Source organism: Oncorhynchus masou, chromosome 17 (genome assembly GCF_036934945.1).
Source record: "Oncorhynchus masou masou isolate Uvic2021 chromosome 17, UVic_Omas_1.1, whole genome shotgun sequence".
Lineage (NCBI taxonomy): Eukaryota > Metazoa > Chordata > Actinopteri > Salmoniformes > Salmonidae > Oncorhynchus > Oncorhynchus masou.
In genome coordinates this window covers 24,202,486-24,273,150 of record NC_088228.1, presented here as the reverse complement: position 1 = coordinate 24,273,150, position 70,665 = coordinate 24,202,486, and the positions used below count along the sequence as shown (strand labels likewise).

Below are 70,665 nucleotides of genomic sequence, written 5' to 3'. Positions count from 1 at the left end.
TGACGGAATGATGAACAGAGCAAAGTTCAGAGAGATCCTTGATGAAAACCTGCTCCAGAGTGCACAGGAACTCAAACTGGGGCGAAGATTCACCTTCCAGCAGGACAACGACCCTAAGCACACAGCCAAGACAATGCAGGAGTGGCTTCGGGACAATTCTCTGAATGTCCTTGAGTGGCACAGCCAGAGCCCGGACTTGAAACCGATCAAACACCTCTGGAGAGACCTGTAAATAGCTGTGCAGCGACGCTCCCCATCCAACCTGACAGAGCTTGATAGGATCTGCAGAGAAGAATGGGATAAACTCCCCAAATACAGGTCTGCCAAGCTTGTAGCATCAAACCCAAGAAGACACAATGCTGTAATCGCTGCCAAAGGTGCTTCAACAAAGCAGTAAAGGGTCTGAATACTTAGGTAAATGCGATATTTTAATGTTTTTATTTATTATAAATTTGCAAACATTTCTAAAAACCTGTTTTGCTTTGTCATTATGGGGTATTGTGTTTAGATTGATGAGGGAAAAAAATATTTACTCCATTTCAGGGCCGTAACTTAAAAAATGTGGGAAAAGTCAAGGGGTCTGAATACTTTCCGAATGCACTGTATGTGTGCCCCCATAGACAATGTGTGCACTTCTCTGCAGCAAACTATACCAGCCTATTTATCTACTAAGATGGGTGTGCACTGCAGAGCTCTCTTTGTGGACTGTGTTCACATGGTTGAAATTCTCCTCATGACAGCACTAAAAGACTATTGATCTCTCTAATAAACGAGATGTTCTGTTGGACCTCGGCATCTCCATAGCAACTGCTCTTGCCGTTTCAGGCTGGTGCTCTGTGCTAAGTAGATGTGTGTATCATGTCATAGAGCCCAGCCCGCAGGCCTTCGGACTCCCAACTCTTTGTTGGTAGAATAAAGGGTAGTAACCCACAATTACCTGTTTGCATGCTTAAGTCATGTTAAGACAATGTTATATCTGGCTAAATCTGACGCTACTGATAGCCATGCAAAGGGGGATTTTGTTATTGGCATTTCATTGACATTATAGCCACTATTACACACAGCATATATAAAGTGTGTATTACGTGTAACTTGGAAAATGACCTTTGTGATAATCATCATCTCAAATTATCTTCACCCTCTTTGTTTATCTACATTACAAACAGTGATGTAGTTGTTAAAAAATAGGGAGGTAAACTCACTGTTTGCAGTGAATGAAGTAACACACTATATACTTTCAACCGTCACGCAAAATCCAGAAGGGCTCCCGAGTGGCGCAGTGGTCTAAGGCACTCCATCTCAGTCAATGTAAATAAGAGTTTGTTCTTAACTGACTTGCCTAGTTAAATAAAGGTTCAATATAAAAAAGGTGCATAAACTGCATTTGCTTGCGTTTATCCTCCACTACACCACTGATTACAAACACATGTTGTGTTGTTTCTAATGCTTTGAAGACTATACTATGAATCACACAAAGCGATTGTGCATTGGCAAGACATTCTCAGTCGTTCTCATTCCCAGGCCTCCCTTTAAAACGTAAGTGTTTTCTATGAAAATGCCATTACCTGGGAGGTGTCAAGGGGTTTGGTATTTCCATCCCAGCTACGAATGTTGTGTCCTCAGGCCTACAGTAGAGTATGAGTGTTTAGCGGGGTATTAAAAAGCCCCATTGAGCAGAAGATGGATGTATTAAGCCCTCTCGTCACATAGCTGTAAATGTCAGGCTGGGAGTTTGAGGCTGTATTGTGAATTATTAAAAGCACTGCTCCATGAATTTCTCTCTCTATTTTTCTCTCTCTCTCCCTCTCTCCCTCTATTATTCTCTCTATCCTTTTCTTATGCCCTAGTTTTGTTGTTTTTGACTAAAATCCATAAGGATTGTATTATATATCCTTAAGCATCATTCCCATACGTATGTCCTTTGTCTTCTTTATTCTTCTTCAAGTGGGTGCCTCAGTGTGAAGTACCGTATTTATAGTTCTCCTGTCAAGTCAAGAAATCCTCTTTAGCTCAATCGCTCACTGCTCATGGGGGACATAGCCTTTATAGGACAAGGGGCTTGTACACGTCTCTGACCTTGAAGGCTCTCCTGATGTCCACTGAGTAGTGACGAGGTTAGATAATGTGAAGTGTAGTAAATACTGCTTGTCTTTATCAGTTTCTGTTATATTGGCCATTTGCTACCATTTCCCCTCTCTTGCTGTTGTGAATATGAAGGTATACAAACGGAACACTGCGTCGTGGAGAACATGCGTATGTATTTATAGAAGAATGTTGTTCTTCTGCACCCATGGCTTTCTAATCTGTTCCCTAATAGCACATACAGTACCGGTCAAGCGTTTGGACGCACCTACTTATTCAAGGGTTTTTCTTTATTTTTACTGTTTTCTACGTTGTAGAATAATAGTGAAGACATCAAAACTCTGAAATAACACATATGTAATCATGTAGTAACCAAAAAAGTGTTAAACAAATCGAAATATATATTTTAGATTTTAGATTCTTCAAAATTCAAAAGGCACTCGCACATCTGAGCAATCTTTTTTGCAGGTACATGGTAACAGTTGAACAAGATGAAGGAAAAAGGAAACCGTACACTCCTCTTGATAGTATCACTGATCTTTAATAAGCTTACGTATCGGCCTCACGGCCTTTGTCAGAGCTTTTGTGAGTTAAAAAAAAATTGATTCTTCAAAATAGCCACCTTGATGACAACTTTGCACACTCTTGGCATTCTCTCAACCAGCTTCACCTGGAATGCTTTTCAAACAATCTTGAAGGAGTACCCACTTAATGCTGAGCACTAGTTGGCTGCTTTTCCTTCGCTTTGCGGTCCAACTCATCCCAAACCATCTCAATTGGGCTGAGGTCGGGTGATTATGGAGGCCAGGTCATCTGATGCAGCACTCTATCACTCTCCTTCTTGGTAAAATAGATCTTACACAGCCTAGACATGTGTTTTGGGTCATTGTCCTGTTGAAAAACAAATGACAGTCCCACTAAGAGCAAACCAGATGGGATGTCGTATCGCTGCAGAATGCTGTGGTAGCCATGCTGGTTTAACTGTGCCTTGAATTCTAAATAAATCACTGACAGTGTCACCAGCAAAGCACCCACACACCATCACACCTCCTCCATGCTTCACTGTGGACACCACACATGCAAATATAATCCGTTCACCTACACTGCGTCTCACAAAGACACAGTGGTTGGAACCAAAAATTTCAAATCTGGACTCATTAGGCCAAAGAACAAATTTCCACCGGTCTAATGTCCATTTCTTCGCCCAAGCAAGTCTCTTCTTCTTATTGGTGTCCTTTAGTAGTGGTTTCTTTGCAGCAATTTGATCATGAAGGCCTGATTCACGCAGTCTCCTCTGAACAGTTGATGTTGAGATGTATCTGTTACTTGAACTCTGTGAGGTGCAATTTGATGTGCAGTTAAATGCCGATTTTCGAGGCTGGTAACGCTAATGAACTTATCCTCTGCAGCAAGAGGTAACTTTGGGTCTTCCTTTCCTGTGGTGGTACTCATGAGAGCCAGTTTCATCATAGCGCTTGATGTTTCTTTGCGACTGCACTTGAAGAAACTTTCAAAGTTCTTGAAATTATCCAGATTGACTGACCTTCATGTCTTAAAGTAATGATGGACTGTCGTTTCTCTTTGCTTATTTGAGCTGTACTTGCCATAATATGGACTTGGTCTTTTACCAAATAGGGCTATCATCTGTATACTACCACTACCTTGTCACAACACAACTGATTGGCTCAAATGCATTAAGAAGGAAAGAAATTCTACAAATGAACTTTTAACAAGGCACACCTGTTAATTGAAATGCATTCCAGGTATCTTCCTCATGAAGCTGGTTGAGAGAATGCCAAGAGTGTGCAAAGCGATCATCAAGGCAAAAATCTCAAATATAAAATGTATTTTGATTTGTTTAACACTTTTTTGCTTACCACATGATTCCATATGTGTTATTTCATAGTTTTGATGTCTTCACTATTATTCTACAATGTAAGAAAATAGTCAATATATAGAAAAGTAGGTGTGTCCAAACTTTTAAAAGGTTATTAAAAGGTTCATATACAGTATAACTAACCATGAGGTTTTTTTCTTTCCACAACAGGCAAGTACGCAATGAGAGACTTGGTCCACCGATTGCCCGGGGGGAACAACAACAACAGCAGTGGTGGGACTGCTGCCAGTGCTATTGGGAAGACCATGTCGGACGACACTATCACAGCTATCTGCTGTGCCCTGCATGAGGTCATTACTAAGAACATGGAGAACACCAAGGCTCTGCGTGACGCTGGAGGCATCGAGAAACTCATCGGCATCGCCAGGAGCAAAGGAGACAAGTAGGTGTCCAGAAGTCATGCTGTGCTCACCCTAATTTGGGAATCCAGAGGAAAAGATTGCTTGCATGCCTGCTGTCCAGCTATTCTACTGTATATAACATTAACACACTGTCACAAAAGACTATGTTCACTGACTCTAACCTTCAACCCTAATGCCAACACACAGCCCTCCTGCTCAGCTAGTAATTGTATATGGATTGTAGCATTAATGTAACTGCTGATCGTGACATGGGAGCTGTAAGTACGTACTAAGGTTCTGATCATTTCCCTCTTAATTCCCTGAAGTAGATTTTTTTAAATTATGTTTTCTCTACAACTCACCACTGTAGAGAAATGCCTTTTAAAGCTAGCTAATTGTGGTTTTTATGTTTTCTCGTTTGTGATTTTATGAACCCAAATATCCCTTATAAGCTTTTAGTTTGCAATTAGCAAGGTAACTTAATTGAGTGGTGTGCCTTGTCTTCCTCTCCAGTTAGTCCGGTGATGCACTTGCCTAATGTTGCCAAGGACAACAGACTCTGTACAACTGTAAGAATATGTTGCCTCATAGAGTAGAAATGTGTTATCTGGGATAAAGAGAAGAATAATCTTTAAGAGTCTTGACAGAAGAGAAGTGTTGCTATATCTGCAGTGCAATGATGTAATAACTTTTGATTATTCCATATCTCTGGTGTGAATCAGAATGAAGGATGCGTGGTTAATTGAATCACCTCTGGCGCTGACAGTTGTGGCTCGTGGAGTTTCTGTGCAGAGATAGAGGATAGGTGCTGTGTGAGAGAGAGGGCCTCTGATGCTAAACTGATTGGATTTATCTCTGCTAATTGCTTTTTCCAATTGAGATTTGTCTTGTTTTTGTGCAAAAATGACAATGGTGCTAAAGTACAGTTAGCTTGTTTCCATTTTATGTTCGGTTTGAATGTTTGTCTGAAAAATGATCGCTTGAATTTGTTTCTAAATGTTTTTGTACTGGTGATCTTTCATCTAGCAGCGGGCATACCAAACCTTTTGTTTAGAACATGTGGTTCTAGTCATCTGAGTAAAATGAAGTCTTGTGTTTCTCTTCCCCAGACACACACCCAAAGTGGTAAAAGCAGCCTCTCAAGTCCTCAACAGTATGTGGCAGTACAGAGACCTTCGCAGCCTCTACAAAAAGGTGTGTAATACAAATAACTTGCTGCCAACACAAGACATCTGCTGAAGGAGCTCTTGAAAGTTTAACACCTTAGTCTCTTGAGTTGGTTTTTATGCTCTTATTAAAATGAGAGAGAGAGAGCAAATGGCAAACCTGTGCAGCAGTGCATGCGTGACAGTTCAGTAAAGCTCACGAAGCAACACAAGTGCAAGAATGTATAGTGAGAGTAAAGCTGGAATCCCTCTGGGCTGCAGTTTAATGAACTAAAGAATCTGTCAATGTTGACCTGAGGAGAGGAGACAAACATGCTTTAATGAAACAAGACGGATTAAGAATTAGAGGGTTTAAAGGCTTTGAGAGGGGGAGAAAAACCAAGCTCTGCAAGACTGGTGTTGCATGCTTTACTAAAATGGATAGAGAGTCATTCTCGTAACATCCCCCTGTTTTATTTTGCCTCATTTTAATGTGAGGATAGTTTCTAACCCATTTGCTATTTGACCAGATTATCTTAGATCATTGAGTATGATCATTCAGTACAATAATACAGAATGTTGCAGTTCATTATCGCTAAGTTCCCTAATGCATCTCTTTTTCCCCCAGGATGGATATTCTCAGTATCATTTTGTTGGCTCATCCTCTACAATAGAAAGAGATAGACAAAGACCATATTCTTCCTCCCGCACCCCATCCATCTCGCCCGTACGGACATCTCCAAATAATCGATCAGGTGAGTCCACTGTTGTCTCTCCTTCTGCCCTCCCACTCCATCAAGTCACTACTGACAGACACCCAGGATCAGGACCAGTTGGTGGACAAGTGGTCTGCATGTCAGTGTGTAGGTGTATTCTCTCTTTACCCCATTAAAATACTGGACATCTTTCGCAAACTCACGAGGCTGATCATACTTTAGAGCATGTGTCAAATGGTGGGCCAAGTGTCTGCGGGTTTCTGCTCCACCCTTGGGCTTGATTGATGAATTAAGGTCACTAATTAGTAAGGGGCTCCCCTCACCTGGTTGTCTAGGGCTTAATTGAAAGGAAAAAACAAAAACCTGCAGACACTCGGCCCTCCGTGGAATGAGTTTGACACCCCTTCTTTAGAGCTTTAATTGCCAGACATTGCAGAACAATTTGGCCATGCATTTCAGACATAGATTCTGAAAACGTAGTAATGTTTTGGATTAAAGATGGGATGAACGAAGGATAAGGTGGTGTCTGCCCAGACACAGCAGTGCACAGACACTAATAAGCAACTGGCAGTTACTCACTTACCCTTTGAGATGAAAAGAGGGAAGAGAGGAAAGCAGGAGGAGGATGGAGGGATGACTCAGGTGACACAGCTGATTTCTTTTTTTGGGGGGGGGGGGGTTGAATACCACAGCTCAGGCTCTGTTCACCTCAACAGCAGCCTCATAGGATAACCCTTGGGAGTTAGGGCCCGAAGCAGAATAAATAGTTGTCAAAATACACTGACTAGAAGTCGCTCTGGGGAAGAGCATCTGGTATTGGTACTACTGTTGTTGAAACCTATAACTTGGTACTGTAGCCGTTGGCTGTGTTTAATGGTGATTATAAGAGGATGTTCTTGTTACAGGGTGTTCTAATTGGAGTTGAATGAAATTCAACGTGGAAACACTGACCTTAATGGATCCTATTAGAAAGCAATAAACTCTCTGAGTAAAGATTTCATAGAAGAGCCATTTGTGGATGTTAGATCTGTTTAGCCTACAGTATATAGTTAGGCCTATGTGTTTGTTTTCATTACATGCTTGTTTTCTCTGATGTCATCAGCCGCTTCACTGTCAGCTTTCCTTGACCTGTTTCAACAGAATATGTTACTGTACAAGAGCGGGAGGATTATATGCTGAACAAAAATATAAACGCAACATGTAAAGTGTTGGTCCCATGTTTCATGAGCTGAAATAAAAGATCCCAGAAATGTTCCATACACACAAAAAGCTTATTTCTCTCAAATGTTTACATTCTTTGCCAAGAAGCTGATTAAACAGCATGATTATTACACATGTGCACCTTGTGCTAGGGACAATAAAGGGCCACTCTACAATGTGCAGTTTTGTCACACAACACAATACCACAGAGCGTGCAATTGGCATGCTGATTGCAGAAATTTCCACCAGAAAAGTTTGTTCATTTCTCTACCATAAGCCTCCTCCAACGTCGTTTTAGAGAATTTGGCAGTATGTCCAACCAGCCGCACAACTGCAGACCATGTGTAACCAAGCCATTCCTGGACCTCCACTTCTGACTTAACCTGCGGGATCATCTGAGACCAGCCACACGGACAGCTGATGAAACTGTGGGTTTTCACAACCGAAGAATTTCTGCACAAACTGTCAGAAACCGCCTCAGGGAAGCCCATCTGTGTGCTCATCGTCTTCACCAGGGTCTTGACTTCACTGCAGTTCGGCGTCATAACCAACTTCAGTGGGCAAATGCTTACCTTCGATGGCCACTGGTATGCTGGAGAAGTGTGCTCTTCACAGATGAATCCTGGTTTCAATTGTACCTGGCAGATGGCAGACAGTGTGTATGGCGTCATGTGGGTGTGCGGTTTGGTGATGTCAACGTTGTTAACAGAATGCCACATGGTGGCGGTGGGGTTAGTGCACGAGTAGGCATAAGCTACGGACATCGAACACAGTTGCATTTTAACGATGGCAATTTGAATACACAGAGATAGCGTGACGAGATCCTGAGGCCCATTGTTGTGCCATTCATCCACCGCCATCACCTCATGTTTCAGCACGATAATACACTGCCCCATGTCACAAGGATCTGGACACAACTCCTGGAAGCTGAAAATGTTCCAGTTCTTCCATGGCTTGCATACTCACCAGACATGTCACCCATTGAGCATGTTTGCGATGATTTGGATCGACGTGTACTACAGTGTGTTCCAGTTCCCGGCCAAGTGGTGTGGGACAACATTCCACAGGCCACAATCAACAGCCTGATAAGCGAAGGAGATGTGTCGTGCTGCATGAGGCAAATGGTGGTCACACCAGATACTGACTGGTTTTATGATCCACCCCCCTGCCTTTTTTTAAGGCATCTGTGACCAACAGATGCATATCTGTTGTCCCAATCATGTGAAATCCATAGATTAGGGCCTAATGAATCTATTTCAATTGACTTATTTCCGTATATGAACTGTAACTCAGTAAAATGTAGCGTTTATATTTTTGTTTAGTGTACATGACAAAGGGGCTCAAATGAATGCCAAACGTCTTTTACAGCTAATCATATACTTGATGTGTAATCTGTGTGTTTGCAGCAAGTGCCCCTGCCTCTCCCCGAGAGATGATCAGCATTAAGGAGAGGAAGACAGACTACGAATCAACGGGCACCAATGCCAGTTACCATGGCAACAAGGGTGAGCACACTTCGAGGAAAGATGCCATGGCAGGTAGGAAGGAATTTTAGGGCCTCCATCAGCTTCCTCCTCGTTTCTGGAGTCAGTGTGTTTTCATCAGATGATGTGTACTCTAAAACCAGTGTGAAGGCTTTTTGTCATTTCATAATAATCAACTTGGCAACAATAACCACATACCTCTCTGTTTCTCTCCCACCGGTAGTTCAAATTTCAAGTGGAACCTCAACATTGTTCCGAGGTGCCTATGTCTCTCCAAGTGATGACGTCAAACACAACCAGGTAAGGTTTGAAAAAATGACTTGATATCATTGCAAGAGCAACGTTCACTGCTAGGTAAACTCTTATAAAAAAAGGGGAGCAAAAGGGTTCTTCGGCTGACCCCATAGGAGAACCCTTTTTGGTTCCAGGTAGAATCCTTTTTGGTTCCAGGTATAACTCTTTTGGGTTCCATGTAGAACCCTCTGTGTAAAGGATTCTACCTGGAACTCAAAAGGGTTCAACCTGGAACCAAAAAGGGTTCTTCAAATGGTTCTCCAATGGGGACAGCCAAAGAACCCATTTAGGTTCTACATAGCACCTTTTTTTCGAAGAGTCTACTGTCTTACCAGTAGCAGAGTAGTGCTCTAACCTCTGTGTGTGTTCTCTAGGTCCCTTCCCAGGGCCCCAACCCAGGCCAGGAGCCCTACCCTCCGTTCCAGAACCCTCCTGGAGTACAGTTTGAGGAGGCATTCTACGAGGACCAAGTGCACCAACGCCCTCCTCAGGCCACAGACTTGAACATGCACCTGGGCCTCAAGTCCACCGGCAACTACGTGGACTTCTACTCAGCATCCCGCCCATATAGTGAACTCAACTATGAGACCAGTCACTACCCGGCCTCCCCGGACTCCTGGGTCTAGTGGACTATAGAGGAAGGACTCGTCGTCAGCAGTGTGCTGGGATAGGGGGAGAGGAGCCGAAAGAGAGAGTAAGACAAAAAGGCCACGCATGCTTGCATGCACAACACAAGACATTTCTTCAGCGAGTTTAGTTTGTCCTAGAGAGCGATGTCCCACGCCCATGTGTCTTTGAAGAAAGAAGGAGAGAGAGAGAGAGAGACCGTCACAGAGCAGAAGGGATAGAAAGAGAGAGTCAGAAAGATAGGAGGGAGGGAAAGAGAGAGAGGAAGAAATAAAGAGTATGATCTTGTAAGGAAACGACTCGCAAAAGGAAGGTGCTAAATGATGGGGTCACCACCAGAAGCTTGGTGCGTTGAAGTGTGAGGAGCGGAATATTTTGGAGATAAGCAGGATTATTCTAGACAGAAGACAACTGTAAATATGTGGTATAGTAAAGAGATTAGTGTGTGAAGCACAAGAAAATGAAGAGTCATACACAAGCTAGAGAATAGTTGTCAGTCACAAACTCTTATTAGGATTCATTTACGGCTTCAACCTGTGTTGTATGTAAGGAGTGTCCTCTCACGGGCAAAGGAATTGCTTCTAGACTTTGTATCTTTTGATTTGTTATTTTTTTATTTGTACTTTTTTAATTCCGAATTCTGGTGTTAAGTATTTGATGTACATTACAGAGATACAAGTGCATTGTGTATATTACACAAAGACCTGTGTCCCTTCCCTCAGTGTCTCAACAGAACGTCAACTTGTCTGTTACATTCTGGGGGGAGAATGGAGTGGTACAATGTCTGCGCACAAACAAACAAATACGAGCAAATGTGTTTTAGCAACAAAATTAAGAAATAGCGTTAGTTCTGGCTAGTCTGATGTGAATTGGTGGAACTAAGCATCTCAACAGCATCATTCTACTCCCTTGGTGCTCTTCCACTGCCTAAAACAGTTTACGGAGGGACTGTAGATATACTCAAAATATGTTTATTTCCTACATGCCATGTAATTTTGTTTGTCCAACCATATCTACATGAAAACAAGTTTGTTCCTCCACACGCCTCCAAGTGATCTGTGCACATGGTCTGTTTTTAAATGTGCCAAACATGTTTATCTCCAAGCCGAGGGGTAACGTTGAACTTCTGTTGAAGTTTACATTCAACAGCAAGTCGTTGGTTCTAACAATCCCAGTTTGTAAATGCTTTTTTTTACGTGTTTTAATGGAATAAAGCTATATATACACTGTAACAAGACTGGAACATTACCAGGAGACGAAAATTAGATCTTTGAGAGCTTAATTCCCTCCAAAGATGTACAAATTAGTTGGGTCTGTGTTGTAAAATAATCAATGTTTGAGAAAAATGTGTTTTCTTTTCCAGAGAGGGTTGGCAATCATGTTCATGGTAGACTGTTAATAGAGTATGAATATATATTATATAAATATAAATATATACTTTTTATGTGCAGATGTGGATGTCACTTAAAGCAGCAACATTATGGAAGAGACTTGTAAAAAAAAATATATTTGTTCACCTTCATTTTCTGGTCTACACACTAAAATGTTGACTTTGTGTAGTCATGTTGTTGCTATGTGAAATAGGGGAGACCAGGAGCGGAATATCCACAGAGATACAGAAGTTGTCACAGACCTCGTTTCGACAGAAAAGGTACTAAAAGTTACAGCTCCAGATTTTTTGGTATTTTGGTGTTTACAGAATGTATATAGCTACTTCAAATCCCTAGCTTTGAATATTGAAATTGTCACAGGTGTTATGTCTTTCACCACCTTCTAAGAAAATGATCCGCTTGATCCTTGTTGGATTCCCTCAAACTTCTCAATATCAGTGGGGTGTACAGTTATCAACAATAGAGCTTGATGATCCAGTGTGTTTGTTTCTGTCAAAGAGATAGAAACGGAATGAAAGTGGCTTTGCCCAGTAGGACACACGGTTCCATAGCGAGCCCTCCTTTGAGGAAATGTTTCAATAACATTTTGTGGCAACCTAGATAAACAAATATTTAATTGCCCAGTAATGCATGAATAGCTCTTCTTTCAGTCAATGTTAAACCAAATGGTGGTAGGCTACACACTAAAGCTGAATTGAGGAGAAAACGGTCACACTTTATTTAGATAGCAAGCAGTTGTTTATCAACAGATAGACTTAAGGTTAGGGTAAGGGTTAAGTTTAGGGTTAGGATAAGGGTTGAGATTAAAGCTAGGGTTAGTAGATGGTCTGTAGAGCATCTACAGATGGACTATCCAAATAAAGTGTTACCAAAAAAAAAAAATCTTAAAAGTTGTGACAACAAGCCCTGGTCTCCCCTACATATCATTTATAAATCTCTCGGTCATCTTCAGATGCTTGAACAATGAATAAATGATGCAAAACCCAAATTGTTCAACATATCCTACAATGATCCCCTTCTCATAAGTTAGCATCTGAAAACAGACACAGTCCTTGTGAAAAGTAGGCATACCTGACAAACTGTATTGAACTATGTCAGTAACCTTTTTGTTGCTAGACAATGTGTTTTAAAGACTTGTGAAACTTTTTATTGTCTCAACAGATTGCAACTGCTACAAAAATATAAACTGACCATCTAAGATTGACTGTTTTGAGGGTTGTTTGTTCGTTACCAATATCTATTTGTGTGTGGTCTGCCTGTGCTCTCTGTGTTCTAAAACCTTTGGTTCAGCCAGAATAATTATGTTTACTCCTCTACATGAATATGCTCATTCAGTTTAGTAAAACATTTCTTAAATGTTTCTTTTGAAGTAATTGATTTCAGCAAAAATACAAAGAAGTTTGATCTGCAATGAGATTCCATTTTCATCTCATTGTGGATGAGACAATGCCCTTTGTGTCTTCAGTGTTGATTTGACAAATTGATATTCCAGATTCAGAACAACATTAACTTTCCCTGTAACCAAGGGAAACAGCCCACTGGGCAAAAACTGGTTGAATCAACGTGGTTTCCACGTCATTGCAATAAAAAAAATGTAATGTGATGACATTGAATCAATGTGGAAAACTGACTGGATTTGCAAAAAGTAATCAACGTTTGGGAGTTGTTTTTTTCCCCACCCAACTTTTATCCTAAATCCAATTACATAGTGACGTGTTTTGTTGATTTCACATTGAATTCACGTTAGTTGACAAATTAACCAAATTATATCAAAATGTCTGGAATAAAAAGTTGAGATTTTCATTAACATTCCAATCAGACACCATATTCGTTCAGTGCAGTAAACTCTTTCCTTTGTAGCTTGGAATCTGTTAATTCAAAATGAATTATTTTTTATTAGACGTGCTGAAGGTTACAATAGCATGGTGCAGTTACTTTGAGAGGGGGGGGGGGGGGGGTTGTATAAAGAATTTGTTTTTTCGTATTCCAATCTACAACGCTTATTTATTTCCTATTCCAAAGGCCTACTAAAGAGTTTCACACCAATTAGTGACGGATAGAAATCCTCCACAGCCAGCCCAGGCAGGGGACTGAGGGCGGCAGACTGAGTGAGGGGTGCCCTTACAGTTTCTCTCTAATTGTTTTCTCTGTGACATTGAGTTGAGGTAATGCTGACAGGTCTGTGTGAGATTACCACTGTGATAGGTGTTAATTACCGGGCTACAGGCCTAGTTGGGTAATGTTAAGCCTGAGGTTACCGTCCATGCCCATCGTCATGCCACCGGGGTGACCATCAGAAATATGCTGTATACACTGCCTGTATACACTGCCTGGCCTATATCTATACATCTCCATGAGAAATGCTACCAAAACTTCTCTCTAAAAGCTAAGAATATAGATTATGAATGGATGAAGGGAAGCACAACTAGGCCTAGTGCTGCTTCTGTGAAAATGCTCAAATTTCTCACCAGTGTGCCAGATACAGCATTTTGTATAGCTGAAAAGAAGCGATCTAAGCTTCTAAAAAGTAAGAGATGGAATATTCCATCGTTGCATTACATTTTAATTGCTTCTTTAATCCTGGGAGAATCCATCACTATGAGGACAGTTACTGGGAAGGAGCATGCAGTGTGTAGCCTATGTCAACCTCAAAAGCTTGGAAGAGTCTGCAGTGCCCTCTACTGGTCATTAGTGACTCATGCAGGTCAGGTCTGCCATTTTACTCTGCAAGGCCCAGTACTACCCCTGTGATGCACACTGTAGGTACAGATACCGATGCAAGCCGAAATGTACTGACTGCATGGCCCATGAATTTGATATTAGTATGGAACAGTAAACAACATTTTCTCTCCGTAAATGTGAAACATGCTACATTGTAACATTGTGATTATGCAAGTACTGTATGTGGGGCTGCAGAGAATATAGAGCAGTTTTAAAATCACCTGGACCATTTTGAATATTCTATTATATTCATGTGGAGGGGCACCTATTTGTGTGGATTGTCTTCTTAACATAGACAAGTATCAATAAAAACCCAACATAAAATAGCCTTCTGACTTAGTAAGCCAAATAGTTTTCTACTTTTTAAAAATTTTACCTTTATTTTACTAGGAAAGTCAGTTAAGAACAAATTCTTATTTTCAATGATGGCCTAGGAACAGTGGGTTAACTGCCTGTTCAGGGGCAGAACGACAGATTTGTACCTTGTCAGCTCGGGGGTTGTTCAACCTTCCTGTTACTAGTCCAATGCTCTAACCACTAGGCTACCCTGCCGCCCCAGCACCACTCCAACATCAATGTGAAAATGGCGTGTTTCTATATTTTTTGTTAATAAAAAAGAAGACAAGTGTTTCCAATGACATCATCAACCAATTAGTAGGCAATTCCTACTCATAATGAGTTAAAATCACGATGCACACCGATGATGTCATTGGAAACACTTATTTACCTCTATCTTTTTACCACAATACATAGAAATGCACCATTTTCACATATGTTGTTGGGGTGGTGTTGGAGATGATGAATTTTTTATTATTTTTTCCTTTTAAGCCTTGTTCACATTGGCAGTTTGAAGTGACTATTTGTTTGAAGTGATTATTTGTTTGAAGTGACTATTTGTTTGCATATCCGATAAAAATCTGTTATTTTTCCTTTGCTCTGGACAGCCAAAAAGCACATGGAAAAGGATATTTCAAGCCACATTTCAAACCATCTTCGTGGGTGGTTAGAAATTCGATTCAAATCTGATTCCTGATAGTGCAACTTCTATGATTTATTTGCCCGAAAAGTCGTTTTTTAGACTGTTATTTGGCATATCTTGTTACTTGCTAGCTACTCTACTGACGGTCTGATAAGAACATGTGCTAGCTAATTAGCATTTTAAATTATTTACAAAGAACATTTGTGAATATGCTAGAAAGATAAACAACTTCTTAGCTAGCTAGTTGACTGCTGTGGCTAGCCAAAAAGTACATGTTTTTAAAAGTTGGATCATCTTATCCTTTGAGGCTTTAAAAGTGTTCTTACGTTATGATTTTGAACATTCAAAGCAACTTGGAAAGTCCATGGCAACATTGTTGTCACCATGGCTTGCTACATAACTTCTGAGTGATAGTAAGCACAAGCACCACCACCAGTCAGCCCATACCACTGCACACACACACCCGTCGTTACTTTGACAACTACCATCGCCATGTCAGCAAATCACTGCTGTCTGAACACACACACATCCGATTTGGACACTCAATGTTTGGACAGTCAGTATTCCAAAATGGATTTTAAAACTGATTTTGCATTAAGGCCTGCAGTGTGAACAAGGCTTTAGAGACCTACAGGTAACTGTCAAAATAAAGGAAACACTTGAGTAAATGAGGGATACAAAGTATATTGAAAGCTGGTGCTTCCACACAGGTGTGGTTCCTGAGTTAATGCTTAGAGTCATGTATAAAAATGACCAGTTTCCCATTATTTTTGCTACCATGGCTAGAAGACGAGATCTCAGTGACTTTGAAAGAGGGGTCTCAAAGGAGTTTAGGGGGTTTGATATACACTGCTCAAAAATATAAAGGGAACCCTAAAATAACACATCCTAGATCTGAATGAATGAAATATTCTTATTAAATACTTTTTTCTTTACATAGTTGAATGTGCTGACAACAAAATCACACAAAAATGATCAATGGAAATCAAATTTATCAACACATGGAGGTCTGGATTTGGAGTCACACTCAAAATTAAAGTGGAAAACCACACTACTGGCTGATCCAACTTTGATGTAATGTCCTTAAAACAAGTCAAAATGAGGCTCAGTAGTGTGTGTGGCCTCCACGTGCCTGTATGACCTCCCTACAACGCCTGGGCATGTTCCTGATGGATGGTCCCCTGGGGGATCTCCCCCCAGACCTGGACTAAAGTTTCCGCCAACTCCTGGACAGTCTGTGGTGCAACGTGGCGTTGGTGGATGGAGCGAGACATGATGTCCCAGATGTGCTCAATTGGATTCAGGTCTGGGGAACGAGCGGGCCAGTCCATAGCATCAATGCCTTCCTCTTGTAGGAACTGCTGACACACTCCAGCCACATGAGGTCTAGCATTGTCTTGCATTAGGAGGAACCCAGGGCCAACCGCACCAGCATAAGGTCTCACAAGGGGTCTGAGGATCTCATCTCGGTACCTAATGGCAGTCAGGCTACCTCTGGCGAGCACATGGAGGGATGTGCGGCCCCCAAAGAAATGCCACCCCACACCATGACTGACCCATCGCCAAACCGGTCATGCTGGAGGATGTTGCAGGCAGCAGAATGTTCTCCACAGCGTCTCCAGACTGTCACGTCTGTCACGTGCTCAGTGTGAACCGGCTTTCATCTATGAAGAGCACAGGGCGTCAGTGGCGAATTTGCCAATCTTGGTGTTCTCTGGCAAATGCCAAACGTCCTGCACGGTGTTGGGCTGTAAGCACAACCCCCACCTGTGGACATTGGGCCCTCATACCACCCTCATGGAGTTTGTTTCTGACCATTTGAGCAGACACATGCACATTTGTGGCCTCCTGGAGGTCATTTTGCAGGGCTCTGGCAGTGCTCCTCCTGCTCCTCCTTGCACATAGGCGGAGGTAGCGGTCCTGCTGCTGGGTTGTTGCCCTCCTACGGCCTCCTCCACGTCTCCTGATGTACTGGCCTGTCTCCTGGTAGCGCCTCCATGCGCTGGACACTACGCTGACAGACACAGCAAACCTTCTTGCCATAGCTCGCATTGATGTGCCATCCTGGATGAGCTGCACTACCTGAGCCACTTGTGTGGGTTGTAGACTCCGTCTCATGCTACCACTAGAGTGAAAGCACTGCCAGCATTCAAAAGCGACCAAAACATCAGCCAGGAAACATAGGAACTGAGAAGGGTCTGTGGTTATCACCTGCAGAACCACTCCTTTATTGGGGGGGGGGTCTTGCTAATTGCCTATAATTTCCACCTGTTGTCTATTCCATTTGCACAACAGCATGTGAAATTTATTGTCAATCAGTGTTGCTTCCGAAGTGGACAGTTTGATTTCACAGAAGTGTGATTGACTTGGAGTTACATTGTGTTGTTTAAGTGTTCCCTTTATATTTTTTTTAGCAGTGTGTATATATATATGTGTGTGTGTGTGTGTGTGTGTCAGTTACCTGATCTGAACCCAATAGAAGACATGGGAATCTGGAGCAACACCTGAGACAGCATTTCACATCACCATCAAGAAAACACAAAATTATGGAATTTCTCGTGATAGAATGGTGTCACATCCCTCCAATAGAGTTCCAGACACTTGTAGAATCTATGCTAAGACGCATCGGAGCTGTTCTGGCGGCTTGTGGTGGCCCAACGCCCTATTAAGATGCTTTATGTTGGTGTTTCCTTTATTTTGGCAGAGTACCTGTACGTCACCTATTCATTGCATTGAGTTAATCTTAAGGAACTTTTTGAATTGCCCGGTCAAACAGTTAATTTACATTCTTCCAGCCAAATCTACCTGAATGAGTACCCACTGGGCATACAAACAGATGCTCATTTGGCACCGGAATGTTCCAGTCTGCATCGCTCAGTGTTCTTTTGGCATAGCTTTAGCAGCCCCTGCTCTGCATGCCTTAATGTGGAGAATGTCCCACCTGTGGGCTAGCCCATGTTGGGTTTGGAGTGGGCTAGCCCGTGTTGGGTTGGTGTGGGCCAGCATGTGTTTGGCTGATGTAGGCTAGACCATGTTCGGCTGATGTGAGATTGGTGTGGGCAAGGGCTTTCCCACCTGTCCTGCCATCCCAGCAAACATGACTCCATTGGCCCCATATGGGTATTCGGTGGGAAAAGTGAGCACGGGCTAACACACAAGCCCAACATGGGCTAGCCCAAACCAAGGCCAGCTAGAGGCAGGGACTCATTAGAGTTTTTGGAAGCATGGTTTGCACACAGTTATTTTTGTGCAATTGTTACTGAAAGTGTCCTAACAGTTTATGGGTTCAGTTTTTTTATATATATATTTTTTTATCTTGTACACTGCCAATGATGTCTTAAAATACTTTAAAAAGTACATTTGACATATGAGAAACTGAAATGTATCTTATAAAATATATATATACTGTATATTTGATAGCAATATCTTGGTTGCCATTCTGATACAATGTATCTTGTTCCTAATAGAGGATTGAAAGTATGCAATTTATGCATTGAATTAAAAGTTTCATAAATACATTATAAATAAATAAATTACTATTAAATAGCAAAGGCGCATCGACCCAATGTGGGCAGCCTACATGGGGCCAATATTTTAGCCCGCATTGTGCCCACATCTTGCCAATGTGGACATGTTTGCTGTGATATCTATGTGGTGAAATGCCAATACCCTGCAGTAGACTTTGTTTTGCTCCTTCAGTGTTACAGTAGAAATTGCTATCATCTACCCTCTCCTTATATCTTATATGTCATGTGAGGCTCAGTTGGTAGAGCATGGTGCTTGCAACGCCAGGGTTGTGGGTTCAATTCCCACAGGCGACCAGTATGAAAATGTGGGCATAAGTCGCTCTGGATAAGTGTCTGTGAAATGTAAATATATATTCATTATCACATCAGATCACCATATATAAAGTAAGCAGCCTTGTCCAAGCCAGAATAGAGCAGGAGCCTATTGCCTGTTTCTGTAAATCTATAGCGTGCTGTTCAGTGATTTGTGAGACTCAGAACAGAGATATACAGGTAACTGCCAAAATAAAGGAAACACTTTGGTAAATGAGGGATATAAAGCACACTATATATACAAAGTATGTGGACATCCCTTCAAATTAGTGGATTCAGCTATTTCAACCACACCCGTTGCTGACAGGTGTATATAATTGAGCACACCGCCATGCAATCTCCACAGACAAACACTGGCAGGAGAATAGACTTACTGAAGAGCTCAGTGACTTTCAATGTGGCATCGTCATAGGATGCTAACTTTCCAACAAGTCAGTTCATCAAATTTCTGCCCTGCTAGAGCTGTCCCAGTCAAGCACTGTAAGTGCTGTTATTGTGAAGTGAGTAGTGTGTAGAAATCGTCTGTCCTCGGTTGCAACACTCACTACTGAATTCCTAAACTGCTTCTGGAAGCAACGTCAGCACAATAACTGTTCGTCGGGAGCTTCATGAAATGGGTTTCCATGGCCAAGCAGCTGCACACAAGCCTAAGATCACCATGTGTAATGCCAAACGTTGGCTGGAGTGGTGTAAAGCTCGCCGCCATAGGACTCTGGAGCAGTGGAAATTCGTTCTCTGAAGTGATGAATCACACTTCACCATCTGGCAGTCCGACGAACAAATCTGGGTTTGACTGCCTGCACAAAGCCCTGACCTCAACCCCATCGAACACCTTTGGATGAATTTGAACTCAGACTGCATGTCAGGTCCAATCGCCCAACATCAGTGCCCGACAGAACTAATGCTCTTGTGGCTGAATGGAAGCAAGTCCCCACAGCAATGTTCCAACATCTAGTGGAAAGCCTTCCCAGAAGAGTGGAGGCTGTTATAGCAGCAAAGGGAGGACCAACTCCATATTAATTTCCATGATTTTGGAATGAGATGTTAACCGAGCAGGTGTCCACATACTTTGATCGTGTAGTATATATTGAAAGCAGAGCTTTCACATAGGTGTGGTTGGTGAGTTAATTAGCTATTAACATCCTGTCATGTATAAAAATGCTGGCCGTTATTTTGGCTACCATGGCTATGCACCGATAGGATGACAATGCACCCATCCACAGGGCGCGAGTGGTCACTGAATGGCTTGATGACCATGAAAACAATGTAAACCATATGCCATAGCCGCCTTAGTCACCAGTCTAGAAGAAAAAGAAACTTAGTCACCAGACCTCAACCCAATCGAACACTTATGGGAGATTCTGGAGCTTGAGACAGCGTTTTCCGCCACCGACACCAAATTATGGAATTTGTCATGGAAGAATGGTGTCACATCCCTCCAATATAGTTCCAGACACTTGTAGAATCTATGCCAAGGTGAATTCAAGCTGTTCTGGCTCGTGGTGGCCCAATGCCCTATTAAGACACTTTATTTTGGCAGTTACCTGTACATACATCCAACTGATTTGTGTATTATCTGCTTTGAGAATATCCACCAGACAAACATACATTTTTTTGGTGGAGATGAAAAGGTCTCTGACCAAAACATTGACACAATAAACAACATGCAAAAGTATTGTATGTGTTTGAGTTATCCTTTTTACAATGGAGATATCAAACAGTCATAATCTGAAGAAATGCAGATTGAATGGAAAAATGCATAATCTGAAGAAAATGGAAGAATGCATACAAAAATATATCTGCATAAAAGTTCAATTATGAATTCCTCACAATGAGTACATAGTTCAAGCCAAGTGTTCCTTCCCCATTACTGTCAAAAGCCAGAAACAGAGTAACCAATCTAGGACAGGAAAAGATAGTGCTCAATGGCTACAGCTGAATCAAGTGGTCTTTAAAATCTAAAACGCTGGTGATAACTTCAACTCCTCAGTTCAGAACCAATTACAGTTAAAGGTTAGCTCGCACCCCAAGGCTCTTGAAAAGCAATTTGACCTCTCCTCGTAGCTCAAGTCTTTCAGCGCATCCTCACTGTGGGTAAACGTCTCTTCTTCCCCTCTTCCTCTTGTCTCCTCCTCTCCTCCTTGGCCTCTTTGTACCTCCACTTTGGGAGCTGGAGGAGCTTGGGGTCCTTGCTCTTTTTTCTCTTCTCAGGGTTGGGCCATGAGGGGACCTTGCACAGCCTCACCTTGGGGACCACAATGCCCGGCCTGACACTGCTCCTCCTCATCATGTTCAGGGGCAGCAAGCTGGTGCGCCTCAGGGCCGAAGTACCAGCCACCGCAACCTCTTGCAACATTTGGGTCTGCAGGCTGGCCCTCCGGTCCCTCTTCTTAGGAACCAACTGCACCCGGGAGTTATTGAACAGCTTCTTGTTGTTGTTGAAGTGCTCGGGGCCCAGGCACTTCAGTTCGTCCACTCGCTGCTTCCTGAGGATCTCTGGCACGGCATAGCGCCGCTTCCCGATGCAGGGGGGACTTCTTGGGGCCACAGTGTGGCAGGCGGTGGCGATCAATGGGCTGGACAGAGCGGTAGTGATGCGTACCATGTGGTCCATCACACCATCGTCCACGGGGTCCGTCTTCATGCGGAGAGAGAACCTGCAGCAAACCTTGTCTGCCACCTTCTGCCAGCAGCGCTTGGACTCCTGGCGTTGGGCCACTAGCTGCTGCAGCATGGGCCATTCCAGCTTGTAGGAGTCACAGAACTGCTGGGCGCATGGCTGGGCCATCAGACGCATCATCAGATAGGCCGTCTCATAGCGACATGTGAACAAAGCCCACTCCCTGGAGGTCATCTCGCGGCTGTAGTCCCTCGCCTCCATGTCCGCTCCTAGTAGAGGGAATACACAAATAAGAAGAAGCATCGAATGCATTGTTATTCAATTGTCATTTCTAAATGTTTATATTTATGGGAGCTGTTACAGATGTCGATCTTAACTTGACCAATTTCATCACAGGAGGAATATAATCCTGCAGCAGGAGAATTTGATTATCTGATAAAATATTTGCAATCACCACCAGGGGGAAGCTGGAAGCAGTGTTTGAATACAATGCAGTACCGTACCTACATTGTACCTTAGACTGCATGGCCACTTAAGCACCAGTTCATTAACTACATTTTGACAGTTGATTCATAACCTTAGGTTCGCTAGAAACGTTAAGATGTCCTCTACAAGGTGTCGACAGCACCCACAAGGATACTGGCCCATGTTGACTCCACTGACTTCCCAACAGTTGTGTGAAGTTGGCTGGGTGTTCATTGGGTGGTGGATCATTCTTGATACACACGAGAAACTGTTGAGCATGAAAAACCCAGCAGTGTTGCAGTTCTTGACACACTTAAACCGGTGTTGCTGGCACCTACTGCCATACCCAGTTCAAAGGCACTTAAATATTTTGTCTTGCCCATTCACCCTCTGAATGGCACGCATACACAATCCATGTCTCAATTGTCTCAAGGCTTAAAAATCCTCCTTCAACCTGCCTCCTCCCATTCATCCACACATTGAAGTGGATTTAAAACTTCTTGATGCACCCATCCTGTTAGTGGGATCATTTTCGTCAACCACCGCTGAATTGCAGGGCGCCAAATTCAAATTAAATTACTAAAAATATTTAATTTTCATGAATCACAAATGCAATATAGCAAAACATAGCTTAGCTTGTTGTTAATCCGCCTGGTGTGTCAGATTTCAATAAAGCTTTTCGGCGAAAGCATACCAAGCGTTTATGTAAGCACATCTCTCTCAGTTGACAATATTACAAACAGCTAGCAGCCAAGTATATTGGTCACGAAAGTCAGAAAAGCAATAAATTAAATTGCTTACCTTTGATGATCTTCGGATGTTTGCACTCACGAGACTCCCAGTAAAACAATAAATGTTCCTTATGTTCCATGAAGATTATTTTTATGTCCAAAATACCTCCATTTGTTTGGCGTGTTATGTTCAGAAATCCACAGGCTCGAGTGGTCACGACATCGCAGACGAAAATTCCAAATAGTATCCGTAATAAACGTAGAAACATTTCAAACGTTTTTTATAATCAATCCTCAGGTTGTTTTTACAATATATAATCAATAATATATCAACCAGGAATGTATCTTTTTCAATTGTAGAGAGAGAGAAAATGCTGTTGGTCATACAAAACGCTGCTGGCACCCAGCCATACAATGACTCGATGTGATCTTTCTCGCTCATTTTTTAAAATAAAAGCCTGAAACTATGTTTAAAACTGTTCACACCATGGGGAAGCCATAGGAAAAGGAATCTGGTTGATATCCCTTTAAATGGAGCGAAGGCAGGCTATGGAACATGGAGCTTTCAAAACCTTCCTGGTTTGATTTTCTTCAGGTTTTTGCCTGCAATATCAGTTCTGTTATACTCACAGACAATATTTTAACAGTTTTGGAAACTTCAGAGTGTTTTCTATCCTAATCTGACAATTATATGCATATTATAGATTCTGAAACTGAGAAATAGTCTGTTTAATTTGGGTACGTTTTTCATCCAAACATCAAAATACTGCCCCCTACACTCAAGAGGTTTTAACAGGTGACATCAATAAGGGATTCTAGTGTTCAGCTGAATTCACTTGGTCAGTCTATGTCATGGAAAGAGCATATACATACAGTGCATTCGGAAAGTGTTCAGACCCCTTGACTTTTTCCAAATGTTGATATGTTACAGACTTATTCTAAAACGTATTAAATAGTTTTTTCCCCTCATCAATCTATGCCCCATAATGACAAAGTAAAAACATATATATATATTTTGCAAATGTATATTAAAAATATATATATATCACATTTACATAAGTATTCAGACCCTTTACTCTGTATTTTGTTGAAGTACCATTGGCAGCGATTACAGCATCGAGTCTTCTTGGGTTTGACGCTACAAGCTTGGCACACCTGTATTTGGGAATTTTATCCCATTCTTCTCTGCAGACCCTCTCAAGCTCTCTCAGTTTGGATGGGGAGCATTGCTGCACAGCTATTTTCAGGTCTCTCCAGAGATGTTCGATCGGGTTCAAGTCTGGGCTCTGGCTGGGCCACTCAAGGACTTTCAGAGACTTATCCCGAAGCCACTCCTGTGATGCCTTGGCTGTGTGCGTAGGGTCGTTGTGCTGTTGGAAGGTAAACCTTAGCCCCAGTCTGAGGTCCTGAGCGCTCTGAAGCAGGATTTCTCTGTACTTTGCTCCATTCATTTTTGCCTTGATCCTGACTAGTCTCCCAGTCCCTGCCGCTGAAAAACATCCCCACAGCATGAATCTTCCACCACCATGCTTCACCGTAGGGATGGAGCCAGGTTTCCTACAGTCGTGACGCTTGGCACTCAGGCCAAAGAATTTAATCTTGGTTTCATCAGACTGGAGAATCTTGTTTCTCATGGTCTGAGAGTCTTTCGGTGCCTTTTGGCAAACTCCAAACGGGCTGTCATGTGTCTTTCACTAAGTAGTGTCTTCCGTCTGGCCACTTTACCATAAAGGCCTGATTGGTGGAGTGCTGCAGAGATGTTTGGGTTTGGTGGATGCCAGAAGAACACTACCTGCCCGAATACATAGTGCCAACTGTAAAGTTTGGTGGAAGAGAAATAATGGTGTGGGTCTGCTTTTCATGGTTCCAGTGAAGGTAAATCTTAACGCTATAGCATACAATGACATTCTAGACGATTATGTGCTTCCAACTTTGTGGCAATAGATTGGGTAAGGCCCTTTCCTGTTTCAGCATGACAATACCCCCATACAGAAAGTGAGGTCCATACTGAAATGGTTTGTCGAGATCGATGTGGAAGAACTTGACTGACCTGTACAGAGCCCTGACCTCAATCCCATCGAACACCTTTGGGATGAATTGGAACGCCGATTGCAAGCCAGGCCTAATCGCCCAACATCAGTGCCTGACCTCACTAATGCTCTTATGGCTGAATGGAAGCAAGTCCCTGCAGGAATCTTACAACATCTAGCGGAAAGCCTTCCCAGAAGAGTGGAGGCTGTTATAGCAGCAAAGGAGGGATCAACTCCATATTAATGGCCATGATTTTGGAATGAGATGAACAACGAGCATGTGTCCACATACTTCTGGTCATGTAGTGTAGCTATCCTATTCATCGTCTCCTTTGCCCAGATACTGGTTCAGTTGTTGATGTGAATGGATAAATTTCAGATAAATGCACACTTGAATGTTGCAGGAATAGGATCCATATGCCTACAGTAGCAGTAGGATATTTATTCATATTCTGTCTGGTGCTTTTAACATTTTAATGAGTCAAAGAGGGTCATCAGTAATTACTACAGCCTCAAAGTCATAATTATGGCTAAACCACGCCTATTTCTACAACTTCTCTTCTTAAAATCTGATTTTAAACCTAACCTTAACCACACTGCTATACCCTAATGTTAGATTACATTTTCATGAATCTTTACGATATAGCCAATTTGGACTTTGTGGCTGCGCTAACTAATGACAATCGCAAGAGAGGGAGGATGATTTTGATAGCTGGCACTGGTCCGAATCACTCAACTGCCCTTGAATATGGTGAAAGGGAACTGTGGCTTTTCAGTGAAAGTATCTAAATCACGAGGCTCATTTGAATTTCCTGATGCGCAGGACATTTTTCTGCAACAAAAGAAGATTAAGATCCGACATCTGTAACTGTACAGACATATTCTTCATCACAGTGGACCTAGCAACAAAATAAAGATAATGTAAACATTGGAGAAAGTATATAGGAAAACTAAATATCTTGGCTCTACCTGACATCATGAGCAAACAAACAACATCTGCCCTCCCTTGCATGGCTGCCTTCATCAAAGCGGTGAATCCATGGCAGTTCCTACGCTCTAGGTCCAGGTTGGGGAAGTAGTTGATCAAGTAGCTGGATATCATAATGTGGCCTGGTGTTAAAAAAATACCCAAATGTTATTCACCTTATTCACAATTAACCATTTTTAATTCTACTCAATGTTATCAGATCAAAATGTTTGTCTTAATCTGGCTTTTCATTTAGAATTTTCATTATATTTCATGACACATTGCCAAAATATACTGTACTAGGAAGTAGGAACCAACCAACCTCCCAGCATTGAAACATCTGTAGATTCTTACCTGCTTGAGCAGCTGTCATGAGGGCTGTATTCCCCTCGTTGTCTTGCCAGTTGACATCGATATGGGGACACTGAGAAAGCGCTATGACCACATCCACCCAGCCCATGTAACAGGCGACTATCAGCCCATTCTGAAAAACACAACATTCAAAGATCAGTGACACACACCTCTTTTTGGATGTATGTTTACTGCTTTACTGCTTTAGTATAATAAGTCAGTGGCCTTCTGGTGACTCTGTTGACACACAGTACCATACCGTTCAACTCAAACATTTGGCCTTGCACATAAGGTATAGTAAGTCACACAACTACCGGCACATCACTTGTTTACTTTAGATCTCAAGAAAGATACACATCTCCAGAAGTGGCTGCTGCTAGTGCTTGTTAATGGCATTGTAGCGAATTAAGGACACAAAGCAAGCTCACCCACCCAGGACTCTGAGGTCACTCTTACACTGATGGTCTTAAGTCGGTGGTCTCAGTGCTCATTATCCCAACACAGTTGCTTCACAGGGTCAATTGGATCAATAGGTGGGGCGTCATGTAGCCTAGTGGTTAGAGCATTGGGCCAATAACAAAAAGGTTGCTAGAGCAAATCCCTGAGCTGACAAGGTAAAAATCTGTTGTTCAGCCCCTGAACAAGGACGTTAACCCCCTGTTCCTAGGATGTCCTTGTAAATAAGAAGTTGTTCTTAATGGACTTGCCTGGTTAAATAAAAAATAGCTCTGCTTTTTAAAGCATGTTTAAAGCTACTCTAGCTCTAGGTGCGTGGTGCTAGACTTGTGTTAACAGTGTAGAATATGACAGTGTGTAGTCTCATTTGTAAATGAGAGCTGACTTAAGAAACTATCTATCTTTGGGGGTCTTTGAGAAACAATTTACCTAACAAAATAAACAAATACTTGGAGCGACACTGATAAACCTGTATGATTGGAGGGTAATGTCAGAGATGCCAACTGACAGACCTACTGATCCCTTAGGAAATTCCAAGTTAAGTCTCAGCTAATAGTCTTTCTGGAGCTTTCTGAACCATCTGCCTGCTGCTGCCTACAGTACTAATCACAGTCCACCAGACCTATGGTGAGATAGCATAATGACTGTATAGTAAACAGTATTTAAGAGTGGCTCAAGGGCTCAGTTTCTGGATTTGGGGAAAAACCCAGTCACCAAGGCTACTGTACAACCAATCACAGGTATGGTCTGGATTCAATCAATATTGCGGAAGTATCAGTGAAAATCCATGTAAAAAGGTCAAGGTCATCTCCAGTTAAGCCGACATATACAGTGTTTATGTGACTGCAGTCTCCGCGACCGCGGGAACATTGCCTTTAATTGTCAATCGCGCAATAAAGTGGATCTTCAGCACTACGTATTGAATAGAGCCCTAAGTCATCTGAAGAAAACTCATTAGACATTGTGTACTGTAAACAAAGCGTTATGCCCACTCATAATGAAAACCCCAAACTCAAAAGCATTGAAATATCAACAGAACTTCCAGTATTCTCACTGCTTAGGGCTTACATGGTCAACTGATGTAAAGGTCTCTGTTGTAGGCCTAGAACGCAGCTTTGGGACCAAAGAGGAATTCAAAGTGAAAATATCTGACAACAACACCCCATCTATAAACAACCCAAGGGAGAACATCATCTTGGACCCGCTATCTGCAGTGTTGGGGAGTAGTGAACTACATGCAATTCAACTAGTAATTAAACTATACTTTGCAGTAGCTTTGTGGTAGTTGAACTAAATTCAAACCGTGGTTGTTTTTATAGTAGTTAATTACTTTTTTTTGCCATGTAGCAGTGTCGCTAACTACTGGAACTACACTACCTTTTGGCCAAAAATAAAATATGGGTTAAGTAGGCAAGAATTTCCTTTCTTTTTTGGCATCAGTCCTTCCTAATTCTCACTTGAAACATAGTTCTTGTGTTTAATAGGCTAAATTACACATTCTGTTAACATCTGACTCCAGAGTGGTTCATTTATATTCTGTGACATTTCAGATTTAGATATGATAATTTATCACCAAGTAGTTTGGATGTAGTGAACTACTTTTTCAAAATATTTTAAGTTAAAAAAACTATATATTTTTAAAGGTTACCTTTAGTGTAGCTTAACTCTTCCAGTGCGAAGTAATTGGTAGCTTGGTTAACAATATTTCCAGAGTAGCTTCTCCAACACTGACTATCTGTCTAGGTGAATTGGAAAAACTGCCATTTTAGATTTGCCAGAAATCTGCTCAAACAGAGTGCACCTTCAGTTTGTTTTGATTTGAAACACTGCTGTGTGTGGGCTTGTTTACATCTACACAAACTACACATTGGGGCTCATGTCATGCCAGTGGAGGATGTAACATGAAGCAACTGAGAGCATTTCTTGCTTTTATGGATCCAGACACTCGTGCCATTAAGTGTTGCATGACATCAAACTTCTCCCCTCATTTGTACTGTATTAGTATGTCCCATGAGAAGGGAATAAACAGGTCAGTGGCCGAGCCTAGTATCTCAGTTTTACCAGCTACTGAGGGAAATCAGGGACCTACTGTATCTACAAGCAACACCTTTAGAATATAATGTACAATAATAGTCGCTGAATGCGTAGGCTACTTATATCCCTGGTATTATTGCTTTACCACCTAAGAGGATACAGCAGTGAGAAACACATTCAAAATTGTATTGGGTCTAACCCTAATGTCTACCTGTTGGGTACCCATGATGGTCATTAATGTTGTAAAGAATAAGCTATTTGAAGCACCATCCTCGTCCTTGGTATTGTCCAGCTGCACCCTGATATCTTGGGTGAACCTTTTGAAAGCTCAGCCATGATCGCGAGCTGATTCAACGCTATCTCAATCTCAGTGGCGGTCGGTGACGTTTAAGATAACGTTTCCTTTTGCTTGTGGACTTCAGTGCACAACACATCAGCTGTCTGTGACCAAGCGAAAAAAGACATTCCAAGCCAAACCTTCATATCATAACTGCTAACCGCTACACACAGCCTACATTATTGTCACCATATTGGCTAACATCAAGTCAATGTAGCTACTAGACCTAACAAGTTAGTAAACCCTCTACAATCATGCAGTACAGTGTATGGTTAGCAAACAGTTTACCAGTTACACCGGCAAGCCCCGGTGGCAATAAATTCATAAAACCAAAAGCTTACCTTGAAGAGTTCCAGTGTTGGATAGCCATAGCCAGTTAGATAACGGAGCATCCCTCTCGGTTTGAGCCGGGTGTATGAGAAGGCTAAAGTATCCAGCTGCATTTACTAGCTAAGTAAATACATTTTTTTTGAAGAAATGTATTTGTTGAAAACTATTAAACTCTTGTCTTTCTCTCTCTTTGAGTCAACCACTCACCACATTTTATGCACAGCAGTGCTAGCTTGCTAATTGTAGTGTATGCTTTCCGTACTATATTAATTTATTCTCTGATCCTTTGATAGGGTGGACCACATGTCAGTTCATGCTGTAAGAGCTCTGATAGGTTAAAGGATGTCCTCTAGAAATTGTCATAATTACTGTGTAACTCTATGAAAGAGGGTGAGAACCATGAGCCTCCTAGGTTTTGTATTGAAATCGATTCAGAAGCTAGCTGTCCTCCGTCTACACCATGGTGCTGCTGAGGCCACTGTAGACCTTCAATTGTGTTTTACCCAATTATTTGGTGACGTTAATATATTTAATATAGTTTTATTTAATAATGATGACTTTTTAAATGTTTCACTATTTTTATTTTTATGAAATTTACTGAGGAGTATGGTCATCCCCATCTTCCTCTGAGGTGCCTACACTGCTCAATCTGCAATCCACACCCCCATCTGTTCCAGGGCAACAAACTGCTCTGAGTATTCCTCTGAGATTGTCACTGTCTACAGAAATGGCACAATTTGGGCCCTATATGACACTCAGCCCTATACAGAAAGCCTGGAAAATGAATTCCTAGTTAAAATCTCTGCTGCTCTATCAAATCACTATAAAGCCAATTCCTGATTGGTGGAGATCTCATGGAAACCTTCTTTACAAATATCTAAGTTCCAATGTCCGTGCTAGCATGCCATGTAGAAAGCATTATGCATTGCTTCATTGCAAGTAGGATTCTAGTGTGGACATTGGAACACAAACAATGTTATATGTTTGTGCAGTCGGGCCTTGACTTGATAATACTGATATAAGTTTTAAAAAACAGTTAATGTCTTTAATGACACCACGAACATACTCTGTTGTTCTTGTCTGTTTCATTCACTTCCTCCTTTGTCACCCCTTGCCTTATCATAATCTTCACTATGATGGAATTGTTATTGGAGCAGGCCTTGAAGAAGGACAGAGGTTCGGGGGTGTTTGGGCTGGGAGTCCTGTATTTGAGAGAGTCATCGGGTGGATAGAAGGAGTTATCAGAGTCAATACTCTTGGTATCCTTCGGCAGATCTGGCAATGTGTCAAAGTCAAACTCTTCAAATTCCTGATAGACATCATCGTCGTCATCGTCGTAATAGTTGCTTTCCTCATTGTCTCCCTCATTAGGATCCTCATTTTCATTGCCTGCGACCGTCTCCGACAATATAGACGACTCCTCATCTTTGCGACCCCTGACAATCCCATTCTGCTGAACATTTAACAAGGTCCCTCCACCTCCACCTGGGTCCTCTGTGATCTGCACCATTTAACCTCCTATTAGAATACACCACAATATCAATATTAATTGCCCCTCATTCAAAATGTAAATACTTAGCTAGGTCTTGTAGAAGAAGCAGATGTCAGTACAATCCCCAACTAGAACATACTCAAACATTTGTTCTGGTTTCAAAGCCACTTGAGGAAGATGTCTCAGAATGTCCCTTTTAATCCATCCATAAATCTTGTTCCCTGAAGCATTAGACGGACATTAAATACCTTGTTTATATCCATGTGACATCCCCAACGGATCCTCTTGTTTTCATCAGCTCCTCATTTGCCTTCTGTTTTTCTCACTTTCCAAATGGCAACCGGCAACAACAACGTGACAGCTTGAGAATTCATCTCTTGAATACATTTGTTGCCAAAGTTGTCCCACAAAACGCTGTTCACCAAAAGGCACTGTATTCTTTTAGACAGTCTCTAGTTCCTGCTGTGCTGATACCTGACTAGTCTATGCACCTGCAGTAAAGCATTTTGTTTCCTTTGACTGATGTGGAAGAGAAGAATTTTCTAAACTGACGCTTCCATAATCCCTTAAATCACTTTGCTCTCTCTCTCTCTCCCTCTCCCTCTCCCCCTCTCTCTCTCTCTCTATTTCTCTCTCTCTCTCTCTCATACTTTCTACTTAGTAGTGGGAACTTTTGTAGTGTGATATAGTAATAGTATCTCCAAATTATAAAGTTGAATAAAAAAAGTATTGAATGATAAAATTACAGATTTAGCAGACTAGTATTGTATTTTCTTGATCTGGATAGCTAAACCTCAATTCACAGATGAATTAAATATTGTACTCTCTCAGCCAGATATTTCATTGCATGCCTGTGTGTGATAAACTGGTTTTTCACCATACCCATACCCTAAAACTATAGCTCATCCACTGACTTGGGGTGCCCACTAGTTGTGCAGCATTTGCATATGACCCTAATCTATATTTGGCTGTGGCTGCTGTTAGCTCTGTTTTAGCTGACTGGTAATTGGATACAGCAGAAAGAACACAGCCTCTTACATACGTTTTTTCTTCTTCTCATTTTCCTCAACAGCAAGCCAGCATGTCATATACCTACTCTACACTTCGTGACACTAATTCACATTATTTTGTTGGTTGATTGACATTATTTTAGATGCAGATAAAGGTTTGGATGTAGCGTTTGTCCGTTTTTACAGTGTCATAAACTGTAGTGCAACTTTTGGCAGTGCGGTTCCCACGCTTGTCCGAGCTCCATGCAGTAGTCTTAGTGTCGTTCTGTGAGGGCTCATGTGGGTGGCTAAAAAGCCCTTTTGAAAGTATCTTCTCCTAATTGCTCCTTGCTTCCTTGCAGGTGCCTCGCCAATCTGACTGTCGACATTCTCACCGTCTTTTAAACTCAAGATGTCAGTATAATGAGAAAAGAAGATACCAAAGTAATGACATTATCAACAAGGCTATGAAAATTCAGCTTTGAAAATTCAATCTACAGATCTTGACACGATTGATTACTTACTGCATATGGTAGGCCCTGGGCTGATCTTAATTAAGGGGCAATCAGCAGTTGTTACATCTATTTTTTGGACTTCTAAATGAATGATATGTACCCATTGATTCCTGAAGAATATAAGTTGTGAGCTTAGTTCAACTGTGGTACCCCATCCGAATGCAAAATATAAGCCTGTTTTACTCTGATGTTTGTAAACACAGTAAATGTAAACAAACACTCCATAGCTTAAAACCATGGTTAAAAACTATCCTTTTGATTTACTTTGTTTACTTGCATCAATAGCTCTGTCTTTTAATTTGAGAGTGGTTAGATTTCTCCAGACCCATTTCCCCCACTTTGTTATTGTTTTAACTGCTGATTGCTGCTTTAAGCATTACATAATTTCCGTAGTTGAGTCTTAGTTGATGCAGTCAATGGTTGAGCCTCTGATGTTGGTCCATGCACCGGTAAGCCTTTAGCAAGATGTTGTACATCAGGTCAATGCTAAACTACTTTTGAGCATCACATCTTATTCCCAATACCAAATCAGTACACAATTAAAACTAGGTCAGTCGATGTTTAAAAGTAGACTAACATTCTTAGAGTATAGGCCAGTATTTAGTGTCAACGCCACACAGGCTATATTTACCTCTAACAGGATCACTTTATAGCAAAGTGCCAGATTACTGTCAGTAACAGGAGTGTTATCTGAAACAGGCTCATCCTGTGTTGAGTGGGGCCTTTCACCCTTATCGTTTCAACCCAAACTGTGCTCTTTTTGCTCACTTTTCAGTTAGTTTGGTTCAGTATAATGTCAGCCTGCCTGTGTTACACACTGCTTGTTACCAGACTAGTTGGAGTGGGGCAGGGCTAGCTAGCTATGCTCCTCCATCCGTGCAAAAGCAGGCTGGCACCAGATACAGGTAACTGCCAAAATAAAGGGAACTCAAACATAGTGTCTTAATAGGGCATTGGGCAACCATACTCTGCCAGAACAGATTCGATACACCTTGGCATACATTCTACAAGTGTCTGGAACTCTAATGGAGGCATGCGACAACATTCTTCCACGAGAAATTCCATCATTTGGTGTTTTGTTGATCCGGCACTGCTCCAGAATCTCCCTTAAGTGTTCAGTTGGGTTGAGATCTGGTGACTGAAACGCACGCACCCTTTAAACCCCTTATGCTCGTTTTGGACCCCTCTTTCAAATTGACTAAGATCTCTTCTACTAGTCATGGTAGCCAAAATAATGACCCTAAGCATGATGAGACGTTAAATGCTGAATTAACTCAGGAACCACACCTGCTTTACTGCTTTACCTGCTTTACTTTGTATCCCTCATTTACTCCAGTGTTGCCTTTATTTTGGGAGTTACATGTATGTTATTGGGCCAGATAGTGCTGATCCGTGCTGGAAAGGACAATGTGAAAATAAAATATTCTGAAAGTAAAGTTTGGGTCGGCACAATAGTGTGAAAGTGATGTTAGAATTAGAATCTAGTAATCCATGTCAATAAACATTAGATATGCAGCCAACACAGTATTTCCAACCTCAACATATTTCCATACTTGAGCACCATGGAAATGTCATACCATTTGTTTTTTACAGCACTACTACTATAATGTGCCATACATTTCTGTCCGGATCTGGGATGGTAATCAAATGGTATAAAATCTTGCCACGTTTTCTAGGGATGAGGACAAGACATTTTGACCTGCAAGCGATTTACAGTTTGACCAGCAGGATTAAGGGCCTAGGAAAAGTACTAGCCAACCAGGATATCGTTCTAGGAAAAACAGTTATTTTGAGTTCCATTGACTTGACATTATTCAGCCACTATCAGGTGTGGTTATGTTATTGGCTATGAGATGACAGCATCATCAAATCAAATCAAATTGTATTTGTCACATGCACTTAATACAACAGGCACCTTACAGTGAAATACTTACTTACAGGCCCTTAACCAACAATCATGACATGGCCTGTACTGAACCCAGTGCTGCCATCATAACGGCCCAATTCCGATTTAGGAAATGTACGCATTTTCTATGCTTGTCTTTCCTACGCTTCTCAGTAGTTGGTATTCAGACTTGCCTTATGCAGATGCATAACAAACTTTGCGGGCATGGTTCCATTGCACGCGCTGAATACCTGTAATGAAAAAAACATTGAAAACCCTCCCACTTGCTGGCCAACAGATTTTCTCATGGAGTTTTCATTCAATGCGGTTTTTAGTACATTTATCTTAAACCATCCCTTTAAATTTGGTGTACCTTTAATTCTAATTTTGTTGACAGACTAAAATACATTGAGAGAATGGGTTTCATAGTGATCAATGAAAGAACACCATCTAAATATATGCATTTTTGGCCTCATTTCAGCACCAATTGGTAGATTAAAATACTCCAATCTTGACTATTTAGGCACTTTTAATGATTAGGAAAATATGTATGGTTTGGAGAGACTTTACACACAAAATATATCGATCAATCAAAAATACAGTGGTTTGATTCACCCTGAAAGTTGTAATATTTAAGTTCATCATCCATGAAATAAATATTAGGCGGAAAGAAAGTGTTAAATAAGATTTGAACAATGGTTCTATAAATCTCCTCTAATCCTCACTAATAATGGAACGGTATGACAATGGTCCAGTCGTCGTGAACCATGGCGTCAGGCTCCAGGTTTAACCTGCTGTGTGGTCAGAGTTCCATAATGATTCAAATAGGATTCATGTCCCAAATTATTGCACAACGTTAGTCTAATCTGATCCACTAATGCCAGCAACCCTCAGGAACAACGACATAGACGTGACCGAGGAAAGAAAGGTCAACGGAATGGAATGATGCAAAATGTAAGCTACAAATTGAAGAAAACGAACACTAAAGTGACAGTTATAAATGTATGTGGATATTACTGACACAAAATCTAAAATAAAACAGAGAAAAGCCTGGATATATAATTCAAACATTCTAAAGCGCATTAGGTTCAGCCCCAAGCCTATAGCTTGGGTCTCCAAATTTCATCCATGCAAATTGAGAGCACACAATAAATATTCGGAATAATGGCACAGCTATTATAGCCTACTTCACTGTGGAAAAAGGGCCACAATACCTCATGTTGATGTGATTTTCAGTTTGTTTCCATATGACTGGTTTGACATTCGTCTCCAGTGATCATAAGGAAAAATAATCTAAAACAATTGCTATGTATATTTACAAATGGATGACTCATTCACCTTGCTCTTAGCAATAGCTCTTGTCAATTAAAAAAATGCAGTGCATGGAGAATGCTTTTATTTATATTTGAAAAAAGTAGATGCTTTTTCCACTTGGAACTGGCAGGTTCGCTTGACCTTATTCATGGTTTCCTTGCACTTAAAAGTGTTGGAATTGTGAGGGAATGAAGTCAAGATTAGAATACAGTTTATCTGTAGACACCTCCACCACACCTTCATTTCTTAGATTTCCACCACGAACGAATAGCAGGTGAATAGCATGTTATTCTCACGCTGAAGTTCGTCAGAATACGCATAGAAAAAAGTGCATAAAAAATAAATTACGTTCCATTTACGCTTAACTCGGGTCGGAATCAGCCCCAAGCAGAATAGGGAGAATTGGTTTGAAAAGGGGCAGTGCCTTATCGTCAAAAACCCGGTAAAGTGATTGACCAGAGTAGGCCTACGTTAAGAACTCAAATGTGAAGAAAGGGGTAACACACACATAATCACAAGTAATTTAGCAGTATTTAAAAATAAATGTTTAACACAATGTTAATCCTCCCATGTAGGGATGTTGTTATATCACCAATGTCTCCCAACAAACACACATGCAGTATAGGAAGAGGTGACTGAGCAAGGCTTATTATCATGATACAACACAAGAGGAAGTATTTTATGCTATTATTCACCTCTATGGGGTTTTTCAAGTAGCCATTTATTAAGATGACCAATACACACTTAACCACTCAGGAACACACAGAAAAACAACATGAAGCATACAAAACAGCAACACAAGATTTACAAAACTTAAAACTTCCTCTATATGCACTTATAAAAATAGAACATTTGCTTAAAATGAGTCAGCATAAACTCAACAGGTAAACACCAGCATCCAGTTTTGTATATTAAGTTACTAGAAGGTCACTTATAGAATCTTAGGATTTAATACACTCTCTGTAAGTTGGAAATCAAGTCTTAAACCTGGAACCGATAAGACAATGGTACACAGTGAAATGAAATAAAAGAAGCTTTATTTACAAACATATCAACACACAGCCCCAAAGTGTCAAACTAGATCAAAAACTCATATTTAAATTTAATTTTAGTGTCCTCGCCCCCAGATTGAAATACTGACTTGATTGAACTAAAATGGTTTATGAATGATTGCCACTATGTTAAAGCTTTTTTTAAAGTGCAATAGACTGATATTCGTGCATAAGTAAGAACAGGTGTAGCAAGAAATGTAGAGTAGAAATTATCCAAATTTCATGAGCACAGTTACAATCTTGTAAATTCCTAATGCCAAACTCAGCAGATACTCTGCCTTTTAGGGTTCTCTGAAATGAAACTAAACACTAAAGCTACATCATATAAATATATGTCTAGCTAGGTTAATTAATAACCCCAGCCTGAGACAGGAGACCATCAAGCCAGTATATTGCTATTCAGGGAAGCCTGACACACTCATTAGCTCCTTTGTGGCCGGTCAGTGAACCGAAATCTATAAATCTGAATTAAAAAGTCCCTTGCTTTAAGCCCTGCTACAGAAAGACTAAATCACCCATTTCAATAGGAACTTTTCTTTCTTATAAATAACAACCTCTCACCCACACACTGTAATACTAAACCCCTAAAAAGGGAAATCAAAACTAATAAATACAACCTACAAAAACTGATCCCAAAGTTCTTCAGCCTTGTCTCACATTGCTCCCTCTAAAGCAGAGCTTCAGTCATGTGTTCCAATGGGATTATCCCATAGAGCAGAGCTGAAAAGAGGCTTCCCGGGACTCTGCCTCCTCCTATTCAAACAGGTTAGGTACTGTAGCAGTCCATCCAGACCTAACGACAGGAACTCACACAATAAAGTCTTCAATAAATTAATTCACAAAACACTATTTTTTTCTTTCAAGATGTACAAAGATTAACCAATTTTTTCAAATCCAAGTTGGTTGGTTATCAGGGTCATTTTGCCTTTGTTTAATCTTTTTTGTAAAACAAACTTCTCAGTTCTCCGGCTACGCTTGTAAGCAGGGAGTGAAAGAAGACATTGCGAGAGGCGAGTGCTTGAGTCATGAATGTGAAGAGATGTCAGAAGGGAGGAGAGAGGCCTCACAGCTAGAGGCTGTTTTCTCAGGTCAGGTGATAACGGCTCCTAATCCTGGGAAGAGCTGCTGTGTGTGGCTGTGGTGCTTCTGCCTGCCGCCTTGCGTTCATAGTTCACCAGTCTCTGTCCCACCAGGTACCTGAGAGAGGGAAAAAAAGACTTTCAGAAATACCATGCCATGAAAGAAGAGAGCCTACAGAGTGTAAATAGCACACCAGTATGCCAACAAGTATATCCTCAGGAGGCTTGGAGAAGTCATTTTATGATTTGTATTGGAAACTATGGTGCTCTACTGTCATAATGGAGACTAACACAGTCTGAGAGACATCCGGAAACCATTTTGTCAGGTCAGTATCGGCAATAAGTAACAACTGTGGTTGTGCTGAGCTTAAATGTCAGAGTACTCACTTGTCATTCTTAATGTGCTCATAAAGGCGCTTAAATTGACGGATCTGGAAGGAGAGGATTCCCACCAGCATGACTACCATGACCAGTAACGGGTAGATTCTCCTCTGCACCAAATTCTGCATCTCCATGGTAACTCCTACAGAAAGAGCAATCAGAGGTTCAATGATACATTTGCTCACTTTCCCTCACCAATAATATATATATATATATATCTCTGGCACACCACTATAACCAATAATTACACTTTCATTATCTGATAATTGCCTTACCTGGGGAATATTGAGCTACGATGGGGACGATGCCAGCAGAGATGACATAGGGCACACAGAGAGACACCAGTAGCACACAGATAACCGGAGCAGCCAGCTTACGGATGATGAAATGGAGATCAATGTTGCGAATTCCATTAGCGTACACCTAGCAGAGGGAACAACACTAGGAAGTCAATATAATTCCAAAACGTATTCATAATGAATCGGAGCTATATTATTAATGGCATCATACTACAGGTCTTCACACTAATTAGGGTAACAATCATAGTAAAACAGTCTTGTGGGAGCGACCTGTTCGATCACGGTTTTCAGCCACCACTGGGGACCCATCAGAGTAATGGCAGCAATAATTTTGGCATGGAGCACTCCGAGAGCCCAGTCCTGAAACAAAACGTCACAACAAGAGCAGGTTAGTCTTAAACAGCGGTGTTGGCTGTTGTTGCCTCTTCTTCTGTTATCCAATTGCAGGAAGCTAAATACTTCATCATAAAAGTTTTAGGCGCAGTGTCAAATTAGCTGACTGACCGTTCACATCGCTCCGGCCAAACTATCACTTCTTCTCCCTGACATGCTTGCCTCCCTGACATTTTGTAAAACGCAAACACATTCTGACCGTTCTGATTGGTCACAGAAACCGGTGGGTTAGGCCAGAGTCAGCCAACATGATGACCTTATCAACTTTGATACTGATTGGTTAGAGATGATCCAATCGTTGATTAATTTGTTTTGTACAACGCCCCTCATTTTGACGTCAGCAGAAATCTATTCTAGGAAGGCAGTTTTAGACAATGTATGGAGTGATCATAGAGCAGCGGAATCAAATTCAGGATGAGTCATTAGGCAAGTGTAACATTTTAAGATTACCATTTCAATCCAATGTAAAGCTATATGGTAATTGGTGTTAGATGGGTGGCCCTTACAGTACCTGCCAGGGGTAGAAGAGTGGTGTCTGGTCCAATGGCACCCTGAGAGGAGCTACTATGACCAGCTCAAATAGCAGGCCCAGCAGCAGAGGGATGGCTCCAACCAGCAGCACAGCAACGACCACCGTCTTCAGGATCTACAGTACAAAACGTATAGAAAACAGAGGGCTAGAAACACAGGCCTCTCAACACACAACACAGATACAAGTAGGTATCACTTCACTGAGCGGACTTCAGATTGCATTCGGAGTCTTCCTATATAGAGAACATGAATGACCTAGAACCACCCAATCACATAGAGATGAGCCACTGCCTCCCGGGTGGCGCAGTGGTCTAGTGCTGTGCCACCAGAGACTCTGGGTTCACGCCCAGGCTCTGCCGCAGCCGGCCGCGACCGGGAGGTCCACGGGACAACGCACAATTGGCCTAGCGTCGTCCGGGTTAGGGAGGGTTTGGCCGGTAGGGATATCCTTGTCTCATCGCACACCAAGCGACTCCCGTGGCGGGTCGGGCGCAGTGCGCGCTAACCAGGGCGCCAGGTGCACGGTGTTTCCTCCGACACATTGGTGCTTCTGGGTTGAATGCGCGCAGTGTTAAGAAGCAGTGCGGCTTGGTTGGGTTGTGTTTCGGAGGACGCATGGATTTCGACCTTCGTCCCTCCCGAGCCCGTATGGGAGTTGTAGCGATGAGACAAGATAGTAACTACTAACAATTGGATACCACGAAATAAAAAAATAATAATAATAAAATAATAAAAAAAGAGATGAGCCACTGCAAACAAACAAAGCACAGCATAATAAAAAAGCATAACCCCAAAACATACCGTATTGAAACCACTCGTGTATGTCTTATAAGTGTCTATATTGCCATATACTTTGCAGAATAAAATCAAATGCTTATTCTAATTCAGTTGCTGTTTGCATTACAAGTGTGAGGGGAAAAACAATAATAATGAGTTAGAAGAAGAATGAGTTCGGAGAAGAAGAGTTCAAGTGTGTGTTGGCGGTGGGTGTTGATAGTCATTACCGTGTTGCAGAGCATTACCATGAGGGTCCACTCCTGGACCTTGAGCAGAATGACCCTCCTGCCCTGGGGCATCCAGGCCAGCAGTACGGTGATGGCCCTGATGGACAGCCAGCACACGTATAGGCCGCACGCTGCCGTGTACAGCTCGTGGATCTTTGCGCTGCCCGTCCAGAGAGACATCAGGTAGCGGCCGGCGAATACTGTAGCAGGGGGCGGAGACAGGGGGTGAGACAGCGAGAGTAAGAGAGGGTGACAGTAGGTAAATGTGGAAGAAAGTGGAGTGGGACGGTGCAATTACATTGAGTGAGTTGAGTGGACTATACAGTGAATTCACCTGGCAACGTGAGGCACACCAGACTGGCCACCAGCAGTGTCACACACATGAACACAATCAGCAGCACAATCTAGAAAAACAAGAATGAATACACATGAATAGACCACATTGAATTGTATTGGAATGCTCTGTGACAAAGATGGCTTAGAGAAAACAAGTGTCAGGTCTAATGAATAGTTAGGCAGGCTACCTCCTACCAGGTGAATCATATGATCATTACTATATGCAAGTTATAGTCATGACTCACCCTGAAGCTGAATTTAATGGGTTGGTGGTAGGGCTGGAAGCCGACAGGACCTCCCTGCTGTAGGATAGCCTGGTGGGCAGCGTGCAGCCCATCAGGGATGGCGTTGTTATTCCTCCCCTGCAGATTGTTGTTGGCCTGCTGGTCCGCATCATCGTCATTCTCCTCCTGGTCACCCAACAGGTACGAGTGGAGGTCTCTGTGGCACAGACCGCTCCGTTAACATGGGGTTCAAAGTCTTCGAACTGACTGAGGTGAGGATGTGTGTCAGTCTATAATAGTGCATCTCTGGGGTTTAACCCTGAACAGCCTACATGAACTACACTATATATAAAAAAAAAAGTACGTGGACACCTCTTCAAATTAGTGGATTCGGCATTTTCAGCCACACCTGTTGCTGACAGGTGTATAAAAATCGAGCACACAGTCATGCAATCTCGATAGACAAACATTGGCAGTAGAATGGCCTTACTGTGGAGCTCAGTGACTTCCAACGTGGCACCGTCATAGGATATGGAGCTTCATGAAATGGGTTTCCATGGCCGAGCAGCCGCACACAAGCCTAAATCACCAAGCTCATTGCCAAACGTCGGCTGGAGTTGTGTAAAGCTCGCCGCCATTGGACTCTGGAGCAGTGGAAACGCGTTCTCTGGAGTGATGAATCGCGCTTCATCATCTGGCAGTCCGACGGACAAATCTGGGTTTGGCGAATGCCAGGAGAACGCTACCTGCCCCAATGCATAGTGCCAACTGTAAAGTTTGGTGGAGGATAAATAATGGTCTTGGGCTGTTTTTCATGGTTCGGGCTAGGCTACTTAGTTCCAGTTTTCTTGACGATTCTGTTCTTCCAACTTTGTGGCAACAGTTTGGGGAAGGCCCTTTCCTGTTTCAGCATGACAATGTCCGGGTGAACAAAGCGAGTTTGATACAGAAATGGTTTGTCGAGATCAGTGCGGAAGAACTTGACTGGCCTGCACAGAGCCCTGACCTCAACCCCATTGAACACCTTTGGGATGAATTGGAACGTTGACTGCGAGCCAGGCCTAATCGCCCAAAATCAGTGCCGAACTCACGAATGCTAGTGGCTAAATGGAAGCAAGTCCCTGCAGCAATGTTCCAACATCTAGTGGAAAGCCTTCCCAGTTATAGCAGCAAAAGGGGGACCAACTCCATATTAATGTCCATGATTTTTTTATGAGATTTGACAAGCAGGTGTCCACATACCTTTGGTCATTCAGTGTATATCCCAGTAAAATAATGGATTCCAATATAAATGATAGAGCCCAAGAACACTCACAGTCTAACAGAGAGTTGGTTTGTTGTTGTTTGTGTGTGACACTCACAGCAGATATCCAGCGGTGACGGTCCAGGCTCTGACCAGGCCTTTGAGCCACTGGCGTGTGTGACCTTGTTCCAGCAGCGCAGGCAGAACCACCTGAAGTAGCAGCAGCTCCAGAGAGAGCTCACTGACTGGAGCATCACTGGGAAACGGAGACAGACAGAGACATTATCATCATCCATAACTGAGTACATTACAGAGATATTTGTTAGTTACTGAAGAGGCATTTATTCATAACTAAACATGCATTGGTTATTGATGTTGTAGCATAATCCGGCCAATGACTTATCTTCCGGTAATTGCAACACGGTCGACTTCGGCCATAACAGCTTCATGACATTACTAGGAGCCTATGGCTTAAGTCAAGTCATTCCATTGTTATTCCAGGCTTTAAAAAAAAATATTTTACCTTTATTTAACTGGGCAAGTCAGTTAAGAACAAATTCTTATTTTCAATGACGTTAACTGCCTTGTTCAGGGGTAGAACAACAGATTTTTACCTTGTCAGCTCGGGGATTCGATCTTGCAACCTTTCGGTTACTAGTCCAGCGCTCTAACCACTAGGCTACCTACCGCCCCACTCACCTATACAGCATGACATTGTAGGGGAGGAAGGCTGGGAGGATGAATTTGATCGTCCTTATAGGAAGCCACAACATTAGTAAAACTATGGAGCCAAACACCACCTGCAGAGAAAGACCAGAAACCCAGTGTTACTGGCACTGTATATCCTGTCCAGGCACCCATAGCTATGACATTGTTCATTAGATAGGAATAAGTGGGTTGCAACTCACCACTGATAAAATTAACCTTCTGAGATGTCTGTATATTGGCAGGTGAATCATTTCTTGGACAGGATTAAAATCAGGATCGTTCAGGTTTCTGAGAAACCATAAAACACCAGGTCTCAGCACCTAGAGCGACAATTAGAAACAGATCTAATTGGGATACATAACTCAAAAGCAGAAATCTCTTGACATAGGATTATGGCACCTCAAATGACAGATATGAAGGTATGAGAGAGAATACCATCTCACCTCTCGCAGTAAGAGGATGAACGAGGCAAAGTAGAAGACGTAGACCATCCCTACAAGCCAGTGGAGGAACATGGTGGTGCCGGGAGCAGACTCAAAACTCAGCTCTCTGTCCTTCAGAGAGGCATCAAACATCTCCTGCAACAACACAGAACAACATTTGGCTTTTCAATAAAAGGAAAATGGAGGTATCAATTATTATTTTGAAAGGACGCATCATTAAAGCAGAAGAACATGGTCGGCTTACCAGTGAGCAGATGTCGAGCCACCAGCCACAGATGACAGGGAACACACCGATCTCCACGACTACCAGCAGGGATACCTGGTTAATCATAATATCAATATGTATTATAACTGGTGTTTATTTCAAATGGCAATAGAAGGCAAATTGTTAGTTTATATTGTAATCCAGACTGAGAATACACTGTATGCAAGATAAACACAATATGCTGTATGTATATACTTCTGAGCCCATATACCAGTCAGGCTATGCATTCCCAATCAAGGACAAAATCATTATCATAATGTTCAGTACCTTGACAACAATGTAGCACACCCCTAAAAGGTGTCTGGATCTTTGGAATCTCACCAACGCTGCCAATCCCTGGGATTTTCATTAAGGAAAAAACACATTCAATACATCACAAGTACTACATGTCTATAAGAGACTAAAACTAGGCTATAACACAGTTTTGTAACAGATACCAGAGGATACATGGCACAGTATTAATGTCATGGCCAGGAAGATGTAGCCTACGATGGTGGTGATGAGGCCTTCGAAGTGGGAGGCCTGCACCTGCAACAGGAAATTACATGATTAAAATAATCTTCTTTCTGACACTGCAAAGCAGCTCAACAATGTATGGAGCGAGTCATTCAGATTCCAAAATAAACTTCATAAAATCTATTCATACAGATTTCAAATATAATCTCTCTAGTTACACGCAGGAGAAAGGCCTTAAATTCAATGTAATTTACACTAAGCTGGTACTTACATTATTTTCAAAGCCAAGACCCACAACTGAGAAATGTCCAATATGATACGGACAAAAAGCTGAAAAGAAATGTTAGTCACTGTTATAATATTAATTTAGAAATACATTTTTTTTTTTTTTTATCAAAATGGCACTCTTAACATAAGTTTAATGACACGCACCGAACACCAAAATGAAGAGTGTGTTTAGTGAGACCACCCAGAAGACATGCTCCTGATGAAGAAAGAGGGACAACATATTTACAACAACCTGAAGATTTTCTCAAAAGAGTACGACATTTCATCAAACATGGGGAATGAGCTACTTACCAGGAAAACCAAGGAGCCATCAAGACCGAGCATCTGTGAATAAAAAAAACAAAAAAACAGAATGTTCAATTTCACTTCACATTTCTTATACACAACAATGACCAATGGGTATAACACACAAATTGGCCCGAGGGAATTCTAATTCAATCTCACCCTCTCCCATGTTAGCTCCTCTGCTGCCCGGTCCCATTCCAGGGCATTCCAATTCATGTCATCTACAAAGAGACAAAAGCAGAACCGCACTTATTGACACCTCAAATTAACACTTTGACAAACAAGCAGTCCAGATATCACCTACAGATTAATGTCTATGATGACAAAATATATATTGATATAAAAATGTTGTAAAATGCAAAACCACCATCCTAAATTAACCTTTAAAATAAGGCTGCATTAGGTTAACATCTTGAACCTTTATAGCCTGAGTGCCAGTCTATAAATGCCATTATACCAAATGGTGCAAACAGATCTGGGTCCAGGGTCGAACCTTTCCATTCGAAGGTTCATACCTTGTGCACCATTGTTGGCGTCCCCTACATCCTCAGCCCCAGCCTCATCCTCCAGCTCCATGTCCTCTGCCGGGTCCACCTGGATGTCAGGGACCTCAGCCGCTGGACCATTGTCCGCCAGGGGCTCAGCAGCAGCAGGAGCAGGCTGGTTCTCACCCGCCCCCTGCCCAGGACCCTGCTGTTGGGGAAGAGACAAGGGACACAAAGGAGGGCGCGGTAGCTCCAGAACATTAGAAGAGGCTATCTCTGGTTAAGGAAGAGTGTATTGAGCGCTCTTTAAGACTCAACTTAGAAATTACAATTTGCAGTGAAGAAATGCTATAGTTAACACATAATTATGTTCACCCAAAGAGTGACTTTGACTTGAATTTGTAGTGGGATTTTTGGTTACCTCATTAAGTTGTGGAGCTGGTGCATGTTGTGGCTGCTGCTGCTGATTCTGCTCCAGCCACTGGGGGGCGCCACCATGAACAATCTGCTCCCGCAGCCACACCAGACTGATGAAGGCGCAGAGTGTACACGTCACCACAAAACAACCCTGCAAGCAGTCCGCCATCAAGTTCTCTCTGTGGATGAAGGGACATTACAATTGTCTCATGGTGAGTCAGAATGTTATTGGCTAAATGACTAGACAACATTTGTTTCATGTTTTTACAGGGTATTGTTTTGTACAGGTTCAGGAGAAGAAAATAATGACCATCTTACGTAGAAAGCATATCTAATGGCAGGGTAAGGAGTGAGCTCACAGAGCCGGTAAACAGACACTTGTAGATGCGACCTGCGGGAATAAGACCGTCAACACACACTGACATATTCAACAAGGCCAACAATGGATAGCTTACTGAACAACATGTACCACTAGACTGTGTTTTCGAACATTTGTACTTACATGCTGTGAGAGGAACGACTCCCAACCAAGCAAAGGCAACTAGTGTGTAGTGAAACCAGTATCTAATAGCTGTGCCTACACTTGTCACCAGCCCCGCAAATATGTCCTGAACAGGCAGTCGGGAAGGCATGTCTGGAGAATAGACTGGAAAAAACAGAGGAAAGAAAGTATCAAAACAGGCTATTTCTTTTTCACATCCTCAAATTCCAATCTTCCTTTACTGGTCCTAATTGGGTCCATTCAGAACTAAGAAAAGCTTGCATAGGATCATAATAGTTGTCTGGTCAGAAATGTGGCAAAGTATTTTCTATTGGTATCATGACAGACTATGCTTGTCCTTTAGACAATTTAATCATCTGAGAAAACTACAATTTAAATCTCTCACTAAATGAATGAGGATGGCAGACGGACTCCGGTAAGAGAAATAGAGATTCGATTGAGCAACACTGGAGTAATGGATTAGTATAGACAAGGCCATGCGTGTGTCCCCTAGGTCTGTCTTGAATGATAACTAGTCAGGGCAGCTCACAGTCTTACTCAAATGAGAATAAGTAATACTTCCTGAGGCTGATCGAGACTGCATATGCACTTCAAAATAAAATACTTAAAAAAATAAGTTTGAGGTCAGTCATTGGATGATGATATTGGACTGATATCCCTCTGTCAAAACAGGCAAATGACCCTATGAGGTAGGTTAGGCCCATACGTTAGTCACGTTGTTGGAACCCCATATAACTTAAGTAAATGCTGCATTGAATAATATGTTAAACAGAATAGGTATATAGAAGGAAATTAAATTGAATGACTTACTTGGTGTAAAAGCAAATCTGTGTTTGCATAACTCACAGTATTCTTTTCTGCTGTGTTTTAGCCATTGTACCAAGCTGTGAAAATACAGATGGATTATGTAAGTGTGGTGTCACATGTGCAGCAATATAAAAGATCAATTTCAGTTGCTTAAGGACAGTCCATCTAGCTAGATTTAGCACAGAGAGCGATCTAGTAGCAGAGCCCATCTCTGGCTTACAGATCACATTTTCATGGCAACTTGTCAAACCCTGGCTTCCCATTACACCGTTCCCATAGTAATACTTGGCTCTGCTCCTCTCTGTTGAATGTATCATGCTCTGGCAAGAACCCAGTCTGTCTCTAAAGAAATGCCACTGGCCCTGTGTTTGAGTATACAACCAACCAGCAACGCATACCATTCTTGATGGATGAATTTTATACTTCCTGTGCAAACACAGGGGTGATATAGTGGCTTGTCCTGGGTTCCTTCAGACCGGCAGACCCGGCATATATCCCCTGCAGAAGACAAGGACATGAATCAGACAAAATCGAGAACAGGGTTCATGAAATTCAGATAGGCTTTGTTTTGAGAAACCATCATGTGCAACTTGCATGAAAACATAGCTAGCAGATCTTTCAGTGATCTCAAGACTATTTTTGTCAGGACCTTTCATTTGTAAATACTCTGGGGCTTTTGATTAACTTTACAAGAGAGCAACGAATCATTTCCATACATTACCTGTCACTGATCAAGTGACTGGCAGCACTAATGGGTGGCACATACTGGGTGGGTTGGCAAACAGATACATTCTATATTATTGTTGTTATGTTAGCTATGTTGATTAGTTAACTAGCTAGAACTGGAGGACGGATACATCACAAGTCTATTGAATTTAAATGTAATCAACAACGTGTAGAAGTGCAGAGAAGTCAGTAAGCTAGCTATTAACTAGCAGTGATAAAGGTGGGTTATACTTCATCTTGGACTTAGTGGTGAGTGCATGTAACTTAGCTAAAGCTAGCTAACGTTAGCTAGTGATGCTAACTACTTCATGCAGGTTGTAGCTTCGGTAGAAAAAAAACGGTTAGTCAATTTGCGACAAAACAAATTCCTAGAGGCGCAATCAAATGTGTGTCACAACAGGAGGTTAACTAATTCTGTAACGTAAATTTGTTAACAAGATGGGTTGACGAGGTTGCTAGCTACCTTCCTCGGCGGTGTCCATCTTGAATGCTGACGCACACTGTCCTCTTTTCAGTCAACACACAACACCGTCTGGCTAGTTGGTGAAAAGCCTAGCAGCCAGCGAACTAAAAAAAAACATCTCAGAATGATGTTCGATTCGATGAATGGTTACAATGTAACTTCACTATTTGATTCCCCGTGGGGATACAATGTAGCAATTTTATCAGGCACTCCGGGAGCCCGGGAGCTAGGCTAGCTACGGTAAAAACTGCTATGCACAGCAACTATCAACATGCTGACGGTATTGAGTTACCGTACAAGAGTAAGCTGCGCACTTTTATATTTAAAAAAATTAAAATTAAACAAATACGTTTTAAAACTTTAATTCCATATTCAGTCAAATTAAATGAATTGTGTTAGGTAGTAAGGAATGCAAGATGGGGAATTTGCTTAAGTTATCACCATTTTTTTTATTACTGACTCTCACACATTTGATAACATCCTGGAAATGATTTTCAAAGCAACAAATCCCTGAGGCATTCAGGGATGAACACAATTAGTATGACTTAGTGTCATCATTGCCCAGGGACTGATGTGGAGTTACAAAATGTCCCTGATGTGTTCCTCTTTCTGTTTTGAACGACTCTGCATCGTATACCCACACAGTGTCTATTCCTTCTCCAGCGGTGCCATCAGGTGCCCAGGTGGGAAAAGGGAAACGGCAGGCCACCACTTTAGCTGTGCTCTGTAGTTCTGTCTGCAGTTTGCCCTCCAACTTATCCATCTGTGAAGTAATACAATCAATCATATTGAGGCTAATATTGTTGATGTAGTGCTATATGTGGTGGCATTTACTAAATAAAAAGCTACCATTATTTTGTCAAGTCTAGCAGATAAATAAGAGTTAAACTCACCATCTGAGGTACTCCAAATATGACAACATTCGAGTACTGATTAAAGCTGACCTGAGAACCAGGACATACACATACATTAAAAGAAAGACCCAACATTAGTCCCCCCTGTAATGGGTATTAGGCTACTACATAAACGTTATTTTGGATGAAGAATCATTTGTAAACGATCACTGGTGGATTGACTAACCTTCCATAAATCTGATATGTGGAAGGAAGTAGAATGATGAACACCTGCTCTCCAAGCTCTGTAACGGGAGTACCACACCAACCATGGATTCAACTCAAATCCAACAGCTCGAAATCCTTTCTTTGCAGCTGCTATCACCTGCAGAAATGAAATACATGCTTAAATCAAAAGTGCCAGTGATAGGAGCAACATAATACTACACATGTCCAGCCTAACAGTCTTCTGTGATGCTAATAGGCTACACCTAAATGCTCTCTAATGCAATTTGTAACTTTAAATGTCCTGTCAAGAGTGTAACCCCTGCAAATTGCACAAACCCAAGTATCTAACTTAATAATCAAAGGTGAAGTCACAATCACAAATTCAGAAAATGGCTGGTCGTCTTCTGATCAGACTACTAAGTGTACTTACTATTCTTCCATCCCCACTTCCGATGTCCACGAGGGATCCAGATCTCGCCTGCAGCACTTTCAGGACATTTTCCACCTGTGCTGTAGTTGCGGGAACATAAGGTAGGCACACCTTTCTCAAAGCAGGTGCAACAAATGGACCTGCAACAGCGTAAAGGGCAACCAATGACCCCCCGACAATTCCAGTTGCGATCAGTCCTAAACGTTTTTTGAAGCCGGTGTCTTTAGCATTAACGTCACATTGTATCGCCTCAGTTTCCAGTAGGCTTTGTTCTGCCATGATGACTTTGAATCAATGAATGAGTGCGAGCTGCTAGAATCCTCTCCTCCCACTGTTAGCTAGCCACTCATCCAAGGACATTTATTGATAGTTACGTCATTCAAGAACATATAGAAATTACGAGACTAGCCAAAAGAAGTAGACTTAAACATGTGGGACGTAACTAAATAGCAAACTGACATGACATTTGAATGTCAGAAAAGGTGAAAATACTTTATTAGAATCGAAACCTCGCTCTGGACCAAGGTGTGCTGCAGCTTTTTGTCCGACTTGGTGTGAAATACAGTTTCGGTAGTTCCTAGTTCCACTCGTTCATCATGCTTTTTCCTGTGGTCAACATACCATCCTCTATTACTACCACTCTATGTGTCACAAAACCAAGCATTTAATAATATGATGTTGATGTAAAATGATAATACATTTGTAAATGTAATAACAAAACAGAGGTACAGTATTTGGAGATGGGGTAGTCTAGACAATACAGAGGGAGCAATGTATTATAACTGACAGGAAAAAACACTGTATAGACAACACCATTCAACAATAAAAGCTAAATATTAAATCATAACAGGTGCAAACACATGATGTATATTGTATTTTTCATGTACACAGTCAAAGGGGGAAAATAAACAACTTCATATCCACAACATATATCAATTAAAACCAAGGGGACACCATAGATCACATCAGAATGTGTATGTTTTTTGGTCACAAAAAATACTTACAAAACCACAACCATTCCATGATATGCATTCTTAATTTGTAGGCTACTCGTGTGAATCCAAGCAGAACAAAAACATATTTATTTAAAACAAATGGAACAAGCAAAGAGGAACAGAACATTTGTGTGGTTGTAGGGCATGCATGTTCCTCATACCTCAGAAATCATTGGACATTGACTGATGTGGAGACAAGACATGGTGGCTCTGGCTCGGGGTCTGACAGTCATCCATGTCGTCATCCTGGTCACAACCATCCTGCCCGTCCTGTGAGTAACTGTACTTCATCATCAGTATATTCCTGTGGCTGGAGGGTGTGGCCTGGTGGGACTGGGAGAGAGGCATGTCTGACATAATGGCTGCGTCCCGCACACTCAGGTTACTTTGGCTTCCCCTGACGCTGGACACCTGGGAGTGGGCTCCGCCACAGTGGTGGTCACGAATGCATTTGGACGAAGACCGTCTGAGTTTCTGAAACTTATCAAAGTCCTCGGCCATAGCCATTTCACTCATGTGGTCGGCAGAGGCTGCCCTTCGCAGAGTGCACAGTTCATAATGTGGTGGCTCGAAGGTTTCGTGGAGCAATGTGGGGTCAAAGTCATCCCTCCTGATGATGTATTTTTTGCGTGGCTGTTTAACTTGAATGATACTTGCCACAATGAGAAGGACAACCACCAGACCACAGGTGACTAGAATGATTGCGACATTGGTGTGGTCAATATTGTCTAAGATGCTGGCTTTCCTCTTCTCTGTGGACAGTAAATATTACATACAATCAAGTTTTCTATTTTGGCGGCTAGGTTTGAATTGTGATGAATGGTGTGTTGAAAGTTACATTTAGATTTATCAACATTACATTTAGAATGCACCATTAACTTGTACTTTTGTCATACAGGTTAACCTAAAACATTGACTGTAGTTCATATTTGTCAGCTCTATACCCAAATGGAACAGGTGTCTCACCTTTGCAGTTGTTCTCGTCCCAGGGGTAGACACAGTTCTGGATCCCGTTGCACACTAAGCTGGTGTTGATACACATGTTGCTATGGCAAAAGAAAGCCTCTGCTTCACATGGAGCTGAAAACAAGGGGAAGATAGCTTTACTCCCTAAACATTAAATAGAGTTTTCACAGCATCACAGCATACTGATCTTCCTGCTACGCCACCATGTCTGTGTCAATTAACAGTTAATCTGACTATTCTCTCATCATTGATTTGATTGACTTAGTTCAACATTTAGGGTTTTCTGTTTACAGTAGTTGTCTAATGTTGGTGGGGCATATTACTCAGTTTTAATGTTACTCCTTAATCATGGTGATGAATAAAATTGTTTTATTTGAGTGTACTTTTAACAGAGCTGGGATTTACTTTGAAGTGCAAAGTCTAGCAATACAGGTCAAATCAATCATTGACATAGGCATAGCAGTAAGATTGGTATTCCGTAAACCAAGAGGTTGTCAGTTCAAATCGCAGGTGAGGACATGTTGAATAATAATTACTGTATACATGGACAATGTAATCATGTATTTCAACATGTTTCAAATGTGAAAGTTGACAATATTGTATGTCAAAAGCACTGTGTGTGTGTAACTGGTTCCACAGACTTTTTTGTTGTTGTTGATGAAGATGCCCATATAATAATTTCTGGTTGAATGAACATATGAGGCAAGTTGAGCAAAGACATCATTTTAAATTGACTGAATTGTTGCCTAAGTTGGAGCTAAGTTTGGCCTAACTAAAGAATGTAAGTTCAGTTAATACTTTGATTGAAAAGTTGAGTAAACTAAAAAAGGTTGTGGAACCAGTTACTTAATAATAATTAGTTGAAACAACTATATATTTTTTACATTGTTACAATAACCCTGTAAAGGAGACCCTGTATTCCCTGCGACTGCCTCTCTTTACAAACTAATTGGAACATTTCAAACAATGTGTCAAAAATGAAACATAGCAGTAGATGGAGTGGAAATGGTGTCAAATTAATTCACTAACGCTCTAGGAAGGTTGTGAAAAGGATCCGGAAGCGGCTTTTTCGGCTGCCCTGATCAGCCCACATTCGTATGACCCCCACCGAGGTAACCAACATGACATCGTTGGCCACTGTGCTGCAGAATTTGTTCTTCAGGTGCTCCACTGAGCTACTTCCGTCGTACACAGCCACAAAGTTACGTTTGCATTCATTGGAGTTGTGCATCTCATATTCCAAAAATCGCAAATAGATCTGCAAAGATGTTTAAAATAACAGTGTGAAACAACATGTTTCCAACCAAATGGGAACTTGACTTGTGTATCTTTTGAACAGCATGTTTTCCAGAAGACTAATGGAGAATGTGAGTGAGGGATATTGCAAATATGAAGAAGAAAAAAACACAAGAACTGTACTGACCCTTCCCTTTGGTGGTGCTCGAATGAACCACCTACAGTCCACAGCCTCTGTCTGCAAGGCTTTGCCCTCTTTGAGTATTGCTGCAGAATCAATGATCCCATCTGATCCACCCAGATCAAATTCGCAAACTGTAGTACAGGAGAGTCCATTGCACAGTGTGTTAGTTACACAACAGTTTGCTGTTACAATATACAGTATGTTTACATAGGTGATATAAGAAGAACCGTGTACCTACAAGGCAGAGGCGGTAGGACACCCATGTCTTTAAATTCAGGATCTGAAAAGAGAGCACACAACAGTGAACCTATTGTATATTTTTTTCTGCCATTTCACAAAATACATGTTCTGTGTCTGAAAGGATAAGGGCCAGCAATGCATATTCTTGACTGTGTGAACTCTGTCCATAGTTTAATCCATTATGCAATCATCCACTTGTCCTTCATAAAAAAAAATGTTGAGACAGAAAGAACAGGACTTCTATCCTAAAGCTTCACCATTATGATTTGTAGGTGGATTAATAATCCTTGGACCAGCTTTATACAGATTAGGCTGCACAAGCAATGAGAACCAAGTGATAAAATGGGACTTCCAAAATGTTTTCCTGAAAAAAAATCTAAAAAGATGAGGTTGAGGGAGAAACCAGTTTTCGAAATATTAATATAAATATAAAACAGTTATATTTAGAGGCAGATCTTTGTAATATCACCATGGCTGCAAGGAGGAGACAGCTGAACTATTTAAAACCTAACCTCAGCCATGAATCCTTATTAATCCTCTTGTTTCTTACCTCTGTATCATGGATTATTCACTGTGTGTGTGTGTGTGTGTGTGTGTGTGTGTGTGTGTGTGTGTGTGTGTGTGTGTGTGTGTGTGTGTGTGTGTGTGTGTGTGTGTGTGTGTGTGTGTGTGTGTGTGTGTCAGAAGATGTACTGAAAAAAATACGAAAGTATATGAAACATATGTCAATCTTGCTTTTCTATCTAGTTTAAAACAAATATTTACTGCAAACACTTACGCTTATGTAACAGTGTAGTAATAAGATGATGATCGGTCAATGAATTATCCTGCCACTGATGAGAGGAATTAGAAGAGATTAGCATTTGGCACTAAAGGATTCATTACTTCTGAGGTAAACACTTGGAAATCAGCTTGTACTTCTCTACCAACGCAGGTTTGGGAAGGCTTTCTATTGGCTAGAGTATTGTTGCATGGGATACTTTTTTTATGGATACTTTTTGTAGTATTAGTCCTCTAATATGTACCCTCACTGTGTTTCAGGGAGAGATTATATGGAGATTATATGGGAATCAATTTATATCTATTTATATCAATCTATATTCATCTTTTGACACTGAAGTATCTCATCGGAACTTGTGGATGAGCCACTCACTTCAAGTCTTGATTCCAATGGAGGGCAGGCAGTGATATCGAATAACCATGTCTACTGGCAGTGTCAAAACCTTCACGAGAATGTGAGGTTACTGAGACACATTTTGTAAGATTGATCTGATGAATGGCTTTGATTGGGAGAGGGAAACAAGGAAGTGGATTCATCTCTCCTCCCAACGTAAGTGCCCTATAAATTCTGCCAGTAATAAATTGTCAGCTGCATGGGTATCCCTTAAGCCGAGGCTCAGAGCTGACAAGCTGTACTCCCCTGAAGACAAGCTTTCATTAACTGGGTGAAGGAGGAGATAACCCCCCCTCCCCAGTTGCAGCATGTGTGCCTGCACTACAAATGCAGCAGCTGATATGGACACACACAGCAGTAAGCACCACACCAGTCTCCTGTAGCTCCAGCTCAGTCACTGAGCTGTGACTGGTAAATTGTTTGGCTGAAGTTCTCTGCATTAACTGGATGTGTACAACTTTATGTCAATATTGTGTCTGTGTGTCTCCATATGTGCCTGGGTGAGACAAATAGTTAGCCTTTCGGAGTCACACATTACATTTCAACAACCTCAGAATAACACTGCAAATATTGAAACGGTTAAAGCAAATCGATGTATTTGAAATTATATTACCTTGAGTGAAGTTATAGCGTGCTGAAAATCCAATTGCTTCCAGTTCGCCGTCTGCAACAAACTTTATATGCAGGTATCTCCCACTTGATTTAATATACAAAGGGCTTTCCTGGCCACAGTATCGACCAATTAAAGTGGAGAAGGAAAAGGGCCCATCGCGGACTTCAATGTGGTCAAATTTGCATTCCCATGAAGGCTCTATTGAATATTTCTCATCAAAGAAGAGGTCGATGCATTGTCTTGGTGAAGCTGAGAAAACACAGTGGGGAAATGTAAGAAAAAGAAACACAATATCCAATAAAAAAAACATTTACTTGTTGAGATGGTGTTTATGTCTGACCTTCAATGATATAAATACATGTTCGCTCTGGTGGGTACTTTTGGGGGTAGTTGGGGGAGGTGAACAGGCCTCCCTCAGCCTCCTTTATCCAGGTGCCACATTGGCCTATTGGAGTCACCCCTGAATTGTTTGTCACTGAAGTACAAGATTAATGTTCAGGTGCCAATCATACAGAACCATTATACCATCCAGCTTTGTCTGACATTAAAAATGTATCAAATGTATTGTTATTGATCTGGTGTTTCATGGTCTTCTTCATTACACAGACATTACTTTTCCCAGTTAGGTAGATTCCAACATAACAGGGAAATAAATAACTCTACGCACAGTGTATATTTCAGTGTTACCTGCTTTTTTCCCCGGTGTACCAGACAATCCAATAGTGATTAGACTTGCAACTACTGCTGTAAAAATAAAAGTAAATGAAAGTTAGAAAAAAATACCCAGAAAATAATTGGCTATGGAAATTGTGTTTGTGTATGTTACTAAACCACAAAATAAAATTATGTTCCACAAAATACAGAAATGATAATTTCGTTTCATAGCATAATGAATTCACATGTAGCGTTTTAAAATAGTTTTTAAAGCGTCATTACTGGAAAGTTCAATGGCAAGAATTGATTTAACTTTATGCTGTTGACCATCTAACTACGATATTAAAGAGATCGTGTTATACAAGCAAAAGTAGACAAAATTTACCGAGAGGCAAGGCAAATTTGTTCACCATGTCTAATCCTTGCTGTTTTCAATCCCAAATATTTCCAAAACGAAATGAACGAATCATTATTCCGTGCAACGGGAAAATTCAATCATCATATCCACGATATCCCTATTTTATCTCAGTGTAAACAAAACACAAATACAAAGTTACGGGAGGAAAAGCAGTCTCAATCCATCCGCTGCTGTGACAGACAGGTCTAAACGTTCTCCTGAGTCCCGATTTCCATCCAAACGCAGCGACGATAATCCGACCGACAGCAACCTTCAATGAGTATAGTATCCTTGACAGTTGACGTCGTGCCAATTCCCGGTATTATATCTGCCACATGCCGGTGTACATCATCATTGGTCTCTGTGCTTGTGTTATTTATTTCCCGTGGACGTTATGCATAAATACTTGGTCTGGACACTTCAAGCCAGACACTTCAAGCCACCTTTCTCTCAAATATATAGGATATTAAATTCTGGTAGTACTGTAATAACTAGTTAATAAACTATAATGATGTTGTTTTATGAAGGAACCGCAATTCAGCTTCAACTCAAACTCAACTTTTTTTGTGTGTGTGGCTCCTGTCACTACAGACCCTGGTTCGATTCCAGGCGGTATCACAGCCGGCCGTGAGTGGGAATCCCATAGGGCAGCGCACAATTGTCCCAGCTTCACCTGGGTTGGGGTTTGGCCGGGGAAGGCCGTCATTGTAAATAAGAATTTGTTCTTACCTGACTAGTCTGGTTAAATCTAATAAAATATTAGAGATGAATTAGGGACAGGGTTTGGGTCAATTTGGAATTTTGGAATTTCAATTCAACCCAGGAATTAAAATTCGAATTTGAATTGTTCACACCCCACAGGAAGCAGAATTGAATTTGAATTAAAAGAAGTAGAATTGAATTCAAACAAATTCAAACAAATTCAACTGAGACATGAAACGTACATTAGGTACACTCATGGATGGCTCATACAGACAGTGAGTCACGTTGCTGTGGCTTGCTATATAAAGCAGGCAGATGGGCATCGAGGCATTCAGATACTGTATATTGAACATTATAATGGGCAAAATAAGTGACCTAAGCAACTTTGAGCTTGGTATGATTGTCAGTGCCAGGCGCTCCAGATTCAGTATCTCAGAAACTGCCGCCCTCATAGGCTTTTTTTTAGATTCTTGTCATGGATGGGCTATTGCCACACCACTCTTATCAGCTAAAAACAACAAGAAACGGCTCCAGTGGGCACGCGATAACCAACACTAGATAATTGAGGAGTGAAAAAATGTATCTGGAACATGATATCGAGTTCGGTTTACTTGAGTGGCCTGCGCAGTCCCCCGACCTTAAACCAACAGAGCATGTTTGGGATGAGATGGAACGGGCTGTTCACAACAGGAATGTACCGCCGTCCAATCTGCAGCAACTACGTGATGCCATTGTGTCAGCATGGACCAACACCCCTGTGGAACGTTTAAGACTCCTTGTAAAATTCCCCTGAAGAATTCAGGCGGTTCTGAAGGCGAAGGGGGGTCCGGCCCGGTTCTAGATGGATGTACCTAATAAACTGGCCCGGTGAGTATATACTGTAGCTATATGAGTCTCATTCCTTTGACGTATATTTAGCCAAAAGCATCTGCCACCTCATTGTTAAAAAAAATACGATTTCAAATATTAGCTTGATTATAACTCAAAGAAGTCAAATAGTATTTTGTTGGTATTTTTGTAATTAGATGTTAGGTTGTTCCATTCCATTCTGGAGTGTTTGATCTAATGCATTATTGGATATGTATTTTTTGTTTAATATTTAATAACATTATTATATTATAGAATTATTATAGAAAACCTAATAAATTATCTAACAATATTTACAAAACCACTATAATTACTTGAAACTCGTTTAAATGTTTCAAGAAAATGTAAAACATTGTATTGCTTACCATACATTATATACAAAATAGACATGTGCTTAATGATTTATGGAAGAAATTATCCATTTGAATTTCAATGAATTTCATCAAATTAAATGCTACTTATTTCATTCATATTCAATTCAACTTCTGCTTTCTGCAGGGTGTGGCCAATTCAAATTCAAGAAAATTGAATTGGCATTTTAGACCAATTCAACTTAGAATCAACCCCAATTGGGGAGCATTGTTATGATAGGCAGCAGGGAAGCTAGAATAAGGCTTGATGTAATTAACAAAAGTTTACTTGGTAATGGGTCTCAGAAACAGATGGGAGGAGGGTTCATCAAGTCTCAAATTAACTTTGGCAACCTCTGCCTGAAGCCTTTCCCATACGAGTAGAAGGTAACCGTGGGTCCATACAGGAACCAAGATCATAATACTGGATAATGCTGCATATTAAACTTCACTATGAGGAGAAAAACGCAAATGAAAGGAATCATCCAAACAACATTAACAAAGTATCAAACAGATGCAGAGAGAGGAGGGTGGGGAGCTACAGTAATATGTTCAGCTGTCCTCTTGCCAAAATTGCATTTCATTCCTTAAGGCCAGGTGTCCCAGGTGTGAAATGATTATGGGCAATAGGGTGTGTAGAACAGGGTTTGCTGACACAACAGTCAGTTCACTGTGTGGAAATAACATCTCTCATATCATACGCATGTTTTTAAAATCTGCAATCCATGCAAAAATAAAGACAGTCCTATAAACTCAACCTGACCTAACTATGCAGTCCGTAGATTTTGTCACGCCCTGACCTTAGAGAGCCTTTTTATGTCTCTATTTGGTTTGGTCAGGGTGTGATTTGGGTGGGCATTCTATGTTCTGTTTTCTATGTTTTTGTATTTCTATGTTTTGGCCGGGTATGGTTCTCAATCAGGGACAGCTGTCTATCGTTGTCTATGATTGGGAATCATACTTAGGCAGCCTTTTTCCCTTCTGTCATTGTGGGAAGTTGTCTTTGTTAGGGGCACTATAGCCCTTGGAAGCGTCACGGTCGTGTTTGTTATTTCTTGTTTTTTTTGGCGACATTTTACTAAATAAAAGAAAATGTACGCTCACCACGCTGCACCTTGGTCTTCCTGTAACGACGGTCGTGACAGTTTTGTGTCTCTTTGCCATGCCTTTTATCTGTGAATAAAACTCATGCATTTCTGTTGAATGTTTTTGACTGCCATATGGGATGAAGAAAAAAAGTCAAAGTAAAGTATTTTGAATTCCATAAAGGTTTCAGAAAATGTATATTTAAACAGATCCATATCATACAATATTTCTGAGGGAAAATATGAGCTTGAGTTTCTAATATAAGTATTGCAAACATGTATTTCATTCACATTGCCTCAATGTTGCAAAGCTGGATTACTTCTCACTGTTCCAGACCAAAGAGAAATCAACTCCCTTGATATTCTACAGAAGGAGACAAATCTGACAATCAAATCCATCTGGCTTTAGTTTATGTGAGGCAGATTGTTGTTATTCAGAGTTTTATCAGGAAAATGAACGGGTCTTGTTTTTTTGCACACTCAGACAGAATAGCAAAATCTTATTTCATGATGACACAGAGGAATTGAGTCAGTCGCTGACTGTGTCCATTCCCCAAACGCACTCACCAGTCACATTATAATGGCAATGCCACTTTCTTACAATGAAACATGTATGAATGTTGAACAAGGTTTATATTTCTCTGTGAATGTTTTTTAAAAGTATTATGTAACTAACAAGAAAGTAGGGTAGCCTAGTGGTTAGAGTGTTGTACTAGTAACCGAAAGGTTGCGAGTTCGAATCCCCGAGTTGACAAGGTACAAATCTGGCGTTCTGGCCCTGAACAGGCAGTTAACCCACTGTTCCTAGGCCGTCATTGAAAATAAGAATTTGTTCTTAACTGACTTGCCTAGAAAAAAATATATACTATATCGGTATGCACACTAGCTAGTCTGAGACCACTGCGTGCACAGTCAATATCAAATCTGTAATTACACAATATTATCTGCTCGGAGCCATAAGCAATTGTGCCATGCTTGGAATATCAGGGCAAGTTTTAGCTGCAGTTTGGATGAGCTGCACCCAAGTGTGGTGTGTAGTCTATGTTCAGGAGTCCCTCAATTCTACCCACTAAACAATCATGCTGATGTAACTTTGTCTACAAAACATAGTATTTTGACAGATTTAGATACATGATTATTATGGAGATTATGGAGAACCAGAGATTAAAGTCTTTAGTTTAAATAGACTTAATAGAGATTTGTGAAGAAAACAGTTATCAGACATACCATCTGTTCCAATATGGTAAGCAATAATGTTAAGTATAAAAAGTAGGTCATATTGACTGTAAAATGTTGTCAATATGGCCTTGGGTGTGATATAACAGAGAACAGTCTACATTGGGCTTTCCATGAATATCAGAATACCATCTACTGGCAAATCTCCTTTTCTTTAATTTGACCGATTTTATATAGACAGATACAGGCGGGCATACATGCTCATTTAGCATTTGCCAACCAACCACTTGATGGTGCAAGTGTAACTCATATTACAGCCTTGACACTACACTATACATATACTGTGTGTGAGTGAGTGAGTGAGTGAGTGAGTGAGTGAGTGAGTGAGTGAAAGAGCAAGAGAGAGAAAGAAAGAGAGATAGAGCAGGTTTGAAGGGGGACTGATTGCCACAAAACTGATAATCAGAGCAATCGCAAACCATAAACTGTTTTACAGTTTAGAAGACAATGTTTCTTCGATTTTGTACCATGATATCATTGGTCCTCCTAGGATTTGGCGTTGCCTTTTCGCTGGGACAGAATTACACAGAACCTCTTGTTTTGGAGGGAAAGTGTCTGGTGGTTTGCGATGCGAACCCGTCTGTAGAGGGAGCATTGACCTCTTCCTTCGGGATATCTGTCCGGGCAAGCGGTACTAAAGTGGCTTTCTCTGCACTCAGGGGAACGAACCACGAACCATCTGATATGAGCAATACGTCTCCGACCATCTACTTTGACCAGGTTCGAGAATATTTATGTCTTTCATGATTTGTGTCTTTTCATGGGCTAATATTGACAATGTATGTTTGTGCTCTTTAGGACGTTTGATGTTTTTCTCATTGCAGGTATTAGTGAACATTGGCAACCATTTCAAGCTGCAAGCGAGTGTATTTCAAGCACCAAGAAGAGGCATTTACAGTTTTAGCTTCCATGTGGTGAAGGTTTACAACCGACAGACTATACAGGTAAGTGTATAGGGAGGTATGCCTTGTGATGCAATTGAATTGCTTTTCATGTCTTTTTCATACCCATTGCATAACACTCTGCAGGTAAACTTGATGCACAATGAATACCCTATAATATCAGCTTTCGCCGGGGACCATGATGTCACTCGAGAGGCTGCGAGCAATTCAGTCCTTCTGCACCTGGAACGGGAGGACAAACTCTACTTGAAGCTTGAGAGGGGGGATCTAATGGGTGGCTGGAGGTACTCAACGTTTTCTGGATTCTTGGTGTTTCCACTCTAATCACAACTCTCAAATCAAGTGACTTTTTTATTTTCTTCAAGGACGTTGGCCGCCCATATCTGGACTTAAATTATGAAGACATGTATATCTGACTGTGAGATGAAGTAGGCTATTTTGGCAATTTATGACGAAATTATTCCGTGCTATGAGGTTGGGATTTGTATTGCTGAATGTGACTGATTGTTGGTATGATATTATAGAAACTGCGAAGAGTAGCCTATTCAAGCGTTTGTCAGTTGCGCCCATTCAGTAGCTATCCATGGTCCTGAGACCGTAGACACACGGTAGCTGTCTGTTGAAACCACAAAACGCATATCAAGCGTACAGAGCCAATAGCTGGCAATTGAGTGTTGGCTCTAGTGTCAACGTTGTTGCAGTAGTGCCATTGAAATATTGTAATCAAATAACATTTTCCAAAGGTGTGCAAATGCAGGCTAGCTGGCATTTGGACCTATATTTCACATTGATACAGTGTTAATTTTGGCATTTTTTAAAGGGTTTAGTCCAGTCTTAGTCACTTTGTAATAACATCCAAATCAAATCAAATGTTATTGGTCACATACACGTGTTTAGCAGTTGTTATCGCAGGTGTAGCGAAATGCTTATGCTAGTTCTGACAGTGCAACATTACAACATTAAGTCACATTTGTGTCATTTGAATAATGATTAAGTCTGGTCATTGTCAAACAGTGCACCATTTTCGTAAACTAAATTCCCTTTAATTTCAGTCACATTTTAGTCACATCACATTTGTTTTGTCTCATTAACCTATAGTAAACATAAATCACTGACTCCCATGTGCACAAACATACATAACCTTGTCCCACCAACATATTTTTATGCATAACATAACATCATATTCCCTTCCCCAACAGCAGAAAAATGACAAACATATATTAGAATATGTAATGATTATCTGGCCATTCCCAATTCAGCCTACATATCGGCACAGTCGTATGGGTTGAACCTCCGTCACTGGGCCATTGCAATCAACGTTCCACAGACGTTGCAGCCACGTTGGTGTCCAAAAGTAGAACAGGGGCTAATGACTTTGAACGGGATCGAATGAATGTTTTGCCCAGTGATGCAGTCGAGTCACTAAAACCCAAGTCCGAATTGAGTCCCAAGTCCCCTGTGCTCGAGTTCAAGTTTGAGTCACCAATGTTGTTCGAGTAAACGAATGGAGTCACGAGAAAAAAATGTAGTCAGTAAATTGCTTGCTATCCATTTTTATTTTTTTCTGTACCACCAAATGTGTGCATATCTGCTACTGGTAACGTTAATGTTACCAGGGCCACGTTCAGTTGCAAAACTTTCTCGAACATTGCAGACAGTTCCAGTCGGTATTCACGTAGAAATAATAAAGAATTCCCTTGACCCACGACAACAAATTGGGTAAAACCAACATTATTTCCTATTGAAATAACAAAACATCCCGAAAAGCGGCTGTGTTGTTTTATGTAGCCAGGTCAAAAGTCCTGACCTACGGTTCTGTTAAGCTCAAAAGTAGGGAAATAAAGCCGGTGAAAAGATTAATCGTTAGACATGTTGTACTATTATTACATGTCGTTTTGTAATTGACTAAAACAAGCAGACTAACAATAGAATTGCGTTTGAAAACGGTCAGGTTTTTGCTGTGAGCTAATGGGGAAGCCTAGGTAACCTGTTAGTTTTTCCCACATATAGGTAGGCCGCACAGTTATATTTAATAAGGAGTGGGTCTATATAAATCCCAGGAATAGAGCCAACATCCATTATTCAACATGTCAGTGAGGCATGTTTGTTCTACATAGCATATTTCTGTCTGAGCTTTAAAAAATGTGGTCCTGTTGAACCGCCCCATGTTGTCAGCTATTCATAGGTGTCACCTCAGTCACTCGGTCGCTTCCTGCTGTTATGAACGTTCTCAGGCCGCTCTCTATTGGCAGCGCCAGAATGGTGCCATAAAGTCGTGGAAAACCCAGTCATTCTGGATGAATGGTCTGGTCTGCAAGTAGATTAGTTTTAGAATGGCCTGCGATGTGCTTAATGAACGTAAAATGCGGTCGCTAATGCTGTTGTTTTTAATTTCATAAAGTAGCTTGTGTTTCTTAACCAGGCAAAGGTTAGTTACAGTTTTTGACAATTGCTTTACACATGATTTCTGAAACTATGGCTCCTTTTCTCTAGGCTCTACGCACAAAACGCCAAAACACACACACAACATGCAAAACGTCACACATCTCTTGAAAAACCAAACACTTCATTCAAAACAATTTAAACTCTTCTCAAAATGATGTTTTTGCATCAAAACTCTACACATAAGCCATCAAATGATTACATCTTATACACACCCAACTACACACAGATGTGACAAATGTAAAACACTACTATCATGTGTCTTTTGCATGTTCAGTGTGCAGTGGAGTCCACAGCAGTTTGTCATAGCACTCACACGTACATGTATGTGCACACATATATATACAGTATGTATGCATATTCCGTATACATTTACACTATAACCAAAAATGCAAGGGGGAAAAATAAAATGTGTTCCTTTCTCAATTTTTTAAATTTTCATCCAGATTTCGGGATGAACAGTAACAGACAAAACAAACACAGTAGAAGATAAATAAATAGGCTTGTCCTTGTCCTCCTCCTCTTCCTCCTCGTCTTTGTCCTCTTCCTCCTCCTACTCCTTGTCCTTGTCCCCCTCTTACTCTCATTCCTCTATCTCTCTCTCCAAAATTGGCCTCCATTTTTGTCCAAACCAAGAAAGCCAACCTGAAGCTTATTTATACTGCTTAAGCTCTGATGTCTAAGTAAAGAAATTCATTTTCACACGTGAGCACTGGGTGTAAGTACTTGGCAAATGCGTGTGGCATTTGGAATGGCAGTGTTTTCCAAACAAAACACAAGACCTGTTAGTTTTGAATGATGTGTCTAATGTAGAGAACTGTGTTTATTGTTTAGCAAAAAGTGTGTTTTACAATTGCAAACTGAGTATAAAGCAGATAATGGGCGTGCAATTTTGCAGATTGGTCTGAAGACTAGGTATATGAGTTAATGGTTTCACTGAGTGTGCCTCAAGTATCACTTTACTGTGTAAAAGATTGTAAAAAACTGTAATTAACTAGAAGACTGGTGGCGACTGGTTAGCTACGGGGAAGCAAGATTGTATAAACCGAAGCAGAGCCTGAACGCAACCTGTATGCTTGTCTGCTCACACTCATTGCTTGCTCCCCTGCAGCTCACCAGCTGATGCAGGGTGTGGCAGCAGTCCTTCCCACTGCTGAACTGTGCTTCAAACTGCTAATATTAATTGTGCTTACCACTGAAAAGCTCTCAATCTCTCCCAGATAATTTAGTCTCGTCTTGTTTTAGTTAACTGAAATTAATGTTTTAATTTTTATTTTAGTCTCATCAATTGACACTGAAAAGTAGATGTTTGAGGAATATTTTAGTCACTATTTTTGTTGACAAAATTAAAACTGCATTGATATATGTACTGGACAATTTAACCTGTAAATAAAGACAAGTGACTAGAACCTCTCCCTGTGTGTGTGTGTGTGTGTGTGTGTGTGTGTGTGTGTGTGTGTGTGTGTGTGTGTGTGTGTGTGTGTGTGTGTGTGTGTGTGTGTGTGTGTGTGTGTGTGTGTGTGAATATGTTAGACCTCAGAACTGCTGGAGGGTGACTGCTAAATTGTGCAATTCTTTGTTTTTACATTTTAGTCATTTAGCAGACTCTCTTATCCAAGAGTGACAATACAATAAGTGCATTCAACTTAAGATAACTAGGTGAGACAACCACATATCACAGTCCTAGTAAGTACATTTTCACTCAATAAACAAGTTATCAGCAAAGTTAGTGCTATTAGGAAAAGAAACATTCAGGTTGTTGTTTTGTAATATAAAAAAATATACAAAAATGGGGGGGGGTGTTATTTAGGATACTATTTTTCTGATGGTGGTGATGTAATTGGATTTTTCAATGACTCTATGCAAATGTATGTTTTTCAACAGGACAATGACCCAACACACCTCCAGGCTGTGTAAGGGCTATTTGACCAAGAAGGAGAGTGATGGAGTGCTGTATCAGATGGCCTGGCCTCCACAATCGCCCAACCACAACCCAATTGAGATGGTTTAGGATGAGTTGGACCGCAGAGTGAAGGAAAAGCAGCCAACAAGTGCTCAGCATATGTGGGAACTCCTTCAAGACTGTTGGAAAAGCATTCCAGGTGAAGCTGGTTGAGAGAATGCCAAGAGTGTGCAAAGCTGTCATCAAAGCAAAGGGTGGCTACTTTGAAGAATCTAAAATATATTTTGATTTGTTTAACACTTTTTTGGTTAATACATAATTCCATATGTGTTATTTCATAGTTTTGATGTCTTCACTATTATTCTACAATGTAGAAAACTGTAAAAAATAAAGATCAGGATGTCAGACTGGGGCGACGGTTCACTTTCCAACAGGACAACGACCCTAAGCACACATCCAAGGCAAAGCAGGAGTGGCTGTGGGACAAGTCTCTGAATGTCCTTGAGTGGCACAGCCAGAGCCAGGACTTGAGCCCGATCGAACAACTCTGGAGAGACCTGGAAATAGCTGTGCAGCAACACTCCACATCCAACTTGACAGAGCTTGATAGGATCTGCAGAGAAGAATGGGAGATACTCCCCAAATACAGGTGTGCCAAGCTTGTAGCGTCATACCCAAGATGACTCGAGGCTGTAATTGCTGCAAAAGATGCTTCAACAAAGTACTGAGTAAAGGTTCTGATTACTTATGTAAATGTGATTTTTCCTTTTTTTAAATGTAAATGATCAAAAATGCCTAAAAAACGTTTTTTTCTTTGTCATTATGGGGTATTGTATGTAGATTGATGAGGGAAAAAAAACAATTTAATCCATTTTAGAGTAAGGCTGTAACCTAACAAAAAGCGGAAAAAGTCAAGGGATCTGAATACGAAGGCACTGTACACATAGTTTTCATTTCACCTATCTATACCTAACTGTGACATGTGTATCATTTACCTTGACATTTTAAACCCCCCCCACTCTCTCTCTCTCGCGCTATGTCTCTGTCTCTCGCTTATCCATGGGGATACTGTATCCATCTTATCCCAGCAGCAGTCACGTCTGGTGAGCGTGCAACCCTGTGCCTTCAGAAAAAAGTACTCAGCTCAACAGCTCCTCAGCGTGTGAACACGGCTGTAGCCTTTTGATGTCTGTCCTCTGCATAGCAGTTCACACATTCCACAGCAGTGGAATGCCCAAGGACAAAATCAATCTGCTCTGCGCGACACCTGGCATGTTAAAGTCCGTAATCATACCTCTCTCTAGTACCGTTTGAACCTGATTTTAACATGGGTCCTTTGTCCTGATCTTATCTACATTCTGTTAGGCCAACATTTCCAGAAACATATGGTATTTAAATGTGTCTGTTATCAATCTGTCCACTGTCTGCATTGTGACCAGATGTCCTGGTCCCTTTCTTTATGCAAAGTATTTACAGCTATTCTTACAATAACTAAATAAATATTATTTTCTAAGACACATATTGATGTAATCAGTTAATCGTGCCACATGTCAATGATTTTAGAGGGTGGAATAACTATGATTTAAATGGTATCTCTGTCCAGATCTGTCTACATTTGTAAGATATCCAGACACAATGCGTGTCTGACTACCTCCGGAGGTGGGCAGAATGAGCTGTCTTTTGATTGTCTACACCTGTCTAAAAATGTGGGCAAGATCAGAATGTAGATAAAGTCAGTACAAAGGACACAAGTTACAACCAGGTATAAACAGGGCTTCTGAAACATCATGTGTATTTGCCTTTTCTTATCGAGATGGGAAGAGTCCTTTTCCCAGAAACCCAGCTGACCTTTATCCTGGCTGTACCTAGTTAACCCTGACTTTTAACGGTTTTGGAAAACACAGCTGGTGTTTACACAGACAGACCAATTTTGATCTTCGGCACAAGTGTTGGAAATTAACTGATCTGATTGGGCAAAAGACCAATTAGTGTAAAGATCTAAGAATTGAGATGACTGTGTAAACGCAGCCCACTTGGCACACAGAATGCTATTTTTTCTCTTAAATGAAAAGTAACTGCATGGTTACATTTTTTAAAATCACAGGCTGCGTTTACAACGGTTGCCCAATTCTGATATTTTCCCCAATTATTGGCAAAAGAGCTGATCTGATTGGTCAAAAGACCAATTAGTATGAAATATCAAAATTAGGCTTCCTGTGTAAACACAGCCATAGACATACGCATAAATATAGCTTTTCTAGCAGCGCTAGTTGAATGGCTACCTACACAGGCAGCCCAATTCTGATAATTTTTCAACTAATTGGTCTTTTGACCAATCTTATCTGATGTTTTCGCGTCATTTTCAGAGCTGATCTGATTGGTCAAAAGACCAATTAGTGAAAAAAAGATGAGTTTTGGGCTTCCTCTGTAAACACAGCCATAGTTCTTTGCAAGAATTTACCAAAACAACAGCATATGCTAGACTTATTGCTTGTTAGGAACATGCTAACGTTGCATTTCTTCTCGGTGATCTATAGTTGTTCCAGTGTGTTAATGGAAGACTAGTCTATCACTGTCTCTAAATCACCACGTGGTTTATGTTACTTCAATGAGTCATTTAGATGATGCTTAAATTGCTTTCTGCTTCATTGGTAGACTTGTTATTTTTTTAGATTACCCCAGTTGAATTATGTTCTCCCATCTGCTTCTCACAGTGATGACCACACACTATTTCATTCTGAAAACACGCAAATGGACATATGGTGTCCAGAGCACAGCTGGGGGCAGAGGGTGGTCTATAGCAGGCGGAAATGGTGAGAGACTTGTTTTTAGTGAGGTGGATTTTTAAAAGTATAAGTTCAAATTGTTTGGGTACAGACCTGGATAGGACAGAACTCTGCAGGCTATCTCTGCAGTAGATTGCAACACCGCCCCCTTTGGCCGTTCTATCTTGTCTGAAAATGTTGTAGTTAAGGATGGAGATTTCAGAGTTGTTGGTGGTCTTCCTAAGCCAGGATTCAGACACGGCTAGAACATCCGGGTTGGCAGAGTGTGCTAAAGCAGTGAATAAAACAAACTTAGGGAGGAGGCTTCGAATGTTAACATGCATGAAACCAAGGCTATTACGGTTACAGAAGTCATCAAAAGACAGGAGTGGAGTTGGGCACTGCAGGGCCTGGATTTACCTTTACATCCCCAGAGGAACAGAGGAGGAGTAGGATAAGGGTACGGCTAAAAGCTATTAGAATTGGTCGTCTAGAACGTCCGGAACAGAGAGTAAAAGGAGGTCTCGGGGCAATAAAATAGCTTCAAGATATAATGTACAGACAAAGGTATGGTAGGATGTGAATACAGTGGAGGTAAACCTAGGCATTGAGTGATGATGAGAGAGATATTGTCTCTAGAAACATCATTGAAACCAGGTGATGTCATCGCATGTGTGGGTGGTGGAACTGAAAGGATGGATAAGGTATAATGAGCAGGTCTAGAGGCTCTACAGTGAAATAAGCCAATAAACACTAACCAGAACAGCAATGGACAAGGCATATTGACATTAAGGAGAGGCATGCTTAGCAGAGTGATCATAGGGTCCAGTGAGTCGTGGGGTTGGTTGGGGTAGCAAGCTGGCAGAGGATGGAGGTATTTTTTTAGCCACCTCGTGTGTTTCCGTCGGTAGATTAGTGGGGTTCCGTCTGGTAGAGTGGACCAATCCAATTGGCAAAATAGATATAGTTATAGTGACCCAAGAAAATTTTCCGATAGACCTATTCAGATAGCAGTCGATAAGACAGCTAACGATTAGCGGGCCGAAGATGGGCGTTCAGGTAACGTCGCAGCGGAAGGGCCAGTTGGATAACTCCCTCGGGCAGATAACGTCGGTAGTCCAGTCGTGTAGGCCCGATGGGGCTCCACATCGGCAGTAAAACGGGTCCTTATAGGTGATTGTAGCCCAGGAGTGGCTGATGGAACTCTTCAGCTGGCTAGCTCCGGAAAAATGGATGTTTGCTCCGGGACTGACGTAGGCCAATAGTCACTCAGATTGCAGCAAGATCCAGGTATAAATGTCCAGAGCTTGCGGTAGAAATCCGTGGATATGGAGAGAAAAATAGGTCCGGTATGTTCTGGTCTGAGTCGCGTTGTACAAAACTGGCGATAGCTTTTCGAGCTAAAGGATAGCTGATGACCACCAACCGTGGTTAGCTGAATACTAGCATTGGCCAGTAAACTGGCTAGCTTCTGGCTAGCTTCTATTGTGGATTTCAGATAATACTTTAAAAAAAATATTGGTAAGGTGGGTTGCAGGAGAGTGTTTTGAAGTTGAGTTTAGAAAATAAAATATATTTAAAAAAGATATGCGAAGAAAGATGTAAATATATATATACATATGGGACAGGACAAGATGAGGACAAAGGACGTCTGACTGCTATGCCATCTTGGGAGATGTGATATATAATAAGATATATAATTTAGAAGCATAAAAATGGATGTAGCAACTACAGATTTCCCCTTTAAGTCTATCAAAAGTGTTTGAATTTGAGCATGTGTCCATTATCCTTTCTGAATTTAAAAGTAATCCCCGAAGTAATCATCTAGTTTTTCAAAAGTATCTGTAATCTGATTACAATATTTTAGCTGGTAACATAACGGAATACAGTTACCGTTTTTTTGTTATGCCTTACATGTACTCCGTTACTCCCCAACCATGCACGTACATGAAACAAAATGAACATCTACATTGACAATTAGCATTATTATTGGGAGACAGTCTTCATTCATTATTCAGTTGTCTATGTGTGGATAGGTCTATGATAGAGGGATGGTGTTTTTCATTGTGAGTGTGTTAGTTTTATTATTGTGCTCAGTTAACTTCCTGCTGACAGTTAGGAAAATATCCCTCTATTGGTTCACAGAGGCAGTGTGTAAATTATGAATAAGGGCATCTGTTCAAAGCTGTTATTTAATCTTATCCTCATCCTGATTAACTCAATAGGCAGGCACAAGCTCTTCACATTGTTGTTTGTCAAGAGTAGTCTTTGGCAAAGGTTGTCTGAATTCATAATAAAAGTGGTATTTTAGAATGATCTATTGCACTCCTCCTTTTGGGGTGGTAAAATGTCAATTTCTTTGCCATTTTGATATTCATATTCTTCTTTAGATCTTATTGAATGAATCCCAAGCCCATTTTCCCATGGCAACCTTGACATTAAGGTAGAATGCGCAAAATAATTTCCATATTTACCCACTAAGGACAGATTCAATCTTCATCCTGATTGTCAAACAAGATATCTGGCTACATCTGCATGTGTAGGCATCCAGCTCAAAGTAATCTCATACTTCAGTGAAGCTGTCAATGGCTGAGCATGCATGGCGTTCCACTGTATTATCTGAAATTGTGCTGCATAAGAACCCCTCTAATGTGAAGAAGATACATGCTGCACTGGATGAGAAGCTTTCTGGGGTTAGTGATGGCAGATGACATTCAGAATAAAGTATCAATGTGACAAATTATTCTGCAGGGCCAAGAACCCACTGCAAGTACTGTGATTACAGTGTGACTGTGCATCCTATGGGTGGACTGATGGAAAATAAAACGTACAATGATACCTCTA

General features: G+C 41.2%; 6 protein-coding genes across 10 annotated transcripts in view; 2 read left to right on the top strand and 4 right to left on the bottom strand.

Moving 5' to 3' along the window:
- LOC135558743 (catenin delta-2-like) overlaps positions 1–12,381 on the top strand; it is a 142,946-nt gene extending 130,565 nt beyond the window's left edge. For both annotated transcript variants that reach the window (XM_064992829.1, XM_064992830.1), the window contains 6 exons: positions 4,130–4,361; positions 5,430–5,514; positions 6,094–6,220; positions 8,788–8,919; positions 9,089–9,165; positions 9,534–12,381. In XM_064992829.1, coding sequence (XP_064848901.1) covers positions 4,130–4,361; positions 5,430–5,514; positions 6,094–6,220; positions 8,788–8,919; positions 9,089–9,165; positions 9,534–9,785 — 905 coding nt within the window. In that variant the 3' untranslated portion in view covers positions 9,786–12,381. The remainder of the gene's footprint in view (positions 1–4,129; positions 4,362–5,429; positions 5,515–6,093; positions 6,221–8,787; positions 8,920–9,088; positions 9,166–9,533) is intronic.
- An 8,126-nt stretch (positions 12,382–20,507) lies between these two features.
- Positions 20,508–30,547, bottom strand: LOC135558184 (ankyrin repeat domain-containing protein 33B-like). The gene is made up of 4 exons (XM_064991919.1): positions 30,104–30,547; positions 25,884–26,013; positions 25,532–25,672; positions 20,508–21,605 (listed from the first exon to the last, which is right to left on the bottom strand). Exons 1-4 carry the CDS (start codon positions 30,545–30,547, stop codon positions 20,791–20,793), a joined length of 1,530 nt encoding a protein of 509 aa, XP_064847991.1. The 3' UTR covers positions 20,508–20,790.
- A 5,359-nt stretch (positions 30,548–35,906) lies between these two features.
- Positions 35,907–47,895, bottom strand: marchf6 (membrane-associated ring finger (C3HC4) 6). Of its 4 annotated transcripts, none has more exons than XM_064992827.1 (26): positions 47,620–47,895; positions 46,829–46,928; positions 46,434–46,507; positions 45,624–45,767; positions 45,440–45,512; positions 45,126–45,300; positions 44,735–44,912; positions 44,379–44,440; positions 44,226–44,258; positions 44,079–44,130; positions 43,918–43,976; positions 43,638–43,718; positions 43,458–43,526; positions 43,170–43,244; positions 42,926–43,060; positions 42,683–42,802; positions 42,474–42,574; positions 41,893–42,030; positions 40,553–40,748; positions 40,306–40,375; positions 39,990–40,171; positions 38,948–39,082; positions 38,314–38,403; positions 38,020–38,167; positions 37,751–37,886; positions 35,907–37,481 (listed from the first exon to the last, which is right to left on the bottom strand). In XM_064992827.1, exons 1-26 carry the CDS (start codon positions 47,636–47,638, stop codon positions 37,391–37,393), a joined length of 2,736 nt encoding a protein of 911 aa, XP_064848899.1. In that variant the 5' UTR covers positions 47,639–47,895; the 3' UTR covers positions 35,907–37,390. The 4 variants fall into 4 exon arrangements, with proteins under 4 accessions (XP_064848899.1, XP_064848898.1, XP_064848900.1 ...); XM_064992826.1 differs by having other exon boundaries at positions 39,972–40,171; positions 44,735–44,909; XM_064992828.1 differs by having other exon boundaries at positions 44,735–44,909.
- A 138-nt stretch (positions 47,896–48,033) lies between these two features.
- On the bottom strand, positions 48,034–49,665 carry atpsckmt (fATP synthase c subunit lysine N-methyltransferase). The gene is made up of 4 exons (XM_064992821.1): positions 49,111–49,665; positions 48,700–48,837; positions 48,513–48,563; positions 48,034–48,382 (listed from the first exon to the last, which is right to left on the bottom strand). The coding sequence occupies exons 1-4, from the start codon at positions 49,387–49,389 to the stop codon at positions 48,155–48,157; spliced, it is 696 nt and encodes a 231-aa protein (XP_064848893.1). The 5' UTR covers positions 49,390–49,665; the 3' UTR covers positions 48,034–48,154.
- Positions 49,666–49,779: 114 nt separating this feature from the next.
- LOC135558740 (neuropilin and tolloid-like protein 1) lies at positions 49,780–55,613 on the bottom strand. The gene is made up of 9 exons (XM_064992824.1): positions 55,558–55,613; positions 55,206–55,262; positions 54,859–54,993; positions 54,519–54,767; positions 52,730–52,771; positions 52,495–52,622; positions 52,101–52,329; positions 51,072–51,185; positions 49,780–50,857 (listed from the first exon to the last, which is right to left on the bottom strand). The coding sequence occupies exons 1-9, from the start codon at positions 55,583–55,585 to the stop codon at positions 50,268–50,270; spliced, it is 1,572 nt and encodes a 523-aa protein (XP_064848896.1). The 5' UTR covers positions 55,586–55,613; the 3' UTR covers positions 49,780–50,267.
- Positions 55,614–60,194: 4,581 nt separating this feature from the next.
- On the top strand, positions 60,195–61,878 carry LOC135558739 (cerebellin-2-like). Its single transcript, XM_064992823.1, has 3 exons — positions 60,195–60,529; positions 60,634–60,753; positions 60,838–61,878. The coding sequence occupies exons 1-3, from the start codon at positions 60,257–60,259 to the stop codon at positions 61,033–61,035; spliced, it is 591 nt and encodes a 196-aa protein (XP_064848895.1). The 5' UTR covers positions 60,195–60,256; the 3' UTR covers positions 61,036–61,878.
- The last annotated feature ends 8,787 nt before the right edge of the window (positions 61,879–70,665 follow it).

Excerpts from the sequence above, each read along its gene's own strand:
- LOC135558184 (XM_064991919.1), bottom strand. The coding sequence starts at position 30,547 with ATGGTGCAGATCACAGAGGACCCAGGTGGAGGTGGAGGGACCTTGTTA. Across the intron at positions 26,014-30,103 it reads AAACAGACAAGAACAACAGA|AATGGGCTGATAGTCGCCTG; the intron begins GTATGTTCGTGG and ends TGTGTTTTTCAG. Across the intron at positions 21,606-25,531 it reads TTGTTTGCTCATGATGTCAG|GAGCGGACATGGAGGCGAGG; the intron begins GTAGAGCCAAGA and ends TCCCTCTACTAG.
- LOC135558739 (XM_064992823.1), top strand. The coding sequence starts at position 60,257 with ATGTTTCTTCGATTTTGTACCATGATATCATTGGTCCTCCTAGGATTT. Across the intron at positions 60,530-60,633 it reads CGACCATCTACTTTGACCAG|GTATTAGTGAACATTGGCAA; the intron begins GTTCGAGAATAT and ends TTCTCATTGCAG. Across the intron at positions 60,754-60,837 it reads ACAACCGACAGACTATACAG|GTAAACTTGATGCACAATGA; the intron begins GTAAGTGTATAG and ends AACACTCTGCAG.
- marchf6 (XM_064992825.1), bottom strand. Across the intron at positions 39,083-39,971 it reads TGGTAATGCTCTGCAACACG|ATCCTGAAGACGGTGGTCGT; the intron begins GTAATGACTATC and ends TTTGTACTGTAG. Across the intron at positions 37,887-38,019 it reads CGTAGCTCAATATTCCCCAG|GAGTTACCATGGAGATGCAG; the intron begins GTAAGGCAATTA and ends CTCTTTCTGTAG.
- LOC135558740 (XM_064992824.1), bottom strand. The coding sequence starts at position 55,585 with ATGGTGAACAAATTTGCCTTGCCTCTCG. Across the intron at positions 54,768-54,858 it reads ATGTATTTATATCATTGAAG|CTTCACCAAGACAATGCATC; the intron begins GTCAGACATAAA and ends GTGTTTTCTCAG. Across the intron at positions 52,772-54,518 it reads ACGCTATAACTTCACTCAAG|ATCCTGAATTTAAAGACATG; the intron begins GTAATATAATTT and ends CTCTCTTTTCAG.
- atpsckmt (XM_064992821.1), bottom strand. The coding sequence starts at position 49,389 with ATGGCAGAACAAAGCCTACTGGAAACTGAGGCGATACAATGTGACGTT. Across the intron at positions 48,838-49,110 it reads GAAGTGGGGATGGAAGAATA|GTGATAGCAGCTGCAAAGAA; the intron begins GTAAGTACACTT and ends TCATTTCTGCAG. Across the intron at positions 48,564-48,699 it reads ACATATCAGATTTATGGAAG|GTCAGCTTTAATCAGTACTC; the intron begins GTTAGTCAATCC and ends CCTGGTTCTCAG.